Source organism: Propithecus coquereli, unplaced genomic scaffold (genome assembly GCF_000956105.1).
Source record: "Propithecus coquereli isolate 6110/MARCELLA unplaced genomic scaffold, Pcoq_1.0 Scaffold137, whole genome shotgun sequence".
Classification (NCBI taxonomy): domain Eukaryota; kingdom Metazoa; phylum Chordata; class Mammalia; order Primates; family Indriidae; genus Propithecus; species Propithecus coquereli.
In genome coordinates this window covers 3023402-3093954 of record NW_012137969.1, presented here as the reverse complement: position 1 = coordinate 3093954, position 70553 = coordinate 3023402, and the positions used below count along the sequence as shown (strand labels likewise).

General features: G+C 50.6%; 2 protein-coding genes across 3 annotated transcripts in view; both read left to right on the top strand.

Annotated features, from left to right (window-relative positions):
* The first annotated feature begins 18912 nt into the window (after nt 1-18912).
* On the top strand, nt 18913-50751 carry GRID2IP (glutamate receptor, ionotropic, delta 2 (Grid2) interacting protein). The gene is made up of 22 exons (XM_012638946.1): nt 18913-19312; nt 23642-23796; nt 32180-32428; nt 32651-32736; nt 35438-35507; nt 35841-35935; nt 36289-36472; nt 39033-39187; nt 40334-40483; nt 40686-40783; nt 41002-41119; nt 41822-42177; nt 42569-42976; nt 44858-44945; nt 45743-45820; nt 46359-46555; nt 46876-47031; nt 47176-47262; nt 47623-47752; nt 47842-47960; nt 50137-50301; nt 50549-50751. The coding sequence occupies exons 1-22, from the start codon at nt 18917-18919 to the stop codon at nt 50618-50620; spliced, it is 3612 nt and encodes a 1203-aa protein (XP_012494400.1). The 5' UTR covers nt 18913-18916; the 3' UTR covers nt 50621-50751.
* A 14272-nt stretch (nt 50752-65023) lies between these two features.
* KDELR2 (KDEL (Lys-Asp-Glu-Leu) endoplasmic reticulum protein retention receptor 2) overlaps nt 65024-70553 on the top strand; it is a 17960-nt gene continuing 12430 nt past the window's right edge. The window contains exon 1 of one of the 2 annotated variants that reach the window (XM_012638989.1): nt 65024-65271. In XM_012638989.1, the coding sequence (XP_012494443.1) occupies nt 65181-65271 (91 nt within the window). In that variant the 5' untranslated portion in view covers nt 65024-65180. The remainder of the gene's footprint in view (nt 65272-70553) is intronic. The other variant, XM_012638990.1, reaches the window with a different exon arrangement.

Below are 70553 nucleotides of genomic sequence, written 5' to 3'. Positions count from 1 at the left end.
TATAGTCCCAGCTACTCAGGAGGCTGAGGCTGGAGGATGATGATGCCACTGCACTCCAGCCTGGGCAACAGAGTAAGACCCTGTCTCCAAAAAAAAAAAAGAGAAAGAAGGTATGCTTTAATATTACACATACACAAATATTCTCCAATACCTTCTTCTAGTTGATTTATACTTTTTTTCCCCTTTTTTTCAACACACCATTGATAGCTTGAGATCTATATTTTTTATCTCCATTTCATCTGGAATTTCTTCCCATGATGGATGAGATCACTCCAGAAGGGAAAGGAGACATTTAAAGTGTTTATTCAAGGCTCTATCTATATATTAAATTCTCAACTGCCTTCCAACTTACATTCCTGCTTTTCATGACAATCTTCTGCACATAAACAGTACGGTGAACACTGAAGTTTCCTACCCAACATGTCTGCTACACTCTTCCCCTACACCTCTTTGGATAGGATTAAGCCCATCCCCAGCTCTAGGGGGTGGGTCCTAATTGGTTTTAGCCAATCAGGATAATCCTACCACTTTTTTTTTGTTTGTTTTTTTGAGACAGAGTCTCACTCTGTGGCTCCAGCTAGAGTGCAGTGGTGTCATGATATCTCACTGCAACCTCAAACTCCTGGGCTCAAAATCCTACCACCTATATCACAATAATTTTTCAAAACAAAAGCCAACCAGGGCAAGGCTAGCCTCTGGAATACAACTGAAACAATTAGAATGAAACTGGTATTCCCGCATTCAATGGTAACTCCTCTTCACTAGAGGTGAACAAAGGTATTAAAGAGGAAGCCTGAAGCCTCACTTACCTTATCTCAGGACCCTGGGATAAAGCCAACAGGCGGCAGGTGGGCAGACCTTCATCTAAGCACGAAGTTCAGAGGTGGAGTAAGCTTCAGGGACAGTTCACTCAGGGCTCTTGAGTCCATTTCCCTGAACCACCTCTGGACTTTCTACTTAGATGAGCTATTTTATAAACCATGTTGAGTTACATTTACTGTAACTTGCAACTGAAAGCATTCTAATCCCAACAGAAACATGTAGTGACTCAGCCCTTCTTCCCCTGCTTCACGTTTTTTCTTTTAAACTCATGTTCAGTTTTTGAGAAATATGTACATAACAGCAAAGAAAAAAGGCTGTATATCTTACTATCTTAACTGCTACTTTATTACTGTATATTTCTTTTTTTTTTCAAACAGAGTCTCGCTCTGTTGCCCTGGGTAGAGTGCAATGACATTATCATAGCTCACTGCAACCTCAAACTCCTGGGTTCAAGTGATCCTCCTGCCTCAGCCTCCTGAGTAGCCGGGACTACAGGCTCACGCTATCCCACCCTGCTAATTTTTTCTATTTGTAGTAGAGACAGGGTCTAGTTCTTGCTCGGGCTAATCTTGAACTCCTGGGCTCAAGCCATTCTCCTGCCTTGGCCTCCCAGAGTGCTTGGATTATAGGTGTGAGCCACTGTGGAGCCACTGTGCTTGGCTGGTGTATTTCTACATATATACAAAACTGTGAATTTTATAAAAAGGATTACATAGCTGTAATTGTAGTGTCTAAAAAGTTTGGAATTTTGCCTTTTTTTATTTGGTTTATCATTAGCATTTTTCATCTATCTAAATAGTTTTAATTATTCCTTGAGGATATAATATAGTGAACTAATTTTCTCTCATTGTTGGGCATTTGTGTTATTTCCTACTTTTCAATGTTGTAGATAGTTTTGAAACTAGCACATTCATAGCTTTTTTTTTCCTAGTTGAATTATTTTCTCAGGATACATCTCTCCATTGTCAGTCGGTTCCTGAAACCCAGGTGCTTCTGGCATTTTATTTTTCACCTCCGTTCTTTAAAACCTCTAATCATGAACCTTAACACTTGCATTTTATAAATCACATAGGAGAAAACAGACTAAGGCTAAAACCAAAAATTTAATTCAATTGCGATAGAAAGGAGTGTATGGCTTTGGACACACGTAGCAAAGAATCCCCCTTTGGAGCGCTCCTAAACCCTCCTTCAGGTCCTGAAACTGGACCTGTGGTATCAGTTTTTACCTGCTGTAAGATCAGTTGACAGGATCAACAATGCTTTACACCAGGATCCCTTGTCCCTGAGGGAATGACTCAGGCAATACTTTGGAAATGGGGTACAGGATTTCATAGCTACTTTTGCAAAAGGCAAATAGCACATGATGCTTGTTTACAATCAGTGATTTGTGAGGAATTTTGCAATGGAGAAATAAAGAAGAAAAAAGCCAAAAGGGACCATAATGAAAGCATTTTTGTTAGAGGGCAAGGACTGCGTCTGTGTTGGCTTCCTACCATATTGGTAGCAACTATTTTAGTGCCTAGCTCATAGTAGATGCTCAATAAAAATGTGTTGAATGAATGAATAAAAGAAAAAGTTAATACCTGAAGGAAATCTGTAGCCTAGATATTACCCAAACAAAAATTCCTCTGGCTGGGCATGGTGGTTCATGCTTGTAATCCCAGGACTTTGGTAGGCCAGGGCACTAGAATTGCTTGAGCCCAGGAGTTCCAGTCCACTCTGGGCAACATTGCAAGACCTCATCTCTAAAAAACAAACAAACAAACAAACAAACAAAAACAGAAAAAAACATTCCTCTGGCCAGTAGGCAGGGTCACTGTTGTCACTATTCCCCAGGTTGGAGCATAATTTATGCATGCTCAACTTACACTTTTGAATTTCTACTTTGCCTTTGCTACTATGATTGCTGCCCCTTAAAGCAACTGTGCTCAGGGACCATGTAGAAGGGTGGAATCTCCAGCTCCTGAGTCACTTCCAAACTGGTCTCAAGCCAGTGCACTGCTCAGCACTCCTTGTCCCAAATGCTCCATTACTCGGGTCACCAAGACTGCTGTTCCCCATCAGCTGTGATGTCTGTCTTCAGAATGAGGCTGAAGGACAAGGCACATTGTAAATGTTGTGCTCAGAGTTGTGGGAAGGAATGAATGGTAATTCCTGGTGAGTGCCCCAGAATCATGTGACTTTCATATTGATATGCTTGACACCAAGTGAACCAGGTCTGATGCTGGGCTCTATTAAGGACAGACGTGCATGTAATTCCGGAAGAAATGCAGAATGAAAATATCAACTGGGAGGCCAGGTAGGGGTTAAGAATGTGAGCTCAGGAATACATGCATTCCAGTCTAGGATCCATCTCTTCTAGCTTTTTGGCTTTAGGCCAGCTACTTAAACTCCCTGAGCTTTGGTTCCTCATCTGTAGAGGTAGGAGAAGAGACTCTACCACAAAAGGTTTGTCTTAGTCTGTTTTCTGTTGCATATAACAGAATACCTAAAACTGGGTAATTTATAAAGAAAAGGACTTTATTTCCTATGATTATGGAGGCTGAGAAGTCCAAGGTCAAGGGTCCACATCTGGTGAGAGCTTCTTGCTGGTAGGCACTCTGCAGAGTTTGGAGGCAGCTCAGGGCATCATGTGCTGGGGGCTGAGCATGCTAGCTCAGGTGTCTCTTTCTCTTCTTGTAAAGCCACCAGTTCCACTCTCATGATAACCCATTAATCCATTAATAATTATTAATAATCCTTTAATCTACAAATAGATTAATCCATTCATGAGGGCAGGGCCCTCATGAACCAGTCACTTCCCGGTACTGCCACACTGGGGATTATATTTCCACATGAGTTTTAGAGAGGACAAATGTTCAAACCATTGCAGGGGTATTGTGAGGATTAAATGAGGTAATGTGTGTAAAGGACATTCAATAAATATTGGTCACTAATGTCTTAGATGCAAATCCTCAAAGTTAACACATGTGGGCCAGGCACGGTGGCTCACGCCTGTAATCCTAGCACTCTGGGAGGCTGAGGTGGGCGGATTGTTTGAGGTCAGGAGTTCGAGACCAGCCTGAGCAAGAGTGAGACCCCATCTTGACTAAAAATAGAAAGAAATTAGCTGTACAACTAAAAATATATAGAAAAAATTAGGCGGACATGTTGGCACATGCTTGTAGTCCCAACTACTTGGGAGGCTGAGACAGAAGGATTTCTTGAGCCCAGGAATTTGAGGTTGCTGTGAGCTACGTTGACGACATGGCACTCTAGGCCAGGGAACAGAGCAAGACTCTGTCTCAAAAAAAAAAAAAAAAAAAAGAATTAAAATAAAGTTAACACGTGATCAATTCAGACAAACACAGTAGGAAATATTTCTAGTACAAGAGGTTTGGGGTGTTGGGGCTGTTTATGTTGCAGTAAGCCCAGTGCAAATTAGATTAAACAACAAAAGAGATTTCTTGTCCTCTGCCACTGGAATATCCAGAGATTTTTCTGGCTTCGGGAATGGTTTGAATCACAACTCAATGGCATCACCAAGGACAGAGGTTCTTTTTTTCCCTCGCTTTGCCACTGGAGTATCAGCTTCATCCCAAGACCAGCTTTCCTCCTGACCTCTTGTGGCAGGATGGCCACCAGCCGCAGCTGGGGCTTCATGCCTCCACATTCACAGCCAATGAGGGAAGACGAGGGAGGTCTACCCTACTCCAAGTAGGAGCACTGAGACTCAGCATGATTGGGCTGTCTTGGGTCTAGGCTCACCCCTGAACCAATGATGGGGCCAGAAGACAGAATGTGCTATTCGACTTCAGTAAAACAAGGCCCCCTGCTGCAGCTACAGGAATCAGTTTCTCCCAAAGCACATGAGCTGCTTAGGGGATGTGTTGGATATTTCAGAAGGGAAGTCTGGGTACTACTAGGAAGGAATATGGATGCTGGCCAGGTAGGCAATCAATAAGTGGGCATCTAATAAGGCATATCCAGAATGAAGGCAGGAATACGTCAAAAATATCCCCCCAAATTAAGATGAAGAGCAGGATGAATGAAGGTGCAACAGTGAAAATGTGGGATGCTTGGGCCATAGCAGGACCTTGTGGTAGATGTCCTTTACTTCCCAGACTCAAAGGCAAATCTATTAATAAAATTCCTTCCAGACAGCCGTCTCCTGGTGCAGGTTCAAGAAAATGTATATGCAAAGGAAGGGGAAGGAAATTTTAGCCACAAGGCTGTAGCCACGCACTTGTGCAAGGTCAACCAGAACGGATGCAATTGCACAGGAATAGGACGAGTGTGAGGAGAGAAGAGGTTGAGGCTCCCCAACATCATGGGGCTGGGAGAAAAGGAGGAGCTGGCAATGAAGGCCAAGTCGGATGGCCAAAGAGGTAGGAGGAGAACCACGGAAAAGGGGAACTGCAGAAGCCAAGAGAGGAAGCCACTTTCATCTCCCCAGGGACCACCCAGCATGATGGCTCATGCCTGGAATACCAGTGCTTAGGGAGGCCAAGGCAGGAGGATCACTAGAGGCCAGGAGTTCAAGACCAGCCTGAGTAAGAGCAAGACCCTATAGGAAAAAATAGAAAAATTAGCCAGGCGTGGTGGTAACTGCCTGTAGACTCAGCTACTTTGGAGGCTGAAGCAGGAGGATCGCTTGAGCCCAGGAGTTCCAGCCTGGGCGACAGAGGGAGACTGTGTCTAAAAAATAAAATAATCTCCCTAGGGAGGCTCAAACAGATGAGGCCAATGGGAGGAGCCTGGAATGAGGCTCCCACAGACTCCACGAAATGTCCCAGGAATGACTCCAGTGATGACTTTAGACTAGCCCAGGCCAACAAGCCACCAGGACAGTTCCTTTTTATCTTTTTATTAAAAAAACTTTTTTAGAGATGGGGGGTCTCACTATATCATGCAGGCTGGACTCAAACTCCTGTCCTTGAGTGATCTCCGGCCTCAGCCCCAGGAATAGCTGGGACTAGACGCCACCACTCCCTGACCGCTGGAGATGCTGCATCCTTGGCTGGGAGCCTCCAGAGTCAGCTGGGCAGGCCTTGGAAGCCCTGCTACCTGGAGGAGGGGCCACCCAAGACTGCACTGTCAGAAGGGGTCCTGAACATTAGCTCCGTGGGGACCAAGGCAAAACTTCCCCTTCACCCTCGGAAGGTTCACTGAAAAAGCAACTCACTATAAAGAGATTAATAAAAGAAAATCTATGAAATTTATTTAATGTGTGTAAATGGGAACACCCAGAAAAATGAAGATTTAACTCATTTTTCTATAGTCAGTCCAGAATGTTTAAATGTCTTATTTTAGGATAAAAATATTTCTAATTTCCTTTGGCTTGAAGCAAGGGGACCAGAGATAGAGGCATCTGAATGCACAGTGTTGGTGGTTTGTGACACACACAAACACAACGAGGTTGTTTGTTATAGTGGCTGGCACGTGTCATCCTGACTGTCCCCATCTGAGAATACTCCTAAGAGGTCAGTGTAGCACCAAGAGGGCGTGTGTGCAGCTCACGGGAGTTCACGCAGCTCCAGAGTCAGCTGTGCCAAATGCAGCCTCCTTTGTGTCCCCACAACTGGACTTAGGGTGGCTTCTGTGACCCAGGATCCACTGGGGCAGCAAGTCCACCCTTCCACCCTGCTTCCCTCGAGTCTACCCTCTAAGCCCACCTCTCAACTCTTATTTCTTTCAGGTATAAAAATATTAGCCCTGGTATAAGTGATCCCTGAGCTTTTGCAATATTTTTTGCCCTCCCAAACCCCCACCTTTGACACTGAAAAACATAGTTTAACTTTTAGACCTTTGTCTAAACAGACACACTTATGTCTACTTAGGAGGTGAAAGGATGAAAAGATGGCTCTTTTTGGCGGGGCACGGTGGCTTACACCTGGAATCCTAGCACTCTGGGAGGCTGAGGTGGGCAGATTGTTTGAGCTCAAGAGTTCGAAACCAGCCTGAGCAAGAGCGAGACCCCTTCTCCACTAAAAATAGAAAGAAATTAATCAGACAACTAAAAATATATAGGAAAAATTAGCCGGGCATGGTGGCGCATGCCTGTAGTCCCAGCTACTAGGGAGGCTGAGGCAGAAGGATTGCTTGAGCCCAGGAGTTTGAGGTTGCTGTGAGCTAGGATGACGCCACGGCACTCACTCTAGCCCTGGCAACAGAGTGAGACTCTGTCTCAAAAAAAAAAAAAAAAAAGATGGCTCTTTTTAAGCTAAATCCCCCCCAACCCCCACACGCTCAAGTACCCAGGAAAGCTAGCTTGACCCTTGGGGGAAGGGCCCCAGGGAGAAGGAACGGAAAGGGAAACTTCAAAATGTTGTCCACGACATTTATTTATATCGCCCTGCCCAGGTGGATGTCTAATTCCTGAAGATGGCCTGGCATAGACATACAAAACAAGGTAAAACGACTTTAAAAAGAGTCAAGGGGAGAACAAGACACAGAAGAAGTGAACGTAAAAAAGACACGGTGGAGCCAGGTGTGCCACTGGGCTGATCTCACTTCTGTGGTTGAAGCGAGGGTCCTCAGAGTGGCTCCCACCAACATCTGGGTTTACAGACCAGCACCAGACTAGCAATGGATGAAATACATGAAACTTGATTATGCAAAGTCACTGAGATAGGTGGTCGGTTGTTACAGCAGCTGGCATTAACAACGCTGACTAATACACCATCCAAGATGTCGGTGAAAGCCACAGCATGGCCAGTGCCAATCATCAAGCCTGCCCTCAAAATGCCATTATGTCATCCATCAACTTCAGCTCTCAGCCATGGTGATGGGCAATCATCTGGATCAACCCCAGCCCCCATCCCCACCCCTGCAGGCCATCACTCACTCCCCATCTTTTGTCACCTGAGGTCTTACAGGTGCACTGCAGACACATAGAAGCTTTGGGTAGGAGTGCATGACTGCAAGTCATAAATCCTCTGTTTGGACACTGTCTCCTCCGTCCAGAGTAGTTGGATGTGTCAGGATAGACTTGGCAGGGAGAGAGCGAGACACCAGCCAATTTTAAACAGATGTCTGGGTTTTCCCACTCACTCCTTGTCTGCCCTCATTTGTTCTCCCTGGCCAATGCCTCTTACCCAGGCTCTTCTATCCTGAATGAAGAGCCTTTTATCCACACTCTGATAAAATTTCACTATGGCAGTGCATTAGTTTGCTGGGACTGTCATAACAAAATGCCACAGATTGGGTGGCTTTCACAACAGAAATTTGTTTCCTCACAGCTCTGGAGGCCAGAAGTCTGAGATCAGGGTGTTGGCAGGGTTGGTTTCTCCTGAGGACTCTCTCCTTGGCTTGCACACAGCCCCCTTCTCGCTGCGTTTTCATGTGGTCCACCTTCTGTGCACATCTGTGTCCAAATTTCCTCTTCTTATAAGGACACCAGTCAGATTGGATTAGGATCCACCCTAATGACCTCATTTTAACTTAATTACCTGTTTAAAGATTAAACCTCTACATCAAATCACATTCTGAGGTACTGGGCTCCAAAGTATGAATTTGGGGGGACACAACTCAGTAACAAGGAGGGTCCATTTTGTGGTATTCATGGTCATATTTCTGTGGATTATTTTTAGGGGAAAATGTCTCTTCTCATGGAGGATTCAGATCAACTTCAAGATACTCTTAATAGGGCACCATGGTTGGGCTGGATGCTTTCCAGAGTTTGATAGAAGAAAAATTTTAGAAGGAAATCTACATATGCTTGGGTTTGGTGTTGAGTTTCTACATTCAACACCAAAATCACAATCACAAAAGAAAAAATTTGGTAAATTCGACTTTATTAAAATTAAAAATTTTTCACTCTGTGAATAACACTGGTAAGAGAATGAAAAGAGAAGTCACCTATGAGGAGAAAATATTTGTAAATCACATATTGGATAAAGAACTTGTATCCGGCTGGGCGCAGTGGCTCACACCTCTAATCCCAGCACTCTGAGAGGCCAAGGCAGGAGGATCGCTTGAGGTCAGGAGTTTGAGACCAGCCTGAGCAAGAGCGAGGCCCCATCTCTACTAAAAATAGAAAAATTAGCCAGGCGTCATGGCATATGCCTGTAGTCCCACTACCCAGGAGTCTGAGGCAAGAGGATCACTTGAGCCCAGAAGTTTGAGGTTGCAGTGAGCTGGGATGATGCCACTAAACTCTAGGGCTAGGGCATCAGAGCAAGACTCTGTCTCAAAAAAAAAAAAAAGAACTTGTATCCAAAATACACACACACACACACACACACACACACACACACACACACACACACACACACATACACACATAAACTCTTAAAACTCAACAATTAAAAAAAAATTTAATGGACAAATATCTGAATATCTTCACCAAAGAAGATACACAGATGGCAATAAGCATTATGAAAAGATGCTCGACATCATTTGACATTAGGAAGAGGCAAATGGAAACATCAATGAGCATCCGCTAGATACTGTTTATTACCTATTAGAATGGCTAAAATCCCCCCTCGCCCCCAGTAAAAAGCCTAACAATAACAATTGCCTACAAAGATGTGGAGCAGCTAGTGGGAACGCAAAATGGTACCACCACTTTGGAGACAGTTTGGCAGTTGCTTACAGAGCTAAACATAGACTTGCCATATGATCCAGCAATCATTCTCCTAGATATTTACCCAACTCGTGGGAAAACTTATGTCTGTATGGGAATGTTTATAGCAGATTTATTCTCAGTTGCCAAAAGCCGGAAACAACCCAGATGTCCTTCGAAAGGTGAATGCAAACCTAAAGCTACTGTGCTCTAAAACAAAAAGTTTATTTTGACAAACCATTTGCAACTTTGGGGAACTTAATTGAATTGTCAAAAAAGCATACTAGTGATTATAATAATCACAAAATAACGCTTACCATGTGCCATCCTGGGGCCTGTCTTAGAGATTACCTTAGATTACCTAGGGCAGCCTGGAGTCGGGGGATGCACTTCCTTCTGTGGGGGGTACGGAGTCTCAGTGTAGGGATCATTCATGTGTTCATTCATTTAACAAATAGGCATTGAGCACCCCCAAAGCGCCAAGCACTGTTCTAGGTACTGCAGATACAGCAATGAACAAACAGCAATACCCCGCCTCCTGGAGCTTGCATGCTGATGTGTGGAGACAGACAACAAACAGGGTGAATCAGTAGGACATTGGCAGCATGTCAGACGGTGAGAAGTGCTATGAAGAAACAGAAAGCAGGGAAGGCAGCAGAGGAGGGCTGGGAAACTGTGAGAGGGGAAGAGGGAGGCATGCAGGCACCTGAGGAAATGGTCTGGGTGGAGCGGGGAGCTAGTGCAAGGTGGGAACGTGCCTGGTCTGTGCTAGGAGTGAGCAGGCAGGGGGGTTATGTAGCAGGGGGAAGGTCAGGAGGTGCAAGGGGCCTGATTGGGGAGGGTCCTACAGGCCACAGGAGGACTTACAGGATGGGAGGGTTTTGATCAGAGGAGAAACAGGATCTGACTTTCCTTTAACAGCTCCTTCTGGCTGCTATGTTGACAATAGACTGCAGGGGGCAAGGGAAGATCATTGAGGAAGCGGCGGGTGGCGGCAGTGGAAGTGGAGAGAAGTGGGTGGGTTCTGGTTATAATTTGAAATTAGAGGGTAGAGATCATATGATTTGCTATTTGAATTTGGGGTGTAAAATGAAGAGAGGGTGATGCCACCCTCAATGATGCCAGCCCTTCTCAGTGGCAGCCACCCAAGGGTCTCTGGAGGTTTTCCATACCTGCAGACACCCCCAGGAAACCCTGCTGGCCCCTGGGCCTGGCGTCCCTTGGTTCGCCTGCTGGCAAGAAGGTGGAACACAGAGTATGGAAAAGGATGTTAGGCCGGGAGTTCAGCAATGTGCTTTCTTCTGTCGTCAGTAGAAAGAGCAGTGGACTCAGAGTCCCCTGAAGGCTGACGTAAGAGACAGGACAAACTGAGTGCTGTTTCCTACCCTCACGCTCAACACAGAACACTTCTGACACCAGATGGGGTAATTCTATAACATATAAACTTACCTGTATTGTCAGAGCAATTCTCTTCTCACACCAAGCAGTTCTCCAATGGACACCAGCCAGGTGTCCTATAGTTCAATTTAATTTTGACACTATGTACCTGGAGTTAGAGTCAGATCCCACAGGTTAAGGGCTCAGTCCCTGTAGCCTGGCATCACCACAGATGCCAATCGCAAGCTCCAGGTTGTGAGCTGTACAATTGGCTATAAATTATAGGCCCCCACCACCTCCTCCTTGGGTTCATGGTGGCTCACAGAACTCAGGGGAATACTTTACTTACTATTGCCAATTTACCACAAAGGATATTTTAAAGGATACAAATAAACAGCCAGATGAAGAAATGCGTAAGGCAAGCTTTGGAAGGTTCCCAAACTCGGAAACTTCTCTCCCCATGAAATTGGGGTGCACCACCCTCCTGGCATGTGGATGCATTCTTGTTTGCCAAACTGGAAGTTCTCCAAACCCTGTCCTTTTGGGTATTTATGAAGGTTCCAGGAGTCCACTTGTTCAAGGCTTCTTGGGCGTGGCTCCAGGTCATAAAAAATTAAAAATTAAAAAAATTAAAAGAAAAATGAAGGTTCCATTTATGTGGGCGTGGTTGATTACATCATTGGTCGTTGGTGATGGCCTTAACCATCAGCGTCTCTCCCCTCCCTGGAGGTCAGACGCTCCTATCACTCAGGAAATTACAAAGGTCTTAGGAGCTTTGTGTCAGGAACTGGGGGCAGAAACCAACATATATATTTCTCGCTATTTCACAGCAGCAGAGAGTGGTGGGCAGAAGCATGAGCTCTGGAGCCAGAGACAGTCAAATTCCACCTCAGCCACTCATGAGCTTGTGTGGCCCTGGACAAGTCACTTGATCTCTCTGAAGTTCTGCTTGTTCATCTCTAAACTAGCAATTATGGCTTTGCTGGGAAAGTTGCGACAATTGAATGAGGTAACAAATGTGTGACAATTGCCTGGCACAAGACTGGGTCTGGCTTTAACGCAGGTTACTTTCCCATCCCCTCTAGGTTACAGGGCTGAGGGATGTACCTCTCAAGGAATTCAAGTTTTTAAGCTGTTAACTTGATTGAGATGTAATTTATATGCAATAGCCCGCATACATGTAAAGTACACTATTCCATGAGTTTTGACATGTATGTTCCTGTAAAATTACCACCACAATCAAAACAGGAGACATTTCATTTATCCTCAAAAGTTGCTCATGTCCCTTTGCAATTTATTCTGTCCTCCATCCCTGCCCTAGCAATCACTGCTCTGCCTTCTGACAATATAAGTAAGTTTGCATGTTATAGAATTTGAAATAAATGGAATCATAGAGCCTTTTGTTAACAGCTTCTTTTACTTAGCATAACGTTTTGAAGATTTTTCCATGTTGTTACATGTATCAATAATTCATTTCTTTTTATTGCCAAGTAGCCATCCATTGTGTAGATGTACCACAATGTGTTTATCCATTCAGCAGTAGATGGATATTTAGGTTGTTTCCGTTTTGTGGCTACTGTGAATTGTGCTGCCATAAGCATTCATATCCTAGTCTCCATGAGGACATACACTCTCATTTCTCTTGGGTACACACCTGGGAGTGGTGTTATGGACTGAATGTGTGTGGCTCCCCCAAAATTCATATGTTGAAGCACTAACCTCCAGTGCATCTTTATTTGGAGATAGGGCCTCTAAGAAAGTAATTAGGGTTAACTAAGGGCATAGAGTGGGACCCTGATCTGATAGGATCAGTGTCCTTATAAGAATAGACATCATAGAGCTCACTCTTTTTTTTTTCTTTTTCTTTTTTTTTGAGACAGAATCTTTCTCTGTTGCCCGGGCTAGAGTGCCATGGCATCAGTCTAGCTCACAGCAACCTCAAACTCCTGGGCTCAAGTGACCCTCCTGCCTCAGCCTTCCAAGTAGCTGGGACTACAGGTGTGTGCAACCATGCCCGGCTAATTTTTTCTATTTTTAGTAAAGATAGGGTCTCACTCTTCCTCAGGCTGGTCTCAAACTCCTGAGCTCAAGAGATCCTTCAGCCCTGGCCTCCCAGAGTGCTAGGATTACAGGCATGAGCCACTGTGCTCAGCCTCAGTCAACTCTCTTTCTCTGAGGGCACACAGAGAAGAGATCAGTGAGGACGTAGTGAGAAGGCAGCAGTCCACAAACCAGGAAGAGAGCCCTCACCAGGAACACAACTGGCCAGCACCTTGACCATGGCCTTCCTGCCTCCAGAGCTATAAGCAAATGCATTTCTGCCATGTAAGCCACCCAGTCTGTAGTACTGTGCTATGGCAGACAAGTGGAATGGGTGGCGCTGTGGTCTGAATGTTTGTGTCCCCCTAAATTCATATGTTGAAACTTAATCCCCAATCTGATACTGTTAAGAGGTGGGACCTTTGGGAGGTGATTAGGTCATGAGGGCTCTGCCCTCACAAATGGGATTAGTTCCCTTATAAAGAGGCTTGAGAAAGCCTGTTTGTCCCTTCCGCCAAGTGAGGACCCATAGAAAGTGCCATCTATGAGGAATGGGCCCTCAACAGATGCTGAATCTGCTGGCTCCTTGATCCTGAGCTTCTCAGCCTCCAGAACTGTGAGCAATACATTTATTTCTATTATTTATAAATTACCCAGTCTACGGTATTTTTGTTATAGCAGCCTGAACAGATAAAGACAGGTGGGCCATATATTTAACTTTTTAAGAAACTGCCTAACAGTTTTCCATAATGCTTGCACCATTTCACATTCCCACCAGCAGTGTCAGGTAACTCCATTTTTTGCCACCCTGAAGAAACATCCGTTCATGCAAGAAGACAAAAGAGCATGCTGAGTCACCCACGTGACTGCTGCTGTTTATGTCTAATTACCATGCAGCACAATCAGGCCACCTGTTAAGCATGCAGAGCTGTGATCTAAGATGTATTCTGTTACAACACCAGACACTTTTCTGTCGTGCTCTGGGAATACTCTTGTTCACTCATGGTTATTTCTCCAATGAGGATATACTGTAAGCTCCCCAGCAGAGTTTATAATGTATATAAGAGAGCCCATATAGACAGATCTGTAGCGCGCGCGCGCGCACACACACACACACACACACACACACACACACACACACACACACAGTAACTCGGAGAGCGTCTTTGGGTAAAGCAAACTCTAGAAAACATCCAAATCAATCATGGTGACCTAGTAAGAGTAGCTTCTAGTCTATCTGGTCCCCTTCCCCTGCACCCCGAGAAGAGGATTTAAAAACAAATCTTTAATTTTAGAATAGTTTTAGATTTACAGAAAAGTTGTGCAGATAGTACAAAGTCCCCCGTATACCCCATACTCAATTTCCCTTATTGTCAGGTTATGTTACTATGGTACATTTGTCACAACTAATGAACCAAAATTGATTCATTATTATTGACTAATTCAGAGTTTCTTAGTTTTTCCCTAATGCCCTTTCTCTGTTCCAGGATGCAGGATACCATAGTGCATTCGGTTATTAATATCATGTCTCCTCAGGCTTCTCCAGTCTGTGACAGTTTCTCAGACTTTCCTTGATTTTGAAGATCTTGACAGTTTTAGAGTCAGGTATTTTGTAGAATGTCCTGCAATTGGGGTTCCCTGTCATTTTTTCATAGTTAACCTGGTGATGGGTTTTGGGGAGAAGAGGCAAAATGCCATTCTCATCGCGTCAAGTCAAGGCTACATCCTACCCACATGACTTGTCAGAGTTGATGTTAACCTTGATCCTGACTGAGGTGGTGTTTGTCCGGTTTCTCCCCCATGAAGTTACTCTTCCCTTTCTCCCTACTCCTTCATACTTTCCTCTTTGGAAGGAAGTCACTCTGTGCAGCCTACACTGAAGCGTGACGCTCCACCTCCCTGAGGAGGAATTAGCTACGTGAATTCTTAAACATGGGAGATTTGTCTCTTCCTCTCATTTGCTGATTTAATCAATCATCTGTTTGTATCATATGGATTTGTGGGTATTTATTTTGTATTTTGGGTTATAATCCAATGCTTTGTTATTTTGTCAAATCGTTTCAGCTTTGGTCATTGGGGACATTTTCAATTGGCTCCTGTGTCCCTTTGGTAAATCCCATTATTCCGTGTGTGTGTGTGTGTGTGTGTGTGTGTGTGTGTAGCACTTCTTTACTTTCTAGCACTAGAACATGCTCCAGGCTCATCTTGGATATTTCCTGCCCCAGCCCTGGAATCAGCTGTTTCTCCAGGGAGCCTGGGCTCCTGTCACTGGGGAATCATACTAGAAATCAAGATCTGGGTACTGGCTGTGCTCATTGTTCCTGGGGTGTCTTTGCTCCCAGGCCCTTTCAGCGGACAGAGCAGGCAAATGCATGAGCATATACTAGCCTCTGCACAGGCACGTATCTGTAGAGATTTCCACATGGATCCATCTGTACTTATATTAAGCTAAACATGAGTTCATCCTGATGTCCACAACTCTAATCCACTACCACATGGATTATTCTAGCTTCCCCCTCTTGCTTGTCTGTAACCTCCCACTCCAGAAGGGAGAAGCCTGGCTCCCACCATCCTCTTAAATGTTCAATTCCAGAATGCATGTATAGTGTGATCTCAGATTGCTAATCTGTACCCCCAAGGGACACAACTTTCCCTGACTAGAGTACAGTGCTACGTGCCACTCCTTTTGCCTTTAGTTTTACAGACTTGACTCATTTCCACAATTACATAGGAAAGGCAATTGCCTTTTCCCCCATCCAAACCGTTTCTTCTGGCCTGAGTCTCCCCTTCTCCAATAAGCCCAGCCTGGGGGGGCTCCCGTCGGGGTGTTCTCTGCGGGAACTGGATGCCCACACCCTGCTGGGTCTCACAGGCCCCTCTACCATCACTGAATCAAGTGACACACCCACCCCGGAACAACCCCGTCCAATCCTCTGGGCCCATCTGTCAAGCTCTGTGACCTTGTGGAGGGGCCCAGCCCAGGCGGTCTTCACTTCTACCTGACGACCACTGCTTGCCCCCCAGGACCACACAGCAGGGGCGGCCAGCCTGGGTCCTGGCCAAGCCATCCAGCCATCCTGCTGGTCTACCCAGTAACAGGGCCTTCTCAGGTTACTCAGAGGATCACTTTGCCTTAGAAACTCCAGCTGTCACCTCGGGCGCATCAGTAACTGATGCCAAGGCCCTGAGCAGCAGAGGCCCCGGCAACAGCCGAGTGTCCTGAGTGTTCCCTGAGTGCTGTGCTCTCTCTCTGTGGCTACTGCCGTCATCAGCAAGGAAGGTGAGCAGACCTGGGGAGGGGGTACAGCAACCGATCATCTGGGACGGGGGCCCCTTTGATGCCTATTTTTTGTGCCCTGAGATAGCCCAGTCAGTGCTGTCAGGACCCTGGATTCCTGCTTCTGGGGAAGAAAGGGTGGCTCAGACTGGGGACTCTGGGTGGGTGGGAGAGAGGCCTGGGGTCAGTCTGTAGGGCTGGGGACACACTGGAGGGCTTGATGTGGTTCAAAAGGCCTGAGGGGTGGAGTACTGGCAGCCTCTTTGACCCCGTGGGCTCCCTAAGTTGGGTGTGGAGGTGTTAGGAGGTGCCTGCTCTGACCTCTGCTGGGCAGCCGTGCCACACAGCACAAGTGTGCTGGTCAGAACAGAGGTGCATGGGGAGGGGGACCATGTGCCAAGCCCCACATTCAGTTTCTACCCAGCCCCTCTTTGGTAGTGGAGGAGCTGACGGCTCCTCTCACAGGACAAGGACTAACCTCAGGTCCCTCCACGCTGTGGTGATGCCCCCACCCTGCCTGGGCACAGTGGGCCGCAGGGGCTCAGTGCTTTGCCACCAAGCGCCAGAGGAAGTATCTCTGAGGATTCATGCCCAGCGGCCAGCACCACAGCCCCACAGATGAAGATGAGGTCCCCTGGGGTGGGTTCAGGACTGATCCTGCCAGATCAGGGTGTGACAGCCTCCACCCAGGATGAGGAGTTCTCACATCGTGCCCTCTGCTGGCCAGGTGACACAGGTGCTCATTGGATGTCACTCAGGGACATTTCCTCCTATTCCATCATGGGCCTCCTCCCTGCTCCCAGCCCCCCAGCTTCCAAGAAGTGTTCTCCAGGCCTCCCAGCAGAGGTGGTCCCTGGAGAGGGAGCTATTGGGAGGATGACTCCTGTGAACAGGTCTCCAAGCATCTGCAGGGGGCTGAGGGGCACCAGAGACCAAGGTCTTTGCAAACCAACCCTCAGAGGATCCTCTAAGCCAAGGTCAGGAAGCCTGCAGACACTGTGACCAGAACAATAAGCCTTCACACCATGTACTGCCTACAGTTTCAGAGGCTCCCCCCACAGACTCACGTAAGGAACTCTAAACAGACAGACAGGAATACACATACAACTGTTCTATCCAGAACAGTCCATCCTCACCTCCCCACTATGGCATGGTCCCAGTATACCTCACCAGCCCACACAATCAGCCTCTTTTGGAGGACAGATACCTCCTCCTCCTTAGTCCTCTTAAAGCCAGGAGCCCAGAGACCCCAAATCAGCCATACCATCGTTCCCCAAGGAGAATCTTACAACTCTCACCAAAAGTCAGTAGGAAAGGAGATAGTGCTCCCATATAAGACCTCCTCGTTTCCCCTTTGCTTAGCAGTTTCTACTACTCAGTATCTTATCAGTTGCAAGTAATGGAACCCCAACTCTAAAACTCTAAACAGCCTTAAAAAAAGAAAAAAAGAGGAATTCATGAGCCCTCGTCACTGGGAGGTCTTTTTGTCAAATGGAAGTTGGGTAAACTTCAGGCATAGCTGGATCCAGGAGTTGTGATGCTATCATAAGAACTGATCCTCCACGTGGTGGCAACATGGCTGCCGGCAGCCCTAAACCTGCAATGTCCTTAGAGTTAATGGGCCCAGAGTAAGACCCTCCAAGGCCAACATACCAACTCTAAAGGGGCTCTGAAGAACCCTCCTTGGGACACACAGGCTGGGATACAGTAACTGGCCAGGTCTGACCAACGTCCATCCCTACTACCAGGGCTAGTACATAATTGCTTGTTTCCCAGAATCCTCGGGCATGGGAGAGAGGGATGGCATGCCCAGCAGTCAACCTACCCCATCTCCTACAACACAAGCAAGGGGAAGCCTATGAAGGCATTCTCAAGACAGGCAGGAACCCTCTGGACAGAGGTTTAAGGACTTTGCCTAAGATAGGCAGGGAGGCACTGTATAGAGAGCCTTGGGTGGAAGTGGGGGTGGGGGCTGGCTCTGCCATTCCGCCACTGGGTGACCTTGGGTTAGGACCCTCCTGTCTCAAGGTGTAGACTCTCCACCTCCTCACTCTGAGGAGGTTTATAAAGCCTCCCCCAGGGGTATGAGTGGTCTCTGGGGCCTCTTCTCGCTCCGGTATTCTGGGATTCTGGAAGTTTGTGATTCATGTAGGACCCTGAAAGAGGATTTTGGCAGATGGAAAAGGGATAAGAAAAAGGATTAAGGTAGAGAGAAGTGAGGAAAGAGGGGACAATGGAAGGCAGATAAGTCAGACAGTAAAGCAGACCCATAGGAAAAGGGGTAGCCTCACTGGTATAAAACCAAGGCCCTCCAATTAAGACTTTAAGGAAGGGCCACTTGTCTTTTACATGCCCACCATACTGTTTTTAAATTATAAAGTCCAGAGCTAACGATAATATAGAAATGAGTGGATTTCTTCAGAGACGCCCACTCTGGCCCTTGGAGTCCCCTGGGCCACTGAAGCAGCAGCCCCAGCCCTCCCTAATGACCACACATCCTAATCACAGTCCTGACCCCCACCCCTCATGGTGCCTCTGCGGGGTCTGAGACCTGGTCTGTATCCCTCAGATGCCCCCACTGCCTTTCTGACCCACTAAACCGCTGACTCCCTCTAAACGGCTCCGTCTTCTCAGCCACACTCTCCTCCTGTGGTTCGGAGACGGAAAAATGGAAAAACTCATACCCAGACCGACAGCGGAAAGGGGAAGGGGCAAAAGACAGATGGAGGGGAACTGAGACAGAGAAGTAGGGGCCTCGAGGGCACATGCCCTGGGCCTCTGAGCGGCTGGGCAGCCACCGACAGGGCGGCGGAATCCCGTGCTGTCTCCCGCTCCAGCCACACCGCCACCGCGCCATGCCGTCCACCAACCAGGGCTGGCCCGAGGACTTCGGCTTCCGGCTGGGCGGCTCCGGCCCCTGCTTCGTCCTGGAGGTGGCCGAGGGGAGCAGCGCGCACGCCGGGGGGCTGCGACCCGGGGACCAGATCCTGGAGGTGGAGGGGTTGGCGGTGGGCGGCCTGAGCCGCGAGCGCCTCGTGCGCCTGGCGCGGCGCTGCCCTCGTGTGCCGCCCAGCCTCGGGGTGCTCCCGGGCCCCGACGGCGGCCCCGCTGCCCTGAACCCGGCCGTGCGGGCCCAGTGGTCCAGCCGCGGCCTCGCTCTGGGCCGCGAGCTGCTGCGCCTGGCTGGCCGCAAGCGCCCCGACGCCGTGCACCGAGAGCGCAGGCGCAAGGCTCAGGAGTTCAGCCGTAAGGTAGGGCGCGCGGGGCGGGGCGGGGGAGGACTGAGGGGCGGGGCTCGTATGGCGGGGCGGGGCTTGTGGGGCGGGGCTCCTGGGGAGAGACCCCCCCCACTCCGGGGGCGGGGCGCCGTACTCCCTGAGGAAACTTTTACAGATTTACCAGAAATATAATGATGCTCAAGCTTCAAGCTGCGTCTAATTTTGTCACATTCACTTGTTTTTCTTTTTGATTGAGGTACTATAGGTGTACAGTAAAGTGCATTAAGTATACAGCTCAATACATTTTACATACACATACACCCTGGAACTACCTCCCAATCAAGATGTAAAATAAGAGAATATAGATAATCATAGAATGTAGACTATTGAATAATCCCTTGACATCAGAAGGCTCCCGCCTGCCCCTTTCCCTGTCTGTGCTCCAGACGTAACTGCTGTTCTGACTTCCATCACTATGGTGATTTTTGCCTTCATGACCTTCATATAATGGAATTATTCAGTATGTGCTCTTCAGTTCTGGGCTTCTTTTGCCCAACATTATATCCGTGACCTTCATCCATGTGTGCAGCTGTAGGATCCTTCTTTCTGTTGCTCATATTACTAAGATAGTGTTCTTTTTTAAAAAGAGCCACACCTGTTCCAAGCCCAGGCAAAACCAAGACCTGGCCAGCCTTGCACAGCAGTCTGGCTGGCTGGTTGGTCACAGGGGGGCCCAGTTTAGGTCCTCCAAACTTCCAAAGGCGTTTCTTTAAATGTTGGCACCAACCAGGTTCTGAGGGGTTGCAGGTGGAAAGTTGGGGTGACTCTGAAGATTAAGAGCCCAGAATGGCCAGGCCTCCAGCCACCAGAGGAGCCCAAGGCCTGAGTCACCTGCAGGAAGCAAGGGGTGGCCACAAGGAGAGACAGAGGCACAGCTCAGAGACTCAGGGCTGGGAAAGAAAGATGGAGGCTGGCCTCAGGCCAGAATCCCAAGCAACCCCTGATTTGTAGGAACCTGCTATTTACTGGACAAATCCAGGCCAACCCAGCAAACCTGGACTGTGACACAGTTATGGAGGAAGAGGCTGCCTGGTCAGGTCATGTCTACCTCAGGCCACCAGCAAGGTCTCAGTACAGCTACTTCAGGCCACCCATCCTTGAATGCCTGTCCTCCAGGGCTTTTAGATGTGGTCTTGAGGCTCTCATTTGGCTGACACTTGAGAAGAACAAAAAGTGAGCCTATGTGTGACCAGGAAATAGTCTGGAGCCCAGACACTCCACCCTCTGCCTGGGCCCAGGCCCCATGCGCATGCTCAGCCTGGAAACTCAATATCTTCTTGGTGCTTAGAACACTTGAGTTCATAGACTTTTTCTTCATGGAAGGGAAACTGCTCAGTTCTGCTCTTGGCAGGGCTTGGCCATGGGGTTTTGGAGGCCAGGGGGCCTGGAAGCCCTGCTGGGGTTTGGCTATTGCAGAAATGGCTCCCAGCCCATTGTCCAGGTGTGAGATTCCCACCCACTCCAGCCTCCTCCAGCACCCAAGCTTGCTCCAGTTCTCGTTCCTTCTAAACTCACCCCCTCAGGAGCCTTTCCTCCATCAAGTACCCTGGCAGGATCCCTCATCTGGGCTTTCAGCCCCATAACCCTGCCTCTACAGCCAGGCACACACACTTACTCACATACACACAGGACTCAGCTCTGGCTTCCCTGTGTCACCAATGTCCAGCTCCTTGAAAGATGTGACTTTCTTCCTATACCCAGAATAGGCTCTGCTGCTATAACAAACAAAATCAACATCTTAGTGCCTTTGCACTATAGAAGTTTACTTTTCACCCACACAAAGTTGTGTAGGAGTTCAGGTAACTTTCAGGGTAGCTAATGTCCATATGAGGTTTCAGCATTCCAGACTCCTCCTTCTCAACGTGAAGCTCCAGGGTTCCCCATGGAAGAGGAAGATAGCATGGAAAATTGTGTATCTGGTCTTTACTATAGCACTTTCACTCAATGCTCATTGGCCAGAACTGGTCATATGGCTGCTCCCTGAGGCTGCTGGGAAATGTAGTCTTCTATGTGTCCAGGAAAAGGGGAGAGAACTAAAAATATTGGTGAGTACTGGTAATATCCGCTACAATCCCAGATGACCTGCCATGGAACCAAAGGCCTGTCCCAAACTCCATCTGATCCCTGCAGAGTTGGAAGGGGGCATACTCAGAGTCCCCAGCAGGGCAGGGGACATAAGCAGACCTTGCCAGGAAGCAGGGCTGGGGTGGCAGCCAGCCAAGGGTACAATCTGACAGGCTGCCCAGGCCAGCTGTGGTGCATTTTCTGGCAAGGAGGAATATGGAGTGGTGGATTCTGGTTAGGGTTCACCGAGCACCCCAGAAAGCTGAGGGTGACTGCTTCCAGATGATGCAGGGCCTGTGTGCAGCCCCCCGCGGTTTTCAATAATCAGCCTTTGAGTTCTTGCCGCACTCTGCCTGCCCCAGATTTTCCTCCTTGAGGTAGCTGATATTTAATAGAAAATCCATTAGTGTCCCGTGATGATGCCTCATGCTTGGATGTAGGTTGAGAACATCTGGGTAATAACTGACACCAAAACTGCACTGTGGCACCGGCCCCAGGAGGGAGGAACTATTTTTTCCCTCTTTCTTACATAAAACATCTTTGCAGCTAGCCATGTACTCCTTTGAATCGAGGCTGCTGCTGACTTTGACTTCCAAACCATCAACCTTTCTCAGCACGGTGTATGCATGGGGAGGGGGTGCTTGGTGCTGCAGCCTGCCATGCTCACAGGGGGGAGACAGCAGTCAGCTGGGGGCCTTCAGGAAATGTAATGCAATGCAATGCCATGCTTTAGTTCCATTCCATAAACATTCACTGAGTGCCTATTATGTGCCTGGCCCTGTGCTGGGGGCTGAACAGCAGTGAGACCTCAGCCATCATATCTGGTGGGGAGACAGACAGTTACACACATTCGTGGTGTGCATGTGCTAGGACTCAGACATGTGCAGAACGTGGCCTCTGACTGGGAACCCTCGAAGACCCTTACCCTGGCTAGTGTCACCTCTCTGGAAAGCTTTCTTTAATCCCTTTGTGGAGAACCATTTAGGAAGCAGTTGGATTTACAGTTCTGAAGTTCGGGAGTGAGCTCTGGGCTGAAGATCAAGATCTGGGAATCGCCATCTGGGGTTCTTGGCCAGAGCAGAGCCATGGAGAGCTGCAAGTGGCGGTGGTGGGGGTGTGGACTATAGCCGTTAAGGGCAGTGGTATGGAAATAGCAAATGTAGACAGTTCTGGGCTAGAAAAAGGAAGAGAATGATCAGCTTGCGGGATCAAAGGAGGACTGTGTGTGTGTGTGTGTGTGTGTGCGTGTATGTATGTATGTATTTATAGCCTGGGAGAGACTTCAACATCTATATAAGCTGCAAGGAGGGAGGCAGTAGAGACACTGAAAACCATGCATTTAATGGTCCTTGATTATGCACCTGTGATGCACAGGACAGACAAGGAGCCTGATCTCATACAACTAACATTGCTGTAGGGAAAGAGGCAGTAAGCAAGTTAGCCCATATTGTCAGGTATTCACATTGCTTCCAACATGTCAGTGTTATAAATAATACAGAGGTGAGCCTCCTCACTCCTACATCATTGTGCATTTGTTTTGTCTTGTCAGGACACATCTAGGATAAATTTCTAGATGTGAGATCATTGGGTAAAAGGATCGGCTTTAGACACACTTAAGCTGCCTTCCAGAAATGGGGTGTGCCCATTTGCACACTCATTTCCAGTAGCTACACAGACTCCTCTGTATAGATGTGCCTTGATTGGTATCAGCTGGTTTGTGCCCTAAGACAAAGAAAACAAAAGTTTGGAGGGAGAACAGAGGGTGTCACAATTCAGGACTAGGCTTGCATTCCCGGGCTTTTTTGTGGAGCCAGAATGTTCTCTGTGGGATCTCTCAGCAAATAGTAGTTGTGGAAGGGAGTATAGTATTATAATAATAGTAACTAGCAATTATGGAGTGCCTGGCACAGTTTTAAGGTTTTGTATTAATTCCTTTGATCCTTACAATATGCATTAGAACGGCTGTCTCTGGGTTTGAATCATGACCCGATTATCTTGGCCCAGTGACCCCATCACCTCTATCAGCCTCAGTTTCCTTAGACATAAAATGAAGATACTAACCATGCAACCAAGCCCACCTCGTAAGGCAGCTATGAGGTTTGAAATGATGTGATAGGGGCAAAGCGCTCAGTCCATGATCCATGTCCGCTGTCCTGGGGTGGTAAACTGTGGGAGGGAGGAAGGGAGGAAGGGAGGAAGGGAGTGATTCTCCAGGGTTCACTGGACCCCTCCTCACAGGTGGATGAAATCTTGGGGGACCAGCCGACTGCCAAGGAACAGGTGTTTACGGCACTGAAGCAGTTTGCAGCCGAGCAGCGAGTGGATGACCTGGTGTGGGCTCTCACCCTGGCACTGCCCCGCGAGGCCTGTGGGCCACTCTTGGATAACCTGAGGTACTGCAGTCTGGGAGCAGGATGGACGGGCAGGGTGGGTGTCACTCAGGGCTGTCCATTTCCCCAGCAGTCTAGGTCAGAGATGGTGGCCCGCTCTTTAACTGAGACCCCAACACGCCATCAGCCCCAGAACAAGGGTAAACCAGCCAGCTGAAGGGCATCCCTGGGAAGGCAGCTGTTGGCTTTGCTGGAGGCCAGGGCACCGCTCTCAGTGACGGGGCCTGGGACAGGCCTCAGAGGGGATCCACCTCCTTATCTAAAGTCTTGACCTGTCCTGCTCCATCCCAAACCCCAGATCATAGAAATCTCCAACAGGATACCAGATATGTCCAATTCTTTCTTGAGACAAAGTAATGGCACCATGCAAGGGCAAGGAAGGAAGCCTAGGACTGTGCTGTGTGGATCCCCAACACTTGCCCCCCCACCCTACATAGCATGTGCTCTCTGCTCTCTGATGTCTTTTGATGATGAGTGTATATCAAGGCCCTCACCATGCCCTAGAGGAACACTGCCTCGCTGAATCCCCCCAGAGCTAATATTAACCCCATTTCAGAGACAAACTGAGGCTCAGAGAGGTTAAGAGGCTGGCCCAAAGCCACACAGTAAATTAGTGGCAGTCACAGGATGGTGAACCTTGTTAGCTATGCACTTTGTGCTCTTCTGCTGGGCTTTGGACTCAACTTCTAAGTTTATTTATTAGAAAAAAAAATTTCCTGGTGAGTCCTCACCTGAAGTGACACAGAATCTCCAGACCCCATCTCCATCCTTCGAGGGCCTCACGGTCTTCCCAGCTTCAACCAGGCCCCCTCTGGGCCCAAGGGATGCTTCCCCTACCCGGATCCTGCCCAGCTTTCCCTCCCCACCCAGCCACTGGGGCCTGCGGCTGCTCCCCCATCTTCTCCTCCCTCTTCCTGGGCTCAGCCCGCCCCCTCCCCTCGCTGCCATTCACCCCGCTGCCTGCCCCTCCCTCTGGGCCTGGCCAATGTCAGGGACCGGGCTGGCCACCCTCCGCCCCCCCAGCCCCGGCGCAGCGTCTCGGCTCTGCAGCGGAGCTTAGGAGACCACCGAAAGAGGCCACCATGAGCTGCCTGGGGTGAGTAAGGGCTGAGCCCCTTGCTTGGAAAATCCGGAGGGGGAAAAAAAGTTATTTCTAAAGCCGAATTTGCCGCGGAGATGCGCTGGCTCTGAGGGCTTCCTGGGAAGGTGATGGATGGACAGCCCCCCGCCCGGCCCCTCCCCGCCAGGGCTCGGCCAGGGGGGCGCAGGCGGCCCGGCTGTCCCCCGGGAAGTTGGCGCGCTTGTCTCCAGGCTCTTGGCAGCCGGATCAGCTGGAGGCCCTCTCGGTCCCCCTCATCTCCCCTCGTTGCTGCCCGCTTCTGCTCCTGCCTCTCCCGGCCAGCCTGCTCCTGCTCCTGCCTCCTGGGACAGCCCCTCGCCTGCCTTTCCTGGCCGCAGTTTGTCCCCAGGCGCCCTGCAGCCGCGGCCGCGGGTCAGGAAGGGCGGGGGAGGGGCGCCCCCTTGCGCGAGCTTGATTTAGAACCTGGGAAGCGGGAACCCTGGACACCTGGGGATGCCCAGTCCCCGCAGCGTTCCCCGGGCGCTGCTGGGGAGGATGAAACCGCAGCCTCTATTGTCAGCGCGTGTCTAGTGCAACGGGAAAATTGGGGAGGCTGCTGGAGGAGGGGGCGGCGCCCAGCCGAGCTCTGAGGGGAGAGGGTTACCCTGGCAGTGAGGCTTCAGCCACTCTCCACCTCTGCAGCCAACCCCCGCCCCCACACTTCCTAACATCCTCTTCCCCGGGACTGACCAGTCCCCAGTGGCCCCACCATGTGCTGGACTCCAGTAAGGGATGGTGATCTCCGTGCAGCACCTCCTGGTGGGGGGTTATGGGGGAGTCACAGACAGCCGTGTCTGTGTCTGTGACTGGGAGTTGAGGGGCAGCCAGGGCTGAGGGGCAGCCCATGGCTAATTCAGAATGGAGCAATCAGGGCAGGCTCCGGGGAGGAGGCAGCAGGTGTCAGTGCTGTGACTCAGTGACCTGGGGGATCTGGAGGTGTGTCCTGTGGAGGTGGAAGGACAGTCCCCAAGGGGAGTTCATCAGGGCCAGGCATCTAGCTACAGAGGGTGAGGGCAGTGTCACACTGGCCCACGGTACCTAACAGTGCCCAGCTGTGAATCAACCAGCATAGGGTGGGGGCCACAGAGAGGCACTGTTCTGGCCATGGGGCCCCACATCAAGGAGAGACAAGGTTTAACTGAGAGGTTGAGCAGTCAAAGAATGAGAGGTGAAGAAGTGTGTGTGTGTGTGTGTGTGTGTGTGTGTGTGTGTGTGTGAAAGCTCCACACGAAGGCTAGAACCTACCCAAATCCCAGAGGTGTGGCCTCGCTCAGGGGTGGTCCCAGTGGCCAAAACAGAAAGCATGGGGAGAGGGAGAGGGGGCAGTGAGACCACAAAGCTGGGCCATCCAGCACAGTAGCCACATGTGGTTATTTAACATTAAATTTAATTAGTATTTGATAAAATTTAAAGTTCAGTTTCTCAATCTCACTAGCCACATTTCAAGCACTCAATAGCCACATATGGCTGGTGGCCACTGTATAGGACAGGGCCATCATTACAGGATGTACCCTCAGACATCGCTGCTGCTGTGAAGGGTGACATGGATCAGTGGGTGCAAAGTACTCAAAAGGTCTCGTCTTCCTCTATAAAGGCAGTTAATCCTGCGACTCAGAGCTTAATTCGGGTCTGTCCCCAAAGGGATCCTAGCCTGATGAAGTGATAAAATGGCTTTCTAATTAGGACAGGCCAGGCAGTTTGGAAAGTGTGACGTGGGCAGGAGGGAACAGGAAAGCAGAGTCAGCTCTGTGGCCCACTACTGTCTCAGAGAATATGAGACAGGGAGGGTCTGGAGGGGTCAGGTAGGGGTAGTGGAAGCTGGGATTTGGAATCCTGACACACCTGGCTTGAACCCCACGTCCACTCACTGGCAGTACAACCTTGAGCAAGTTCACTGACCTCTATAATTTGTAAAATGGGATTGGTAATTTTTTTTTATCAGAGACAGGGTCTCTCTGTGTTGCTCAGGCTGGAGTGCAGTGGTGCAATCATAGCTCACTGTAACCTCAAACTCCTGGGCTCAAGCAATCCTCCCACCTTGGCCCCCCCAAAGTGCTAGGATTACAGATATGAGCTACTGTGCTCAGTCTAGTTTTTAAATTTTTTTGTAGAGATGGGGTCTCGCTATGTTGCCTAGGCTGGTCTCGAACTCTTGGCCTCAAGCGATCCTCCCACCTCAGCCTCCCAAAGTGCTGGGATTACAGGCATGAGCCACCATACCTGGCTGGGCTTGGTAATTTCTATGTGTACCCAGCGGGGTTTTGGTAAGAAACCATATAAATGAACTCTGCCAACTGTGAGCAGAAAAGAGATTAGTTGAGAATCTAGGGGTAGGGTATGAGGGACCATCTGCCCTCCCCCCACCCTTTTCTGCTTTAGTGACAAATGTCAGGGACACCATAATACAGAGTTATTGGGAAAATTCTGAAACTGTGTAGGTAGATGTGCCAGGCATATAACATGTGCTCAATTAGTATTGGTTTCCCTTAGGGAAGACCTCTTTTTCTCAAGAGCAGATTTCTCAAGTATGGCACTAGTGACATTTTGGGCCTGATATTTCTCTGTTCTTGGGGCCTGTCCTGTACATTGTACAAGTGTTTAGCAGCACCCCTAGCCTCTACCCAACTACATGCCAGTAGCACACCTGTCCTCCCAGTTGCCATTTTGTGACAAACAAAAATGTCTCCAGACACTGCCAGATGTCCCCTGGGGGGTGAAGGGGCAAAGTCGCCCCTGGTTGAGAAGTATGGCCCTAGAGTAATCTTCAGCAGTGCCCTCTCACTGGGACAGGCACTTAAGGGAAATCCAGCTATTGCTTGTCCCCTGGTGACCACCCTCTGCTGCCTTGGGTCACCTGGCCAGATGCACCAGCTGCTGACCCCATCCAGTGCCTCCACTGTTCCTGTTGGGACCTAGCCCTGAGGCAGCGTTGAATTCGAGCATGAGCACTTGCTCCGTGGTTGCACCTCCCATGCCCGCAACATGGTGAACAGTCTTCAAAGCCTTTGGGCATGCCTGCTTCTGGATGCTGGGCCACTGCAGCTGGTGCAAAACAGCCAGAAATGGCTCCATCATGATGGGACGGCTGTGGCCCTGCAGATGTCAGGGAGCTGTGCTCACTGTGAGGCTTATCTTCTCTGCAAGGCAGGACTGAAGACAAGGTGTGGCATGAGTGGGCTCCAGCTTCCTGTTGCTGCCAGGGACAAATGCAGCCCTGAGAAGTCCTCGCTGGGGTCAGGAATGGGGGACTGAGGTGTGTTGGGAAGTGTGGTGTGGACAGAATACCAGAGACTGATGGTCAGATCTGTAGGGTCCTCCCTGTGACTGGCTGCAGGCAGCCACAGGCCGGCCCCTGTGAGCTATTCCTCTGAGAAGACAGAGGTAAGGTCCTGGGGTTTCCTGCCTGAGTGGGTGGTGGCTAGGGGTGGGTGGTAGAGAAGAGGGCTTCATGCTGATGACCCCTCCACAGGCCTGTCATTTGCTCCTCAGATCTCAGATGCGAGCCCTCTCTGGGCAGTCAGCACTTTGTGAGAAATGTCAGTGCAGAGCAGGATCCCTGGGTCTGCTCCTGCTGACTGTCAGGGAATGGCAGGCCCAGAGCCAGGGAGGAGCCCATGTGCCCTTTCCTGTCACTTCCCTCTCCTCCCCTTTAGCTATTCCTCGCTTTTCTCAGAGTGGGGGTGCCCATCTCAGGGAGGTCCTCTACTCAGCCCCTCCCCACTCACCTGGCGGTTGTCCCAGCCTGGCCCCCCTCCTCACTTCCACTCACTCACCAGGCCTTAGACACTCTACCTCCTCTTCGACTTTAGTATCTATTAGCCCCTTGTCCTATCCCAACACCCCTCTCTGGGTCCCATCCCCTGGTGTACCAAAACCTCTGGAGTTCCTCCACTTACCCGTGACTCCTTAAACCCTCCATGGCTCCCCACTGCTCTTAGCTGCCTCCCTCTCCAGCCTCTTCTCCCCCAGAGCGCCCCCCTGGGTAGCTAGGGAAGCTGCTTCTCGCTGGCGACACCTGCTGAGCCCTGGGGCTGGGGCAAAGGCCATCCCCTCCAGAAAGCTTTCCCACGCTCTGCAAAAAACAATGGGGGCTTCCTCTGTGCTGTCGGGTTCAGTCTTCGCGGCAGCCGGGTCGTGGGGACTCGCCACTGTGCGGGGGCTTGGAGGGGGCCGGGGACGGAGAGGTCACAGGGGAGGGAATGATGGAGGGAACCAAGGGGAGGGAGCGTGGCGGCCTCGAAGGGCCCCCAGCTTCCCCCTCACCCTCCAGCAAGCAGAAGGGTCCCAGGCGAGGCGGGGTGGGGCGGGGCGGGGCCACAGCGAGGGGGCGGGCGCGGGGCCTCCGGCGGGGACCGCTCGGGAGGGGCCGCGCGCGCTCGCCCGGCAGAGACGCGTGGAGTCGCGGCGCCCTCGCTTCGCTCGCGGGCTCGGCCACCCGCTGCCCTTCGGCACCTGCTGCGCCGCGGTCCCGGGCTCCAGATGGGGAAGGACCAGGGCTTCTCTCGGCACTTTCGGTAGCTTCCCCTGGGCGCCCCGCGTCTTCGGGATCCGTGCGCCCTGGGCGCAGCAGACCCGTCTCCCGCGGGCCTGAAAGGGGGTGGGGCTGGAACACTGAGGGGATTCCCGTCCCTGGGTGGGCACCTACGAGCCTGGGCGGAGCTCGGGGGCTGGGGAAGGGGGAAATAAACTGGGCAGCGCTAGGGTGGCGAGGTCTCCACTTTGGGCTTTGGGAACCCGCACACGGCCCTAAGGATCGGGGTTGGGACGAAGGGCTGGGATTGAAAACCCCTCTTTCCTTCCCACGACTGGGCTGGCCGAGGGGACAGGACAGAGGGCCAAGGCTGAGGTCTGGTTCTCTGGTGAGAATCCAGGACGTTCGGTCCTGAGTTTGGAGCGCGCGACCTCCTCACTACCCGCGCCTGGGCTGACGCTAGCTGAACTAGGGCACCCTCACCCCCTCCCCACCGGTTCATTGGCTGATGATCAAGGGTGAGATGGAGAGAGCTGGGCTGGGACAGAGAATGGAGAGAGATGACCCTAAGGGACTTCCTGGTAGGAACCTGGGTTTGGACTTAGACTTGACCCTGGCAGAGAGAACAGAACTGACCCTGAGTTCAAGGTCATCATGTGGCCCCCAGGAAGAGTCTTGTGGCCTCAGAGAGGCCTGTTGGCATAGCAGGGATTTGGGAGTCCTGGGACAGCTATTGCCAGACTGTCAGAGGGAGAGTGATTGGTTACAATAGTCAATGTGGCCCCACTGCACCTGGCTGTGCTGGGTCAGTCAATTCACAGCAGACCCAGGGTTGGGAGCCTGCGCCAGACTGAGCTGCATGGTGGGCCCATGAGCCAGGAAGGGTGTCTGGCTCACCAGGCAGGCTTGGCCTCAGTCTCAGCCCCGAGGATGCCAAGCTGGGAAAGGGCCACCTGACATTCTTCAACCTGTGCAGTTGGTGACTCAGCCTGGTTCCCACTGCAGGGGCAGGGCCTTTTTTAGTTGCTGTTGGAAATTAGCTATGATGATCACCTGGCCTTGCCCAGGTTGGACTCTGGGGCTGGGTGTAAGGGGCTGATACCTTCCAGAGCCTGTGGCTGGAGCCTGAAGTGGGAGGTGGACAATCTCAAGCCTTGTCATCCCTCCTGGGCCTTGGCATGAGGTGTGAGGTCTGGAAGGGTGTGGGGAATGTACAGGCCAGGCAGAGGGAGTTATCTGGCTCCAAAGACCTTGATGACCATCTGGGGAATAAAGCTGAGGCTTAAGGTTTGCAGGAATCGCTGCAGGGAGGCAGGGACAGGCCCCTGGCAGTGTTGAGCAGGCCATTCATTCTGGCCTCCTGGCCACTTTGAACATCCAAACCTGGAGCAGAGCTCACTGGGGGGCAGGGCGACGGCACCCTCCTCCCGGAGGATGCACATCCCTTCCCTCCCACCAGGCGACTTATTTTGCCTATCTGGCCTCATTAATCCTACCCACAGAGACCGGGGGAACTGTGTGTGAGCTGCTGGGCAAGCAGAGGGGCTTGTGTTTCAGCTGGCTGCAAGGCTACTGATCTCTCTCCCTCCTCCTTCCCATTATGCCCTTGGCACTGACTCCTGGTACAAAGAACAGGGAAAGGAGCCTTGGGATGTGGCCAGGGAGGCTTCGCTAGCAACCTCACCTTCAAGGGGCCCTTGTCAGAGATCCTGCACAGTGCTGAGGTTCAGAAGGCTGGGCTCTGATTCCACCTGTGCTGAGGGCCAGCTGTTTAACCCTGGAAAGTTACAGATCCTCTCTGTGCCGCAGAGTCTTCTGTCTTGGACTGGGGAGTCCACCAGGATGTTAACTGCTGCCATTACTCAGAGAGACGGTTAGGCTGCTGGCAGCCCCCCCTATTTACTGAGTCCCTCCCAGGTGCCAAGCCCCAGCTGGTCACTGGGGCTCATCACTGAGCTACGGACCCAGCCCTCAGACAGCTTCCAGCCTCGCAGAAGAGACCCACGGACACCAAAGAATCATCCTGGGGTGTGGACCCCACACAGGGGACCTTGTCTCTCCCCTGCCTTTTGCCACTTCCAGGGTGACTCCTTTGAGAGCAGGAGCCTCAGTCTTTTCATCTTTGAACCCCAGTGCCTGGCTGGCACAGAGAGCAAGGGCTCACTAAATATACACAGGATTGAATTGAAGGAGCAAAGAGTGTACCAGGCAGGGGCAACAGCCTGGGGAAAAGCTTAGAGATGGGACGGAAGGTGGCAGATGTGGTGGTCCTGGCAGATATCTGAGTAGGCAGCTGTAGGTGGGGCTGGCCAGAGAAGCAGGCAGGAAGATTGGAGGTGTCGTGAGGGTCTGGGGGAAGTCAGATCCTGGGCGCATGGGCTCCAGTTTTTTCCAGCAAAGTCACCAGGAAACAAGCTGGGAGAAAGTGGGTGGTGGGGATTCCTGGCTTGGGTTTGTCCTGGCGGGTGCAGAGGGAGCGGGGGAGAGGCCAGAGATGGAAGACAGAGGCGGGAGGAGGAACGGGCTCATGGACTGGCTTTGTTGGGGCAAAGGCCCTGAAGAGGCCAGATTCATCGGGGATGGTCCCAGCGTGACATTCCCGAGGTGGAGCGAGCAGGAGGCTACGTCCTGGTGTGGCCCGAGGCAGCTGTGGGCAGAAGTCCGGACACCGAGGGGGAGACACCAGGGGATACCAGCTGCGGGTTCCCCTAGCCCTGCAGCGGAGGGGCGGGAGAGCCGACGGCGGCGCCCACGAGGAGGCGCCTTCGGCCCGACTGTGCGGTCCTCGCCGGCAGGATCTTCATCCCCAAGAAGCACCGGGCGCGCTTCGACGAGGTGGTGTCGCAGGGCCTGCTGGGCAAGCTGTGCCGCGCGCGGAGGGCGCAGGGCGCGCAGCGGCTGCGCCGGAGCCGCAGCGAGGAGCGGCCCGAGCGCCTCCTGGTGTCCACGCGCGCCAGCGCCCCGCCGCGCCGCCCGGACGAGCCGCCCCCGCGCAAGGCCGCCTCGCTGGTGGGCGGCCGCGCCGGCCCGGGGGGCGCCCGCAGGTACGCGGGGCGCTAGGGCGCGGGCTGCTGACGCCTCCCTGTCGGTGGGCTCGGGGATGGAGACCTGGGCGGAGAACCCCCTGGGCGGAGCGTGGGCACCTGGGAACAGGCAGGAGAGCTTAAGGGGAGTGGGACGTGGGACATCATCTCCACGCCCTATGTGTCCCAGGCTCCTCTCTCCTCGGGGCAGGTCATGCTGCCCACCCCTTCTTCTTCCCCCAGGACTGTCCGAGTCTACAAGGGCAACAAGAGCTTCGGCTTCACACTTCGCGGCCATGGGCCTGTCTGGATCGAGTCTGTCCTGCCTGGTGAGGGGTGGGCAAGGTTGCTCCTTGAGTCCCTAAGGCCCAGGATGGGGTGAAGGACCCTGTTGTAGCTTTCCCTGGTAATTCTACCTATGTAGGCTGCTGCTCAGCCATCTCCCCGCTCCCAGACGTCAGCCTTGTCCTTTGTGTCCTCTGGGTGTCCCAGAGCCCCAGATCCAAATCATCCACCTACCTAAGGTGCTTGAGGCCAGAGGCTTCTGCCTGCGTCTAGGCACCGCTCTCCAAGTTCAGCATCACCCCAAGCTAAGTGAGTCAAGTTCTTCGCCCAGACCTTTCCTTTATCCATAGGGAGTCTGGGCAGTGCCCAGGACAGTGGGGCAGCCAGGACTGAGCCTGCCCAGGCTACACTGCAAACAACATTCCCTGCGTGGAGTGCCCACTGTGAACTGAGCACTTGCTGGGCAGGCCAGATTCAGAGAGGCAGCAGGGCCTATCTAACCCCTCCCTGAATCAGGACTCTCCTCCTCCCACCCAGGCTACCCCTTCTTGCTCCTGAAATAGTGACATCTTGAAGAAGGCAGGGGCTCCCCAGTGCGGGAATCCTTCCTTCCTGCCCCTCTGGTGTGGGTGGGGAGGGATGCTCATTTTCACTGTGGAAGAATGAAACGTCTCCTAGCACTGAACTGAACTCTCCCTCTCTGCAGCCACCCCACCGGGCTGCTGGGCTGTGTCACCTGCTCTGTCCTGCATCCATCCCCTTCCAGCATCTGAGCATGATGCTCCTGGTTACACGTCCCCATGGGTGCCCTGTCGATGCGGTGTCCTTTCCACACTGTGCATCTTGCATCTCCAGTGGATGGATTTGTGAGACAGGCATCTTTTGATCCCTGGGGAAGCACCTCAGTGCCTTTGCATCATTGTTCCAGCCTTCAGACCATGTTGAGACCTAATAATAATAACTGGCATGTTCTGGTTCTTGGATTTGGGCATCGCTGAGTTGTTGACACAGTATTGTAGGGAAAAGGCCCAAAGCTGCTCTCAAGAGAGCTTCCTCTAGAAATGATTAATCTCTCCTCTTTGGATGTGGCTCTTCTAACCGTGCCACCACTACCTCCATCTCCCAGTTCCTCCCAGACATGTAGCCAGGGATACTTGGCCTAGGGCTTTGTTCCAATCCAGGTGTGCTGTTCTTCTCACCCCAACTTGCAGGCTAGAAACTGCATGGCTTTCCTGTGATAGGAAGCCAAATGGATGCTTAGATGGGAGGTTTTACACATGGGGAAACTGAGGCACAGAGAGTCTCTGGCAAATCAAGGACCAGAACCCGGGGTCTCCTGACTCCTGGCCCAGTGGTATTTGATCCCCTTGACAAGCCCTTCTAGGCAGGCCAGATTGGACTAGCCGCCACCACCCTCTCCCATTTTTAGTCCAAGGAAAGGACTCTCCCCAACCCACCTCTCCCAGGAAGTCTTCCCTGACTGTTCCCCTTCCTCTCTGGACAATCTCCACAGACTCAAAAGAGCACTTCTCACAATGCGAGGGTATTTTTTATTTAGGGATTTATCATTTCCTCTACTTGTCTCCAAATCAAATTTGGAGGGATGACTAATAATAAAGAGGCAGAAAGGAAAAAATACCTCCAAACATAGGAGCCAACTTACCAGCCCTCACTTCCAGGTGTTCGGTCCTAGGTTAGGCCGTGACCTTCATTCAGGGCCATCAAGGCAAAGAGTGAGACTTCAGTGCTCCCACGTGTTTTAAAATGCAGGTTTTGTTATTATTATTCAGGTATGGTGAGGCCAACAGATTAGGAGACAACTGCCATTGAAAACATAGTTCATTACTCGCAGTTCCCAAGAGGAGGGGGTACACCACACCATGGGGCCAGGGGCGGGGGTGGTACCCAGTTTGGTGTGTCAGGGTTGGTCAGGGGACAGACAGAGGGAGTGAGGGAGAACATGCGCAAGAGCCTTTATTGTGGTTTTCACAGAGGAATGGGCGAGGCAGGCCTAGCACATTTAGCATTGGAGTAATTTCAGCAGGCTCTGGGGCATAGGGGTTGTCCCTAGTTGTCTGGTACCGGCCCTGGGGGGATGAGGGCAGGTGGATGGTGGCCTGAGAGTGAGCTCCATAAAGGAGGTGGTGCGATGAGGGCTCTGGAGTGATAGGTTTGCATTTAAGGGTGCACTTAGAGCCCAGTCAGTTACCCCTAGGGATTGGCTAGTCCTGGGAGGGGCAGTCTCTCTGGGGTCGTCCAGGCTCCAAGATTTCAAAGCATCAGGAAATGCAGAAAATAAAAAAAAACACAATTAATACACCGTGTTTCCCAGCCCGAAGGAGGAGACTGCTGTCCTCTTGTCAGACACGTTTTCTCCTGAAAAGAGGAGTCACTGCCATGCACCTTTATCCGAGGGGCCAAGAGCAGCGTGTGGTGCTGCCCTGCAGGGGAGCACAGGTGCTCAGAACCACTGCCCTCCAGACCTTGCCTGGTGTCTGCTCTCTGCAACAGCTCAGGGCCACCCCCAGGGGATCACTCTAGTCATTGGCCTCAGGTCCTTAGAGCAGTGGAGATCAGAGAGGTGCCAAGACTATTGCGGGGATCTGCTGACATATCTGACTCTCTGCCACCCATGCCTATGTGTCTCTAAGTCTCATTGTCGCCTGTGTGACAGGAGAATGGCATCTGACTCCCAGGGCAGGGCCCCGCCCTGCTGACCATCACACCTTCTCTTCTTGCTTCCAGGGAGCCCAGCTGACAACGCTGCCCTCAAGTCAGGTGACCGGATCCTCTTTCTCAACGGACTGGACATGAGGTCAGAGGCTATTGGGGAAACCAGAGCTTGGTGCTGAACCATTTGCCAAGACTCTTGGGACATCCAGGCCATGGTCCTGATCTCCTCCGACCAGTTGGTCCCCAGGGTCTGTCCCTCTTCCAATGGGAATTTTGAATCTACACCCCTATGCTGGCCAGGACCCTCATTCATCCTTCTTACCCAAAAAATAACCCAGCTCCATGCTGGGGACACAGAGTGGCACAACTGTGGACTTGCTGTGTGGCCCATATGGGCAGGACAGGGAGGTCTGGTTGGTGGCCGTGGACAGGGCTCACCCCAGTCAGGCCCTCCTGGGCCATCTCTGCTTGGCAGGAACTGCTCCCACGACAAGGTGGTGTCCATGCTGCAGGGCAGTGGAGCAATGCCCACGCTGGTGGTGGAGGAAGGGCTCGTCCCGTTTGCCAGCGGTGAGACACCCATTGACACTTGGCTTCGTTGGCCCACAGAGACCCTGCCAGGCTGCTATGTGTGGGATTTATGAGTCTGCAGAGGACTCTGCTCTTCCCCTAAACTTGCAGCGTCCCCTCCCAGGGCTGCCCTCTAGGTGGTGCTGTAGAGCCCCCCACCCCATGCTCAGCCTCAGGGCCCCTGCCCCAGGCTGTTCCTCTGTCCCTGTCCCCAGCTTCGGGCAGCAGGTGCATGGAGGCACTGGCAGCCACACCCCAGCTCAGGAGGTCTGCTGACCCCAGCTGCCGGGGAAACCACATCTGGCCTGGGGACTCTGGGTCACTCGTGCCTCTCTTGCCTGTGGTCCCAGCAGACTCCGATTCTTTGGATTCTCCCAACCCGTCATCAGCGCTCACCTCCCTGCAGTGGGTGGCAGAGATCCTGCCGTCCAGCATCCGAGTCCAAGGGAGGACCTTCAGCCAGCAGCTGGAACATCTGCTCACGCCTCCTGAGCGCTATGGGGTCTGCCGGGCCCTGGAGAGCTTCTTCCAGCACAGGTGGCCAGGCTAGAGTGGTGGTGGGGACCTGCTCTGGGTGGTCCCCAAGTCCTGCTCAGACACACATCCTGTTCTCCTTGCCTGAGCCTCTTCAGCCCCGTTCTCCTGGGGGAGGCTCCAAGGAGGTGGCAGCCAGTACCAGGGACCCCAGGGTGGTGGGTGATTGGGCTGTCCTAGAATAGACCCTGACTCTGACGACTCCTACCCATATGATGTTAAGCAAGTCAGGCAGACAGGGACCATCTGCCCCATTGTTGGTGGGATCCTCCTGACAGCCTCACCTATGGGTACTTGCCATGGGCCAGGCCCTTGAGGGTAGGGTTGGTGTCTTTTATTTTGCTTCTCAACTGCAGCAGGCTACATTTATCTTCCTCGGTCTGTGGGGTCATTATCATGATCTGTGCAAAGCCCCTCACTTGTCTATACCTTTTTGTTTTGTTTAAACAGTTTTTTTTTTTTTCCCAAGAGACAAGGTCTCACTATGTTGCCCAAGCTGGAGTGCAGTGGTGCGATCATAGCTCACTGCAGCCTTGAACTTCTGGGGCTCAAGCAATCCTCCAGCTTCAGCCTCCCGGGTAGCTGTGACTAGAGGCGTACACCAACCACACCTGGCTAATTTTTAAATTTTCTGTAGAAACAGGGTCTTGCTATGTTGCCCAGGCTGGTCTTGAACTCTTAGCCTCAAGTGATCCTCCTGCCTTAGCCTCCCACAGTGTTGGGATTACAGACATGAGCCACCACACCCACCCAAACAGTTTTATTAAGGTCCAGTTGACATACCATATAGTTAATCCACTTAAGTATACAGTTCAGTGGTTTTAAGTATATTCACAAGTATGTGCAGCTGTACTCATATCCTGCCAATTTTAGAACTTTGTCACATCAAAAAGAAGCCCGGAAGCCTTTCACTGTCCCTCTCCCACATTCCTTTGTCCCCATCCCTGACCTTAAGCAAACACTAATCTATTTTCTGTCTCTGTAGATGTTCCTATTCTGGACTTTCATAGGAATGGAATCATATAATATGTGGACTTTTATCTCTGGCTTCTTTCACTTAGCATAATGTTTTCAAGGTTCATCCAAGTTATAGAATGTACTTCATTCCTTTTTTACAGCCAAATCATACTCCCTTGTGTGGCTATCCCACATTTTGTTCACCCGTTTGTCCAGGGATGGACATTTGGTTTGTTTTCACCTTTCATTCCCTTTAGTTCCACTCCTCCCACTTCTCTGCCCTGCCACTGCCACCAGTCTGATGAGTTTAGTGGGCGTCCTTTTGTTTGAAGGTGTTCCTGAAAAGGGAGCATTGCTGCTTAGTATGATGTGGTTTTTCCTTTTATATCATTGTGTCATATATTACGTCGGTATCTGACTTTTTCATCCATTACTATGTGTTCAGCTCTGTCCACATCGCTCTGTGTACATTCAATACATTGATTATAACTGCAGACAAATTCTCATGCATCACATTGCAGCATTATCCTGATGTTAATATGTGCCAGTCTTTTAGCCATGAAGTGACATCTTGTTTTAATTTGGTTTTCTTTGATTACTCATTATTTTAAGCATCTTCTAATATGCTTGTGAACTTTTTCTGTGTTCTTCGCTATAAATTGCCTGTTCATACCCTTTGCCCATTTTTGTTGTATTAGACGTTTTAGTCTTGTTGATTTGCATGAGTTCCTTGTATATTTTAGATACTGATTCTTTATTGATTTTGGACATTGTGTATATCTTTTCCCATTTGTTATTTCTAGTATTAATTCTATCATATCTAATATCAGTGTGTTTATATTGTGCTTCTTTGAACAGATATCCTTGATTTCGTATAATCGAAAACTCACCACATTTTCGGTTTCATGGTTTTGGCTTTTGAAATTTTAAGAAGTCCTTCCCTGCTTCTAGGTCGAAAGATATTCTCCTAATTTTCACTTTCACACAGGTTTTTCATCCACCTAGAGTTCTTCTATATGTGTGGTATTATGTAAGGATCCTGTATTTTTCCATGTAATTCAAGGGTTAGCAAACTTTCTACACAGGGCCATATAGTAAATATTTTAGGGCCATGCAGGTCTCTGTACCTTGAAAACAGCCATAGACTGTATATGGCATAGGCAATAAATGGGCATAGGCATGTTCCAATAAAACTTTCTTTATGAAGAGACACAGGGCAAAATTTTATCCCACAGGCCATTGTTTGCCAATTCCTGATACAGTGAGTCAGTTTTCCTGGTACACTTTATATGTTTTGATCTTCACAACAGCTCTGTGTGGTAGATGCTATTTTATCCCCATGTAACAGATGAGGAAACTGAGGCACAGAGAAGTTAAGTGACTTGAGAAAGATCACTTAGCTGGTAAGTGGTGGAGCTGGGATTTGCGTCTGCCTTGCCTGTCGTGCAGTCTGCCCCCCTGCCCACTTCCCTGTCTTTCAAGGGCAGGGGCAGGACGGGAGGCCAACCTCTGTGGCCTTGGAAGCACCGCCCTTGTCCACCCTCACCCCACTCATCATGGTGAGCCCCTGAGTAACGAACCTCTTGTTCCTGCACCTCCCCCCCAGGAACATCGACACCCTCATTGTCGATGTCTACCCTGTGCTGGACACACCTGCCAAGCAGGTCCTTTGGCAGTTCATCTACCAGCTGCTGACCTATGAGGAGCAGGAGCTCTGTCAGGAGAAAATTGCATGCTTCCTGGGCTACACCGCTATGACAGGTAAGCATCCTCTCCCCCGCCACTCCCCCGTCTGCAGCTGCTGGCTGTCCGGCCCACCAGGTGAACAGGTAGATACCTGTTCTCACCTGTGAGATCTTACAGCCAACCTGGGCCCCTGCCACACAGATGTGCGCACATGCCATGCAAATACACGCTCAACACATGAGGGCTTAGCTCATGCTTGGCCCCGTGGACGTGCCTTCCCAGCTTGACCTTTCTGCAGCATGCGCGGCACAACCTGATTTGGACACCCACCTAACCACCTGGGGTCTCAGGTTTCTCACCCACAAAATGGGAGTGATCTCAAGGACTAGGTTTTGTGTTCTGGGAAGTGTGTGCACAGATCAAGAAACTCTTGTGGTCACTGCTTACAGACATGCCAGCACATACCACCTGGACTGTGGGCACACAGTTGGGTCACACCTGGCTGGTGGGCTCCCGGTGTGCTCTCATGTGCACACACGTGGGCCCGTGGGGCCATGTACAGCCTCAGCTCCCACTGCTGCCCACCTGTTAAAGCATCCCCCTAAATGCCCCCAAAACCATGCACTCATTGTTTAGACTATACACATGGAAAGTGTGCCAAACTCTGTGAATCAACCCTATTCTACGCACTGTGCACCTACTATGACCGCCCTGCAGCTACATGCTGGCCCTTGTGTGCTCACTATCCATAGTACCAGGGACCCACAGTTTGCTAGGGAGGGCTGAGGATTTTAGCAAGAAGTTCAGGGTCCATGCTGGGCAGCACATGTCCCACACATCTGCCTAGACCTGGAACCTTACGTTTCGCCCCACAAGCCCCTGTGGACAGCAGTGACTAGGCCTGGTCCAAGCATGGGGTGTTGAGACCCTGGAAGCATGAGGTCCTAGGCTCTTGTCATGAGAGCAGGTCTGCCAGGGCGGGCTGTGGCCATCCCCACTAGGGCCTCTGTCCTCAGGCTAGCCGCACCCAGGTGCTCCTCCTGTTCCTGGCATCTGGTTTCTCGCTCCAGGGCTTCCCCTCCAGAATCGTCCCAGAGGCAAGCAGGGTGAGCCCCACGGCTGGAGTCCACATATTAGTGCAGATGACTTCTTCCTGTTTTGGGAGGCTCCTTGTCTGGCTGAGAAAACATAGGCGCCCCATTTCCCCTGCGTGTCCCACAGCAGAGCCGGAGCCCGAGCTGGACCTGGAGCCTGAGCCTGAGCCTACACCGGAGCCTACACCTGAGCCCCAGCCACGCAGCTCCCTGAGGGGCTCCTCGATGTGCCGCCGCAGCCTCCGGTCCCAGGGCATGGAGACGAGCCTCAGCTGCGGTAAGGCTGCCACAGGCGGGAGGGTGCAACCCGGGCTCGGTTTTCCCACCTGCAAAACGGGCTTGGTGAGATGAGAAATCCCAGGGAATGCGGGTAAGCAGCGCTGAGCGGTGGTTCTCCTGGGTCTGCAGGGCCGTTGGTTCTGGGCTGGGGCCTGAGCCTTAGAGCTCAGATGTGGTAACTAGACTCCATTCCCTGCCAGGTCCTGGTGACTGCCCTGAGATGCCTCTTCCTCTGATCCCAGGCGAGCGCCAGGCAGGCGATGGCACGTCCCTCCCAGAGACCCCCAACCCCAAGATGGTAAGACCTTCTCTTTGTCCTCCAAGGGATGTCTGTGGGGGAGGGGAATGGGTAGCCCATGGGGCTGGGCCCAGGAGACCCAGGCCAAGGTGCCCCTGTGGCTGCCTCAGGCTGTGACAGATCTCTGCCTCCCAGACCACCCAGGCCTGGCCCCTGAGCCATGTTTGGGCCACGTGGGGAAGTGGGAGTGGGCTGGACTCACCCCTGCCTCCCTCCAGATGTCAGCCGTCTATGCAGAGCTTGAGTCTCGCCTGAGCAGCAGCTTCAAAGGGAAGATGGGAACCGTGTCCAAATCCCGGTCATCCCCGCCAGGCCCCAGCCCGGCAGTCACCGCAGGTAGGGTTCAGCCAGCCCCGAGTCCTGAGGATAGCACTGGTCTCTGCCATCTTGGCTGCCAGTTGTCCCCACCTCCAGGCACACCCCTGGAGCTACCCCCCCAGGTCGTGGGGAACCCCAAGGCCTCCACGCATGGGTAGGGGCCATGGAAGTCAGGGTTGTCCCAGCTCCTCCCATGGCCCCTGTTATCCTCTCCTTGGCTGTGGATCAAGAAAGCAGAGGGCTGCCCGCAACGCAGTCCCGAGTTAGCCTGTGGCTGTTGGATAAACTATTAAGTGCACTTATTGCTTTGTGAATGGCACAGGTGGGAAGATGATTTCTCTGCAGCTCAGAAGGCAGGACCCCAGGAAAGGCTCCTGTGAGCCCAGGGCCTGCTGGGCATGGGAGCTGCCTCATGACCCTTGGTCTGGGGCTAGAGAAGGCCCTCGGCCTTTTCAGTTGTGTTCAGTGGGTCCCGGCTGGGACTCCCGGTCTCCATTCCAAGATGAGCTGGGGTCTAGCCTGTCCTGGTGCCAAGCTGTGCTCCCCCCTCACCTGCTTTGGCCTTTGGTCACCCAGGGTCTTCCTGTACTGGGCCCAGAGAGGGAAAGGGGAATGCCCCGGGACACAGAGCCAACCTGCCCTGGGGCCCTCCCTCCAGCCTGCACCTGGGAGCCAGGTGCTGGCTGCAGAGGGGTCCTCATGCTCCATCCCCCACCCCAGGGCCCAGGACCCTGTCCAGCGTCTCCTGGCACAGCGAGCGGCTCCTGCCCTCCCCCTGCTACCACCCACTGTGCTCTGGGGGCCTGGCCTCCCCCAGCAGCTCCGAGTCCCACCCCTACGCCAGCCTGGACAGCAGCAGGGCGCCCTCCCCACAGCCAGGCCCTGGGCCCATGGGCCCCGACAGCCCCCCAAGCCCGGACCCTGCCCGCCCGCCCAGCCGCAGGAAGCTCTTCACCTTCTCCCGGCCTGTGCGAAGCCGAGATACTGACCGCTTCCTGGATGCATTGAGCGAGCAGCTGGGCCCCCGGGTCACCATCGTGGACGATTTCCTGACCCCCGAGAACGACTACGAGGAGGTGGGCATGCAAGCAGGCATGGAGGGTGGGCAGGTGAGGTGTGGTGTGGAGGTCTGCAAGGCGAACCGTGTCTCTGGGCTCCTGCAAGAGGCCCGCTGCCCTCAGGATCTGCCCCCCAGGTTACCCCTCTGCCTGGCCCAGGATGTCCTAGAATCCATTTCAGGCTAGCCCACTCCCTGGCTCAAGCTATCCCAATCACACCCCTTGTCCCAGGCTATCCTACACCCTCTCAGACCATCCCACCCACAGCCTGAGGCTAACCCACGACTGTCCTATCCTTGTCCCCAGGCCAACCCACTCTCCCTCACCTTGCTCCATGCCTCACACATATACCTGCTCCAGTCTCTCTGGGCCTAGCCTCACCCTCCTCTCTCCTTGTTCTTCCCCCAAGATGAGCTTCCATGATGACCAGGGCAGCTTTGTAACCAACGAGCGGAGCAGCGCTAGCGACTGTGTCAGCAGCAGCGAGGAAGGCAGCTCCCTGACCTATTCCTCCATCTCCGACCACATCCCCCCACCCCCGCTCAGCCCCCCGCCACCACCACCCCTGCCTTTCCACGACCCCAAGCCCAGCTCCCGCACCTCTGAAGGGCCCCGGGGCCCCACTCAGGCATTGGCCAAGCCCCTCAGCCACCCAGTCCCTCCACCGCCCCCACCGCCCCTGCCCCCACCTGTGCCCTGTGCACCTCCCTTGCTAGCCCGGGGCCTGGGTCACCGTCGCAGCGAGACCAGCCACATGAGTGTCAAGCGCTTGCGGTGGGAGCAGGTGGAGAACTCAGAAGGCACCATCTGGGGTCAGGTGGGTGACCTGGGGACCACCGGTGTCCTGAACCAGGGGAGGGTGGCCTGGGCAGCAGTGTCGAAGACAAGAACCATCCTCTGGGCCTCTTCCAATATCAGCTGGAACATCCCCTGCTCCTCCCCGCCCCAAGCAGAGGATGAGTGGAGGCCCAGCCCAAGGACATGCCCATGCTTGGTATTCGATGCAGGCATTGACGCCAGTCTAAGCCAAAGATGTGCTGTGGACACCTGGAAATGCTGCCACACCTATCCTTGAAACCTATCACTCTCGAGGCTGGACTAGTTCTCTTAGACTCTTAAAAGGGCAGCTGGCCCAAACTGCTGCACACCAGCCTGCACCTTTCCACTTTGATGCTTGAATTTCTTTCCATGCAAGACTGCCAGTATATACTTGAACACCTTCGGTGATGGGGAACTCACTACCTGTCAAAGCCCTCCTTCCCTCACTGGACAATTTTAACCATCCTTTGTATTTTCTGAAATCTCATCTCCCCAAGGTTCCCATGCCCTGTTTTTTGCCTGGCCCTTGAAATCAGGCAGAGTAAGTATATTCCCTTATCCACAGACCGACCAACCTGTAAGATGAACAGGGGTCACTCTATCCCTGTTTTTTAGGTCATTCCCCTAGAATGTGGTTTCTAGCTCCACAGTCCAGTGGCCATCTCCCTGTCAAAGAGCAGGCCCCAAGTGGACCCCCAGTGGGGCTTGACCAGCTTAGAGGAGAGAATGGGGTTATCACCTTCTTTGACCTGAACATCATACTCCTTTTTATATGATCTGTGGTTTCCAGCTTCTGGGGCTGCCCCATCCCAGTGCTCATGCCCACCATCATCCTCAACCCCAGTCCCTTCATCTTCTTGGGACTAATAGCATGCTCTCACATGTAGCCACACTGCGCAGGGCATGCTTGTCATTTTTCTCCATTGCCATCTCCTGGGTCCTGGTTCTGTCTCCTGCCCTCCCAGCCAAGATGATACCAGCCCATATCTCTAGGGAGCCTTTCCATGTTGCTAATAAAGATGCTCAGTGGGGCCGGGCGCGGTGGCTCACGCCTGTAATCCTAGCACTCTGGGAGGCCGAGGCGGGCGGATTGTTTGAGCTCAGGAGTTCGAAACCAGCCTGAGCAAGAGTGAGACCCCATCTCTACTAAAAATAGAAAGAAATTAATCGGATAACTAAAAATACATAGAAAAAATTAGCCGGGCATGGTGGCGCATGCCTGTAGTCCCAGCTACTCAGGAGGCTGAGGCAGAAGGATCGCTTGAGCCCAGGAGTTTGAGGTTGCTGTGAGCTAGGCTGACGCCACGGCACTCTAGCCCGGGCAACACAGTGAGACTTTGTCTCAAAAAAAAAAAAAAAAATATGCTCAGTGGGACAAGGCCACGAACAGGAACCTACAGGTCCCCTAGAGACCTCACTCCTACCAACCTCAGATGGGTCTTCAAGCCTTGCTCCACAAGCATGGTTCTTCCACTAGTTACTGAAGGTGGACACGGGGACGCAGGTCACACATCTGGCTAAGTCCAAATCCATTCCTGGTGGAAACAGGGCCAGACCCCTTGGCCACCTCCTTCGGCCTCTTGGTTGGCTGTAACCCCTTCACAGCTCCTTTCTGTCCCCACTCCTGCCCTCTGCTGGCTTCTATGTGGCTAGAGTTCCAAGTATGAGTGTATTTTTGACCACTAGAGGAGCTGGCTCACCACCCGATGACTTGGATGATTTGGCTTCTGTAGTCTCCTCCTGCTCTTGGCTTCTCCCCAGGGCCTGAGGGGTGCTTTCCTCCCGGGAGGCCCCAGGACAGCCTCAGAGTGTGGGGTGGGCAAGAGCAGTCCGGCTGCTGCTGTTCTTCCTACTCTGAACTTCCCACCCTCCTTCGCAGCTCGGGGAAGACTCTGACTACGATAAGCTGAGCGACATGGTGAAATACCTTGACCTGGAGCTCCACTTTGGCACCCAGAAACCTGCTAGTGAGTGGCCTGATGGCCCTGGGGGAACCCCAGATACCACACCATCTGTGGCAGCCCACCCACTACCTTCTGTGGCATCCCCAGGCTTAGAGTCCCTGAGGACTGCGCTGACTGCTGTTTACCTAATTTGGCTTCAAACCTAAAAGCCTGGAGTTGACTTCTCAGACCCTCAGCTTTTTCCGTCTCAAAGTGGAGATAATAGCTGGCATTTATTGTATGCTGACCACTGTCACTTCTAAATTAATCCTATGACAATTCTATGAGGTAGATACTGTGATCACCCCACTTCCTAATGAGGAAGCACAGAGAGGCTAGGTAATTTGCTCAAAGTCACACAGACAGAATAGGGTGGACAGAAGGCATCCACAGATACATCTTCCCATCACCCTCGCCCCTTTTTAGGCATCTCCTTACAGTTAGTTCTTGGGTGGGACTCCAAGCAGGCAGAGTTGTTGTGTGTGGCAGGTGGTCCCAGGATGGAGGAGAAAGGCCCTAGTCCATTCAGGAATCATCTGAAAGGTTGCAAGCCCTGCCAGCTCTGTCCCAAAGGCTCAGGGGAGTGGGCATTTGAGGAGATGGCAGCGGGCAGGGGGATGGACACATGCTGTGTATCTGACCAGATCTGAGGGTCCCCGATTTGAGGAATGAGGGGACTGTGGACACCCGGAGTCGATTCAGTCAAGGTCGTGCTGGGGGTTGGGGTCTTGTCCGTTGGCTGTGGCCACACCACTCCTGGGCCCTACCACAGCAGCCATGGCCTAGCCTCCCCTCCTTAAACTGTCCAGTTTCCCTTCCAGAGCCGATGCCCAGGCCCGAGCCCTTCAGGAAGAAGGAGGTGGTGGAGATCCTGTCCCACAAGAAGGCCTACAACACCTGTGAGGGACCGGGGACCCCCCAGAGGGTCGCAGGGGGAGGGCGGTGGCCCACCCTCTGGGCCGCAGAGGCTCAGACCTGCCCGGGTGGTTGACAGAGATTAGACTGTAGGGACCCGGACACGTGTCGCCCGGCTGGGTGAAGGCCCCCTCCGAGGCCCCACAGCTAGGCGGATCCCACCTGGGCGCAGGTTCCGACCTTGGCTGCACCCTGTATCCGCCCCGCCCGCACTGTGTAAATCGGCCGCCCAGTTCGGGCCTTGCCTGCAGCCGCAACCCCCACGCTCCCCCTCGCAGGTCCCGCCCTGGTTCCCGGCCCCACCCAGCCTCTTAGTCTATGTCCTCGAGAACGTCGCCCTCGCCCTTTAATCGCGGAAGGGCTGAGAAGTCTCTGGGCCCGCCCCGCCCCGCCCCCTACGGCGCCCCTCGCAGGCCACGCCCCCGGTGCTTGTCTCCCCATCCCCCAACCCCCGGTGCCCAGGTAGCCCAGCCCCCTCGCAGCGCCGGCCCCGCCCCAGCTCACCCTCGGCCCCGCCCGCAGCCATCCTCCTGGCGCACCTGAAGCTGAGCCCGGCCGAGCTGCGGCAGGTGCTGATGAGCATGGAGCCCCGGCGCCTGGAGCCCGCGCACCTGGCGCAGCTGCTGCTCTTCGCGCCCGACGCCGACGAGGAACAGCGCTACCAAGCCTTCCGCGAGGCGCCCGGCCGCCTCAGCGAGCCCGACCAGTTCGTACTGCAGGTGCCGCGGCCACGACCCCCGCCTGGCGGCCCCGGCCGGCTCAGGGCTCTCGCTGTGGCGGGGGCTGCTTCAGCCCTGCGCCCCTCGGGTACCGCCACCGTGCTCACGCCTCTGAGTCCCAGTTTTGTACCTCTAATGCCCAGTTCCCACGCGGGGTCCGAGGTAGATTGGACGAGGCTCCCTAGGGGTCGTGCTCTTTTTTTCTACGGGCATACGCGCCCAGGCAGCCAGCTGGCCCCCAACCCAGGCTGCGGTGGGACAGTGGGTCCCCTGGGGTCGGGGGGGGGGGTGGATGAATCCTGGCCCTGCCTTCGCGGCAGATGCTGTCGGTTCCCGAATACAAGACCCGTCTGCGCAGCCTCCACTTCCAGGCCACCCTACAGGAGAAGACAGAGGAGATCCGAGGCAGCCTCGAGTGCTTGCGCCAGGCCTCCCTCGAGCTCAAGAACAGCCGGAAGCTCGCCAAGATCCTGGAGGTCAGGGGCCACCCCCTCCCCGGTCATCCCACCTGCTCCTCTGTCCCCTGGGTTTTCCAGCCTGAGAACCCATCCAGACAGCTGGACCAAGGGTGGGATGGGGGGTGAGGACCTGGGCAGGATTGGCCCACCTTCTCTCCACAGTTCGTGTTGGCCATGGGCAACTATCTCAATGACGGACAGCCCAAAACCAACAAGACCACAGGCTTCAAGATCAACTTTTTGACGGAGGTGAGGGACCAGTTGACATGGATTGGCCTGCTCTACCAGCGAGGCGCCAAGCCAAGCCTAACTCAGGTCGTGGCAGAGGGGAGGAGAGAACATCGTGACCCAGGAGGGCCCTCCTGCCAGGAGGAAAGCTAGCTGCACTGAGGCCAGGACTTGACTGCAGCAAAGGTTGGGGGTGGTGTGGGGGAAGGTGGCTTCCCCAAGCCAAGCCTCAGGATCTAGAAAAATGGAGAGGGGCAGGGGAGTTGCAAAGAAAGTGTCAAAGGCCTGGAATTGATGCCCCAGTCCAGGAGAAGCCGGGCCTATGTGACCAGTAATCTGATGGGTTCCTTGAGGAGGATGTGTGTTGGGGTTCACTTGCAGCTGAACTCCACCAAGACGGTGGATGGGAAGTCCACCTTCCTGCACATCCTTGCCAAATCGCTGAGCCAGCACTTCCCCGAACTCCTGGGCTTTGCTCAGGACCTGCCCACTGTGCCCCTGGCTGCCAAAGGTAGGTTGCGTGGATGGGCAGGGAGGCAGAGGCATGCTGTCCTGGGCTGGGAGGGTGGTCCCATGAGACTTTGGTCCCCTTCCCTACAGTGAACCAACGAGCCCTGACCAGTGACCTGGCTGACCTCCATGGCACCATCAGTGAGATACAGGCTGCCTGCCAGAGCATGTCCCCCTCCAGTGAGGACAAGTTTGCTGTGGTCATGACAGTATCCTCTGAGCAGCCTGTCCTGGCACCAGGCTGGACCCTGGGGGGGTTGGGTGGGGTTGGCTGTGGCTCCAGTGGCTATGGGTCCAGTGGACCTCGACTCCCAGAAGAGATTCTGGGCACAGGTTTCTGTGGCATCTAAGGGTCCTGAAAGAAGTTCCATCCTGGGTCATTTAGAATCCAAGTGCTCATGTCAAGTCTGTGTGTAACTGAAGCCCTCAAGAGTGAGGGTACATTCCCACTGAGTCCCCCAGGAGGGCATGGCCAGCAGGGAGACAAGCCCAGATGAGAAGGATGGAGAGAAGAGCTTGTGGCACCCCTCCCTGCTCCCCCACCCTCAAAGGAGAAGACAGGGTTTTCCCTGCTGAGGCTAAAGCTGGACAGGGAGGAGAGCTCTGGGGACTGTGCCTATGGCTGGGACAGGAGAGGCTCCACCAGGAAAGCCCTGTCATGTATCCCTGACCACAGAGCACGGTGTCTGTTGGGGCTGAGTGTCCAGGCAGGAATTTGACGTCAGATCCCCACTTCCTCTCAGGCAGGCTACCTGGGAGGGATTGCTGACTGGAGCCTTGCAGAGTATCACTGAGCAAATACTGTGACTTGTGCAAGGCGCTTCTCACTCCTGTCCCCTTGCACCCATATAGCACCCAGATGTTTTGCAGATGTTGAAACCGAGAGTGTTCAAGTGAGGGTTTGTCCATTGTAGTATCCCTCAGTTTATGGGTACCTGTCTGCTTCCTTGGGCTTGAGGGGGGGTCCCCAGAGAGAGGAAAGATGGTCATTGAAGGGTAGCCTCTGCAAAGGGACTTGACCTGGCCCATCAGACAGGCCTAGGCTCAAATCCTGACTCATTTGCTCACTGATTGTGTGACTTTGGGCAAGTCACTTACCCTCTCTGAGCCCAGTTTTCTCATCAGTAAAAAAAGAGGTGATGAGGCCAGGCGCGGTGGCTCACGCCTGTAATCCTAGCACTCTGGGAGGCCGACGCGGGCGGATTGTTTGAGCTCAGGAGTTCGAAACCAGCCTGAGCAAGAGCGAGACCCCGTCTCTACTAAAAAAATACAATGAAAATAATTGAACAACTAAAAAATATATAGAAAAAATTAGCCGGGCATGGTGGCACATGCCTGTAGTCCCAGCTACTCGGGAGGCTGAGGCAGGAGGATCGCTTGAGCCCAGGAGTTTGAGGTTGCTGTGAGCTAGGCTGACGCCAGGGCACTCTAGCCCGGGCAAAAGAGTGAGACTCTGTCTCAAAAAAAAAAAAAAAAGTAATGAGAGTCCCTACCACAAGGGGCTGTTGGGCCCATTAACTGATTATGATGCAAGTGGGTTCAGCCTGGCTCTGATACTGCTCACTGTGTGATCTTGGGATAATTGCTAAGTTCCTCTGTGCTTTGGTTTCTTCACATGTAAAATGGAGATAATCTACCTCCTAGAGGTATTACAATGATTAAATAAGCATGTGTAGCGGGCTTAGAACAAAGCTTGGCAGTTTTAAGTGCTGAAAAAATGATAGCGATTCAGCCACTGAATCTTTTCCCAGGAATTGATATGTGCCAGACCCTGTTCTAAGCACCAGAAGTACATACAGGGAACAAGCTTGCACTTAGGGGATAGAAAATGAACTTGCAAGCAATTTCGGATAGCAACAAATGCTATAGAAAAAGAGGGCCTGGCATGGTGGTTCACACCCGTAATCCCAGCACTTTGGGTGGCTGAGGCAGGAGGATCGCTTGAGGCCAGGAGTTTGAGGCTGCAAAAAGCTTTGATTGGGCCACTGCATTCCAGCCTGGGTGACAGAGCAAGACCCTGTCTCTAGTTAAAAAAAAAAAAAAAGCCTAGAGAGTAACAGAAGGGCCGCTGTAAGTGGGTGGTTGGGGAAAAAGGGGCTGATAGCCTCTGAGCAGAGCCTGAGGGAAGAGAGAGCCACCCAGGCCCTGCAGAGAGAGCAGGAGTGAAAGGCCTAACTGAGGCTGCAACAGCTGTGACAGGTTCTAGGATGACCTTAGAGGGCAGTGGGACTGGAGACCCTGAACAGGGCCCCCTTCCCCACTGACACAGGGCCTGGCCCTCTGCAGGACTCAGCCAGAGCGGGAATGTGGCAGGTAGGGTGCTGTCTGGGGGCACCGCCTGGGGGCACCCAGCGGGCGGCTGTTTCCTTAACGGAGGCGCTTCAGTCCTTCCTGGAGACCGCCCAGCCGGCGCTTCGGGCGCTGGACGGGCTGCAGCGTGACGCCATGGACGAGCTGGGCAAGGCGCTGGCCTTCTTCGGGGAGGATTCCAAGGCCACCACCTCCGAGGCTTTCTTCGGCATCTTCGCGGAATTCATGAGCAAGTTTGAGGTAAGCCACGGTGGAGGCCTAAGGGGCCCCTTCGGAGAGGTCTGGGTCAGAGGCCAAATGAGAGGGCTTCTCTGCACCCGTGAAGCCCGGGCTGGGAGAGGGTCCCCAGTAAGTGACACGTTTACCGCCCTCCCCCGCCCCCCCATGCGGGGCAGCAACCTCAGCACTGGCGGTCTGGGGTGGGAAGACGACCTGTCGGAGGCTTCTGGGACCGCTGACCACCCATCCCCCTGTATTCCCTCCCCAGCGAGCGCTCAGCGACCTGCAGGCCGGGGAGGGCCCGCGCAGCTCCGGGATGGTTTCGCCCCTGGCATGGTGACAGCGGCCACGCCGCGTCCTCCGTGGCGTGAGCGCAGAGACGGACGCCGGAGGCTGCGCCCAACAGGGCTGCCCGGACGCCACCGAGGCCCGGAGCCGCTGCGCCCCAGGGGCTGAGCATGCGGCCCGCCTGCCCGGCCCGGAGCGGCCCGGCTTAGGGAGGGAAGGGCCCGGCCGCCCAAGCGCCTCCTGCTACCTCAGCCACCGCGCTCCGCCGGGGCCTCTCCGCCCACCCTTGTTCCGCCCCCGCCCGGCCCAGACTCCCCGACCGCTCGCTTGCTCGCCCCATGCTCCATCGGCTTCTTGCGCCACTGTCCTTCTGGGGGCCCGCGGGTGGATTGTAAAGTGCTGCCACCCTGGGGCAGGGTCTGTCGTCGCATCGGCCGGGCTCCTTGGCTGGACAGTCCCAGGACGTGCGAACCCCTTTCTCAGCCCCCTCCTTGGGGGTCCCCACGAGGAAACGGCGTGCCCTTGAGCGCGCCACACAGAGGGCTTGAGAGCGAAGGCTAGGGGTGCAGAGCCAGTGTACCAGCGCCCGGGGACGTGCGCGCCGAGCCTGCCTCTTGAGAGTTGGAAGAAGCTGCATTTGGCTGCAGCCGAGGAGGGGGCCGGAGGAGAGAGGCGGGGGAGAGACATAGGGAAGGATTGGAGTAGGAAGACCCTCTCTGCAGAGTTGAGGTTTTATTCCAGTGGACAACAAACTCAAACCAGTTTAGAAGTGGCCAGATTGGGAGTGGGATGGGGATTGTCACAGTAGGGGCAGAGAGAACGGGGAGACGTTTAGGCCGTTGGAGAGCAGGATTTGGCGGCCCACCGCCAGATTCTCACCTGATGCGTGTTCCCTGGAACCGGTCATGTGAGCAGGGGAAGTTTGGGGGCAGATGACACAACCTGGGACATGTTTGGGATTTGAGAGGCTGTTTTATATGTGTCTGGGGATAGAAGAGGAAGTTATGTGGATACTAGGAACAGGTGGAGTGTGGGTTAGGAGGGTGTGCGACTTGTTTCAGTTTTTTTATTCTCCAGTAGGTAGATCCCTGCATCTGGCAGATTCCCCTGTTAGCTCTTCTCTTTTTTTCCAGAGAAATCTGAAGTGTGCTTTAAACCTGTCTCTTGGATTCTTTCTCTCCCACTACCATCAAATGGCTAGTGTTGCTCCTGGATAATATTTGGAACCCTTTCTCCCAGCCTCCCACAGGCCTTTCTTTGAGGCCATCTTTATTCTTTTTTTGTTCCCTGCTCACAACTACCATATAAACATGTCTAAACCAACATGTATACTTCAATGGGGGGGGGGAGGACTATGGCTAGTGGGGTACAATTCTCCCCAGCAACTCAAGCTTGGTAGTTTCTGCAAGTTCCCAATGCCTGTGTCTCTGGGAAATATTTCAGAAGGTCAGTTAAAATCCCCATGTGAGATCTTTAGAGACTGTAGACTCCCCCAGGGTGATCCCCTCACCCAGGTAACCCATATGGCATTTTCCTGCAAGTTACAAACACGTGCTCCCTCCAGGAATTCCAGGCTCAGCATTATATAGTTTGGCAAGCCAAGCCCTAGCTAGATTTTCTCCCTAATATGCCTTGTATTGGTTATCTATTTGCCACAATGCTATGTAACAAACTGTCCCCAAACTCATTGGCATAAAATGGCAACCACTTACTACTCACGAGTCTGTGGGTCACTTGGGCAGTTCTCATCTGAGCTGGGCTCAGTGGGCTCATCATGCATCTGCAGTCAGCTGTGAGTCAGCTAGGCAGCTTTTCTGATCAGGCAGAGCTCTCTCTTTTGTCTGGGGCCTTGGCTGGGAAAGCTGGGATAGCCTCATGTGGTCTCTCATTTTGTACTCAAATGGCCAGGTTTGTTTACATGATAGAGGCAGTGGTCCAAGAGGACTAACAAGGAAAGGCACAGAAGATGGCTTGAGGCTTAGGCTCAGAACTGGCATGCCATCCCTTCTGCCACATTCTATTGTCAAAGTGGCAAGGCCAGCCAAATTCTAGGGGGAGGAAAACGGGTTCCACTCTTGATACTGCAAAATCACGTTACACAGGGTATGGATTCAGGAATGGATGGAGAATCAGAGCCATTTTTGCAATCAATATACCACATCCCCTCTTGGCCAGGAACTCCGGTGCAGATCCAGTCCCAGCCTCCTGAAATCCCCAGTGTCCCCTGTCCTGCCTGGACCCAGCACAGCTCTGGTTACCTATTCCCATGTGTCCTCCAGAAAGCATGCTTCTCTCTCTCTCACCTGGTCACCCATGACTCCTCTCCAGATACTCAGTCCAGTGAGCAGCAGTGGTCTGTGCCTGCCTAGCAACCAGTCTCACCCTTCTGCTGGGAAAAGCTCCCTGTTCTTCCTTTAGGAAATCATCCCTCCCCTACTCTGTGGTCTGTGCTGATTGGATGAGAATGGTCTCACGACTCTGGCTGGGTGGCAGACTCCAGCTGGAACTGTTTGAAAAGGGAGGCTCCCTTTCCTCTGGAATTGCTGGGTGTCTAAAGGGGGGAAACCTGGAGGAGCTGCAAGGACCACCAGGTGGAGGGTGCTTGCCTGGGTGTAAAGCCAGTACTGTAGAGAAAAAGAGGAGAGAAGATCACCATATACAGCTCTTTGTACCTGGATGCAACCATGCCTGAAGTAGACATCTGGACTTGTCAGTCTCCAAGCCAACAAACTCCCCCTCCATTTTTAAATTTTCAAAATTTATTTTAATTTCCTGGCTTAGGCTGGTTTGAGTGGGTTTCTGCCACTTGCAACCCTAAGAGGGTTGGCTAATACACTCATCAACAGTTGCTTATGGATGTTCAGTCTTTTTAACAGGCTCACTGAGCTCTCCTCCTTCATACATGCATTTGCCAATACTTTTTGACTGCCTGCTGTGTGCCAGGCACAACGCTGGGTGCAAATATCTTATGGGTCACCCTGAGTTTGGTTCCCTAGGGTTATATTTTATGATGGTTCTATATAGTGCAAAGCCCTAGATGTGAGCCAACACGTGCACCATATTCACCCCCACCCTCCCCAGTTCTTCACCAAATGACGAGGTGTGAATACAGGCACTTCTGCCCAGAAATTTATTTATCTCTCAATAATATTGACAAAATAACATAACCTACTTATACACCACCTTTCCCGATAGTAATATCAGTTAATGTTTATTAGGTAGCGTGCTCAATGTTTTTACGTATCTCATTTCATTTTACTTTCACAACAACCCTCCGATATGAATTTTGTTATCTCCTTTTTACAAATAAAAATCTGAAGCTCAGGAAGGTTATGTGACTTGCTGGATCTAAAACCAAGTCTGTCTAAATCCAAAAGCCCACCTTCTGAGTAGAAATATCTTCTCTGTCTTGCTTAATATAACTTCTTTTTTATATATGGCTGTTCCAAGGGCCACAGATGCTGGTGACTTCATTGTAAAGCCCTTGCCTCTTTCTCACTTCCTCCTGTTCCTGTGTTAGTCTGCTAGGGCTGCCGTAACAAAATGCCACAGGCTGGGGGGCTTAAACAACAGAAATTTATTTTCCCACAATTTTGGAGGCTAGAAGTCCAAGATCAAAGTGTTGGCAGCTTTAGTTTCTACCAAGGCTGTTTTCCTTGGCTTGCAGACACTGCCTTCTTAGCCTTCTTGCTGTCCTAACTTGGTCTTTTCTCGGTGCATGTGGATCTCTGCTGTCTCTTCCTCTTCTTACAAGGACACCAATCCTATTGGATTAGGGTCCACCCATATGACCTCATTTGACCTTAATTACCTCTTCAAAAACCCCGTCTCCAGATGCACTCACATTGTGAGGTACTGGGGGTTACTTTAACATGCGGGGGACACGGTTCAGACGATAACACTCTCTTATCAGGTGCCAAGGATATAATGATCTTAGTCCCAACAAGTCCTCAAAGATCTCTGGGGGAGCTGATGCTTCACAGAGAAAGGATCCTGGCCTGGGGGCGGGGGGTGGCTCATGCCTATAGTCCCAGCACTCTGGGAGGCCAAGCCAGGAGAATTACTTGAGCTTAGGAGTTCAAGATCAGCCTGAACAAGAACAAGACCCCCCTGTCTACTAAAAATTGAAAAAATTAGCTGGGCATGGTTTTCGAGTTCCTGTAGTCCCAGCTACTCAGGAGGCTGAGACAGGAGGATCGCTTGAGCCCAGGAGTTTGAGGTTGCTGTGAGCTAGGATGATGTCACTGCACTGTAGCTGTGGCAACAGAGCTGAGATTCTGTTTCAAAAAAAAAAGAGAGGGAGAGAGAAAGGATCCTACCAGGCAGCACTCCCCCTCCCCGGCCCCTTTGCAAGCTTCTCTGCATCTGCCTCATCCTCACCGAAGGGCATTGAGGCCTCTGGGTTCCTCCAATGCAGAGCTAATTCCCTGTCTGTGCTGTACACCTGCCTCCCCAAGACCCCAGGGCTCTCAGCCCATCAGTGACCACAAATCGCTCTCCACTGGCTCTTTCCCCTTCCCGTGTAAACTCTCCCTGCTGTCCCTCCCCAGAATAATTCTCGGCCCCAGTGGCTGTTGCCCTCTCATTTCCCCCTGCAGAGCCAAAGCTTTCGGAATGATTGTCTCCACTCACTGCCTCTGCATCCTCACCAGCCACTCACCTCTGGGCACACAGCAGCCTGGTGTTCTCGCCCATCCTTCCCCTAAACCTGCTATGGCCCCTGACAGGAAGCCACAGGGAGACTTGTCCTTATCTTGACCTCGAAGCAGCACCCGGCACTGTTTACTCACCCTTGGCAAATTCACACACACCCAGCGTTCAGCTGCCAGGTGTATACTCGCTGTCATCAGCTTGATTTCTCGTCAGCCCAGCCGCTTGTAGCCTTTGCATACAAGTGCTCAATGATTGCCCATTAAGTCAAACCAAAATTGCATCAGGGTAGGGGCCTACCAAGTTGCTCAAGAAAATGACTGGCTCCTTTCTAGAAAAGATTTTGGTAATGTGTACCCAAAGCTCTGAAACAGTAGTTGCAAATTGGGTGTACAGAGGACTGACAAGGAATGCAAACAAATGGAGTGGGCTGGCTATAAGAAAACAACTCCTTGAGGCTAAGGATGAAGGGCAGCTAACACATAGGGACACGAGAGATGACAGAGGGCTGCAGACTTAGGGACCTGACCCCGAGGGTGGGTGCCCTGTCCTGGGGCAGGGGGTGTCTCTACTCCCCTCTAGCTGGAGGACTTCCACGTGGGAAGGTGAGCCTTGTGCTGTCTCATCTTCAGGCAACATAAGCCAGAAATCCAGATTTTTATTGAAAATGTCCTGATTTTTAAAATGTTGGCAACCAGTTCAAAACTTTAAGGAAGATTATCAATCATGAGACAAAGAAAACATTTCCGTGACCCAAACGGAGCCCAGCTTGGAGTTTGCAACACTGGAAATAAGACATTTATTCCATTTGACATCTTCATGCGACCCTGGGGTATAGTGGAACATTCCACAAACAGGGACTTGATTTGTTTTTTAAATTTTAGCAAGGGAACTGTGTTTGGAGCTAGCTGGCAGTAATGGTTTCTGGATGGACGGATGCTGATTACCTTACTTGGAAGATGCCCTTCATTTTCAGAAAGTCGTCTGGATGGGCCTTTGAGTCACAGGAAGACAAGACCCACACAGTGTGCTGGGTGAAAACTGTGAGGTCACCACAAAACCAAACGTGAGTCTACAGACCGAGGGGCTACAGGTCTATTTAGTTGCACAAATTAGCTACATCTTTATCTTATAGTGCCCTGAAAGGTAAGGAAAATATTTATTTTCTCTAAAAAGAAATTTGGACTAGACTGTTGATGTCCCCAGCATTGAATAAATGAAATGATGGTGTTTTCGTGAACCGTGGGACCAGGCTACACACGCTGTGGGGTTAGTGAGGGGGTTTCCACAGGAGGGAGTGGGTGTCCCTGCCGTGAAGCATCCAGGGCAGGAAGGACGGTATGGCATGGAAGGGAAGAGCCATCAGGTTGGATTTGGAGACTCACACACCAGTAGGGGGAAGCTGGGCCACCATCCTACAGGTGCTGCTGTCCCCCAGTCAGCACTGGGCAACACCACCACGTGGCCTTAGTTGCATTGGCAGGGCTTGTGCATGTTAGGGGAATTGGTTCAAGGAATGCAAAAAGCTTAGAGAAGCGAGGCAGAAGTGCTGGCCCAGAGCGTGGAAGGTGGGCCAGGGGGTCACGTTTGTAGCATGTGGCCACATCCCTCAGGGATCCCCTCAGAATCTCTTTTAGAAGGAGAACCCCAGGGGAATTACCAGACTTCCTGCCAGTGTGAGCCAGAGCAGTCTTACCATAGTTGTGATTTGAACACTAAAAGAAAAGCATGGTATTATTGTACCTCCCCAATCTGGTGAAATGGGCCATATCAGTTACTAGGAAACGGACCGCGCAGAAGTAGTCAGAAATGCAAGTGGACACTGAGGCACATGGTCATTCATTGTGGAGTTGATCAGAAGCAAACTGAATGTCCAAAAATAGGAGATCAGTGAAATAAATAATGTGACAGTCATGTTGGAATATAATGTAGCCATTAAAATGTTGAGGAAATGTCAAGGACATGAAAACATGTTTATGGTATAATAAGTAAAAAAAAAAGAAAAATACAGAGTTGTATGTAACAAGGTGACTTGGGATGCAATGTGATTTTTCTGAACCCTTGATAAGGGGAGACTAAAAAGGAAGAAGAGAGGGGTAACAGAATTTGGACCGAAGTGTCGCTGTCCAGATCTGACGTCACTCGAAACTGAAGAATGTATATGATGGGGGATGTACCAAAGTTAAACTTCTACGTGGCCATGATTCTGGGAGATGAGTTTTCTCCTGATGGAATATAAAATGATACTATCAGTTATCAGCCATCCTGGAAAAAGTGAGTCTCAGGGCCTGAGATGAAGAGTCAAAAAGCAAGCTTTGGACTGGACTGGTCCCTGGAAGGTGACCTTTCTCTCTGGCCTGAGTTCCAAGGCGAGACAATGCCTGGACTGTTTTCAGTGCAGCAAGTGAGCGTGCCCTGATGTATGGAGCTGGGGGAAAGCTCTAGGGCTGTCTGCCCAGGTCCCACTCATCGCCCCTTCTCCCAGGAAACCCAGTGGACACTCAGCAACCATTTCCTGCAAGGTGCCCTTGCCTACGTGGCTTGTTTATTGGATATTGAGTGGGCCCCCGACCTAAGTTGGGCCAATCAGAATCCCCCCTAGGAGAATATTAAATAAATACCCAGGGATTCCAGCCTCACTGTGGCTGCTCTCTGGAACAGAAGAGATGTCACCTTGCTGGGCAGGGGCCAGAGAAGCAGAGAAAAGCAGCCTCCAGAGTCAGAGAGAAGAATGAGGTAAATGCCATTGCATCTGCTTTGCCATTTCTAAGTGTCTTCTATCAGCCATTAAATCTACTTCATGAGAAAATTAAACCCAGGCTGTGAAGAGTCTCTAAGCAATCGTTAATTTAATGCTAACTGGTGAAACACTGCAGAGTGTTGTTCTCTTCAAATAACTTCATACTATTCCAAAAATGAATGTAGAAAATAATCCATAGTCTTTCTGAAAACAATACGCTCAGATACACAGTATGCAGAAATTAATCTCAGATATAACCTCAGAGATTTACATTTGTGCAGCAAGCTTACAAAATGAAACAAGAAGAAAAAATACAATTTTGTATCACTATATTACATAACAGACAGAAATGTGCGCAGTTTTGATGATGCTTAGTTGAGACTAAAGCTTTATCTCATAAACTCTAGGAAAGAGCCAAACAGATACAAAGGAATTACAAGCCTCCTGCATAAGACTATGTCAATATCAACAAGTGTGCTATAATTTTTACCCAAAAAGTAGCTCACAAAACCTACTCTTTACTCACAAGATGTACTCATACTCTATCCATAATGGAGGGCAAGCTGAAAAGAGGACAGCTCTTTCCAAGTATTTGGTATTTTCAGTGTTTACATCTGCACTGCCCTGATAGAAGGTCACTTTTCACATATATTTCTAAGAATGAGAAGCAGTCATGTGCTATGAATCTTTTGCATTTACAGGGGGAAAAAGGAATGAATGACAGGACAGGACTCTTGTCAAACTGCTGAAATACACAAGTACACACCATGTGTAAATATTTGTATAAGTTGGCAACATCTTAGCACATAAATCAATTTATTTTGCAAAGTCCTGCTTGCCATTGAGGAATCCAAAATATTAAGGGTGATCTAAGACTTTTACACTTACCCATTGGTAGATGTGTTTGAAATACACAATACTTGCAGAAAATATATTACTTAGCTTGCCCAAAACTATCTAAGTGTCCCAAAAATAAATGAGAAGATTTACACCTTTGTCAAGAGTATAGAGCCATTCCTCCTTTCTCAAGAAACTTGTTCCAATACATTGATTAGCTTTATACTCAGTACCAACTTATATTTCTGAAAAATGCTGTGTAAATGGACACTAATGCTGATTCAGGAGCTGAATTTCTGAGTAGCCATAAATAACTACTGGTATAGGAGACGTTTTCTATTTTGTCAATTTCTTTTCCTGCCTAGTGGAAAACTCCATCCTGGGGAGTGATCAGGCCCATTGGTTCCTTGAGGCACAGTTTCTGCTGAATGAAAGGCTGGCTGCTGAGTTCTTGCGTTTTTCTGGGACTTCTGAAGTTTCCACTACTGCAGAATTCTTACCTTCACTGCATTCTAAATTCTAAAGAGTCATTCTTTCTTGCTTCTCATACCTCCCTTCTGGGGTCATTTTTATTCTTCCTCAAGTACATTTTTTACTTTAGAATTTTCTTTAGTGAGAGTCCGTTGGTAGTAAATTCTTTCTGTTTTTATATCTGAAAATGTCTTTTTCTCACCCATGTTCTTGAGAGATAGTCTTACTGGGTGCTATGGTTTGGATGTTTGTTTGTCCCCTCCAAACCTCTTGTTGAAATTTGATCCCCAGTGTTGGAGGTGGGGCCTAATGAGATGTGTTTGGGTCACAAGAATGGATCCCCCCCTGGAATAGATTAATGCCCTACCTGGGGGGAGTGTCTGTAGGGAGTGAGTTCTCACTCTTTTAGTTCCCATGACAGCTGGTTGTTAAAAAGAGTCTGGCACCTCCTCTCTCTCTCTCTCTCTCTCTCTCTCTCCCCCCCCCCACTATTGCCATGTAATCTCTGCATGCACCAGCTCACTTTCACCTTCTGCTGTGAGTGGAAGCGGCCCGAGGCCCTCACCAGATGCAGATGCCTGATCTTGAACTTTCCAGCCATCGGAATTGTGACCCAAATAAACCTTTTTTGTTTATAAATTACTCAGCCTCAGATATTCCTTTATAGCAACGAAAACAGACTAAGACTGGGCATACAGTTCTAGGTTGACAGTTACATTTTCCCATCAACTGGAAGATATTATTCCACTGGTTTCTGACTTCCATTTTTGGTCTGGAGAAGTCAGCTGTTTGTCTAATAACCATTCAGTTGTAAATGTAGGTATGTTCATTTCTTAGGGCCACTGTAACAAATTACTGCAAATTGGGTGGCTTAAAACAGAAATTTATTCTCTCAGCGTTCTGGGTGAGCAGCACAGAATTCAAGGTGTCAGTAGGGTTGGTTCCTTCTGGAGGCTCTGAGGGAAAATCTGTTCCAAGCCTCTCTCCTAGCTTCTGGCAATCTTGGGCAATTATTGGATTATAGATCCATCACTCCAATCACCGCCTCTGTCATCACATGGTGTTCTCTGTGTCCCTCTATTTTCTCTCTCTCTCTTTTTTTTTTTTTTTTTTTTAAATCAAACTTATAAAAATATCCCATCATATCCTAACCTATGACAGATTGTTTTGGGTTTTTTGTTTGTTTGTTTTTTTTTTGAGACAGGGTTTTCCTCTGTCACCCAGGCCCAGGCCAGAGTACAGTGATGTCATCATAACTCACTGTAACCTCAAACTCTTGGACTCAAGCGATCCTCCTGTCTTAGCCTCCCAAGTAGCTGGAACTATGGCATATGCCACCACAGCTGGGCTAATATTTCTGTTTTTAGAGATGGGGTCTTGCTCTGTTACCCAGGATAGTCTTGAACTCCTGGCCTCAAGCAATTCTCACACATCAGTCTCCCAAAGTGCTAGAATTGCTGGTGTGAGCCATCGCACCTGGCCTGTTTTCTCTTTTTATAAGGACATTGGTCATTCTATTAGGGCCCACCCAATCCAGCATGACCTCATCTTAACTAACTACATCTGCAAAGACCCAATTTCCAAATAAAGCCAAATTCTGAGGTTTCTGGTGGACATGATTTTGGGGAGGGGCATTATTCAACATACTACAGTAAGTTATCTGTATTTTCTTATGGTTGATTTCAAAGATTTTTCTTTGCCCTTGGAATTCTACAGTATCTAGAAAGAGATTTCATTTTCTTTATCTCACTTGAGATTCTTGAATCTGAAAATTGGGGTATTTCAACAGTTCTGGAAAATTCTCCATTTTCTTTTTGAATATTGCTTCTCTCCCATCTTTATTTTTTCTTCCTTCTGAAATTCCAATTAGACATTTTCATTACATTCTTACTCTATTCTCTTTGTCTCTTAACTCTGTCTTTCTAACTCACTCTTTCATATTTTCCATCTCTGCCTCATGGTACTAAAATCTGTTTAATTTCTTTATATCTCACTTCTAGTTCACTAATTCTCTCATTAGCTATGTTTAATCTCTGTTCAGCTCACCTATGGAGTTTCTAATGTCAATTATTATGGTTTTCATTTATAAAAGTTCAATTTGGTTCTCTTTCAAATATGTCTGATCAGCTGGGTGTGATGGCTCATGCCTTAATCTGAACATTTTGGGTGGCCAAGGCAGGAGAATTGTTTGAGGCCAGAAGTTTGAGACCAACCTGGGCAACATAGCAAGACCCCATCTCTACAGAAAATAGAAAAATTAACCAGGCACGGTGGTGTGTGCATTGTAGTCCCAGCTACTTGGGAGACTAAGGCAGGAAGATCACTTGAGTCCAGGAGTTTTGGGCTGCAATGAGTATGACCAGGCCACTGCACTCTAGCCTGGGTGACAGAGTGAGACTCCCTGAAGTGTATAGGGAGCCCTTTCTCGGGTGGTGCATATCTGTGTCTTTGTGTGTGGCTAATGGAAAGGAAGCATGGCGTGAAATGTAGAGAGGCAGAAGACAGTCTGCAAAAAAATCTTTACAACCAGTAAAATCATAAAATAGTAAGTGGAAGATTTGGTTTTCAGTGAATCTCAGTCAAAATGGAAATTCTCTCCTATATGACTAGACTTGATAATCCAGTAAATACAATTATGGACGCATGATCTATTTTCTTTTTCTTTTTTTCTCTCTTTTATACTTCAAAAATTTTATGTATATTTCCTTTTCTAGTTACAGGAACTCTGCTGAACATTTGTTTTCTAATGAGAATCCAGTGAAATAGAATAATTAAATTCCTCTGTACCTCTGTGTGAGGTACAAACCCTGGTAGAACTCAAACATCCCCTGTGTCTTTGGATAAAACTGCATGTTTTATGCATCACACCGTATTAGTTGTCTGTAGCTGGACAACAAATTACCCCAGAACTTAGCACCCTAAAACAACAAATTTTCATTATCTCACAGTTTCTGAAGTCCTGGAATCTGGGAACAGCTTAGCTGGGTGCCTCTGGATCAGGAAAGCTTATGAAGTTTCATAAATAAAAATCTAAAAAAAAAAAATTAAATTTTCCCTGGGGCCAAAAAGAGACCCTCCCACAAAACGTTTTCTTTCAGCATTTTTTTTTAAAAGAGTTGTAATTGTAAATCTTTTTACTTCTGTCTCTTTCAGATGTTTGTAAGTCTTTTTAAAAGCTAAATAAGCCTCTTGCCAGTTTTGCATCCCAGGAAAGTCTTTCTTAGGGGCAGAAGATTTCATTTTTCATTATATTTCCACAACAGTTACAGTTAAGACATCAGTCAAGGTTGCATTCATCTCAAGGCTTGACTGGGGCTGGAGTCCTGCTTCCAAGTTAGTTTACTCACGTGGCTATAAGCAGAAGGCCCCTTGCTGGCTGTTAATAAGAAGACTATTTCTTATCACATAGACCTCTTCCTATGGTTGTTTCAGTGTCCTCATGACCAGACAGCTAGCTTCCTCCAGATTGAGTGGTGAGAAGGGGGGAGGAGGGAGAGGGAGAGGGAGAGAGGAAGGGGATAGAGGAGAGGGAGGAGGAAGCCACAATACATTTTATAACCTAGTCTCAGAAGTGACCAGCTGCCACCTCTGTCATATTCTGTTTGTTGGAAGTGAGTCACTAAGTCCAGCCCACATTCAAGGGAAGGGGAATTAAGCTTCACCTCTTAAAGGAAGTGACAGGTAATTTGTGGACATATTCCGAGACCACCAAAACCATGAAATACAACAATGAGTGCCAACAAGCTGGTTAACTAGTATCACCAATTCAAAAAATATTACATATTATTTCCTGCACAAGGAAACCAAAAATATCCTGAAATCTTGCAGCTCTTAATATGAAAGAAACATGGTTGAGAATTTCCCAAATGTGGCAATGGTCCTAAAAATTTCCATGATATTACCAAGAACGAGTTGAGAAGATGAAAGAAATGTTTCCGAACTATCAAAAAAAATTCTTTTTTCAATCAACCATGCTAAAGACAACATTTTTATTCTCTCTGTAGAAAATATGTCAAAATCATTGTTACATGAAGAGGCAATGAAAGAGTATACAGTGACAAAAATGTAGAAAAAAGACTATTACTGTAGTATGTGAGGTAGTTAATAAAAGTATTATTAATATTTTATGGATTTTGTGCTCTTTGTGGTATTGTGAGCACAGCTGGCTTCACGGGAGAGAGACCAGGGCAGTTTCCCAGAGTCCAGTGCTTGGAAGGGCCTGTGCTCAAAGTTTAATGTTTTGCAGCCATTGTCTTGAAATTTTTAATAATTTTATCTTTGAATTTGTGTTTTGCAAGTGAAGGCCAACGAGACAGTAGAGCACCAAACAGAGACTTGAAGCCTGCACACACACATGGTTCCACTTCTTGCTGCTGCTTTGCCTCCCCATGACGAAGACGGGTTCTCCTTAGTCTGCTCCCTGTGCCTTGGCAATCTGGCAGCCTGGGCTCTACCCCCCACCCCCCTCCTTGCCCAGTGGCCACTGCTGCCTTCCACTCAGGTGGAGGCCTGGGTGCAGGGGCAGAGTGGGTCAGGTCAGGTCAGAGTCGGCAAGCTGTGGCCTCTCTGGTCATATTGGTAGCTGTCCACCACCATGGTGTACTTAGTGGGCAACTCAGCAGGGGCAATGCCCATGAGGGTTGCTGTCTGTCAGGTGGATGGAAAGGGGTGATGCTTGACTCACCCTCCCTGCCTTGACTGCTCAGTTGGTGGGAGAGGGAACCAGTGGCCATCAGGCCCAAGTGCATACTCTGTCCAAGTTCAGTGTAGACTGTCACATGTTCCCCTGGCACACATGAGCGTCTACACTGCCCCATCCAGCATCCCCTCGCCTGAAGGTGGGTGTGCTCCCTTGGCCTGCTTGTTGCCTGATGGACCCACCTCCTCCCCACCTTCCTTCCAATATTCCTGGGTCTGGCCTGTGTCCATCTCTTCTGGACAGCTCCAGGCACCCTCCATGGACGAGCCATGAAATACGAATTGTGCACTTTCAGAGATTCCTTATCTGAGTTAAATGCTCTGATATTTACATTCAAAACTGACATCTCCCCATATAAAGTTTTACCATCGCCCCATGGTAAAACTCATGATCATAATTTAAATTTTTATTTCCTCTTTACTTAGAACAACGGTAAATAGCAAACAAGAAACATCGCAAGTTGAGAGAGGGAGACTGCAAAGGAAAAACGTTTTATCTTTTAGTACTTTAACAGCACTTTCCCCCTCACCCCTTTTTGAAACAGGGACCCTGCGTTTTCATTTTGCTCTGGGCACCGCACGTTCTGTAAGCAGATCATTTGTCAGCTTTGGTGCCTTTGTAATTTCTTGTGACTTTCTCATCCTACAGAAATGTTCACTTTTCTAATTTTGCCTTCTCTTTCATAAAGACAGTCCCTAGACTGATAAAATCTTCGAATCCCCACATAAACCGCATTCTCCGCGACATCGCCAATGTCCACTTTATCTTGAGTAACGCAATTACGGATTAATTTTTTTCCTCTTATATTTTTTCATACAATAAGCCTGTAGAACTCTTATGGTGAGAGGAAGAAAAAAACTCTCACAAAAAGGGATCATTTCAAAAATTAAAGGAAAGCGCTCGCTCGCACCCGAGGGGAAGCCGGAAACCCCGCAGGGAGAAGTCGGCGAGGTGTAGGGGTTCTCCGCAGGGAGCCCCAAGGGCTGCCGGGCCGGCCTGCGCTCGGGCACGTTCCCTTTAAGGGGCGGGGAGGGGGGCGGGGCCTGGCGGCGGCCCGCTCTCCCAGGCTGCCCCGCGCGCGCGCCGGCAGTTCGGCCACGTCCCTGGCCACGTCGCGCCTGCTTTCGCCATCTTCGCCGCTTCCTCTCAGAGGCTGCAGCCGCCGCCTGAGCCGCCGAGCGCCGGGGCCGCCGCGCTGCGCCGACCGCCGCCGCCATGAACATCTTCCGGCTGACCGGGGACCTGTCCCACTTGGCGGCCATTGTCATTCTGCTGCTGAAGATCTGGAAGACGCGCTCCTGCGCCGGTGAGCAGCCGGGGAGGCCCGGAGAGATTCGGGCGGGGGCTGGGTCGCCTGGAGGAGCCGCCGACCTCGGCCGCCCCACAGCCCAGCGGGCCTGCGCCGGCCAGACACACCCCCTCGGCTGGCCAGGGGAGGTGCCAGAACTCGGGGGGTAGCCTGTGGGCTCTCGGGGTGAGCGCCGAGGCCGGGCCAGGATGTCGCATCGCCGGGCCCCGCTCCGCACTTGGTCCGCTCGCGAACTTGAGCTGTCGGGGCGGGGAGGCGCTAACCGGACGGCGCGGGGCCCTGTTCTGTCTGAAAAGTTTGGGGTGGGGGGGTCCGTCAGCCACCCTGGGCTTTGATGGGGCACTTCCCCGGGCGCTCGGGCGGGGTCTTGAGTGGAGGGTCCGGGGTGCAGGAAGCCCGCGAATCAATGGGACGGGCGGGAGGAGGATGGGCAGGACCAGGGCTGGCTCGGCCTGACGTGGCAGCCAAGCCAGCTCGGGAGGTGGGGCGCGCGGAGGGAGAGGTCGTCTTACTCCCCACTCTGCCCCTTAAAGGACTGGGCTCTAGGTTAGGGGGTCGGGTCCGGCCTGTCTTTAGAATTGTGTGGGCTTCACCTAAGCCCTCGGGTCTAGGATCACACCTGCCGCGGGAGGAGCTGTGGGTAGGTCTTAAGTGAATTTCTTGGCATAATTAATGCTGCTTTGAGAAACGAACTGGTTTGTCAAACTCCCAGTGCCTCCATCTAATAACGGGTTCTCTTAAAACTGCGGCGTCGGTACCGAGGAGGTCTCATGCATTTCCCTACTCCACGTCACCAGTGAGTTGACTGCTTCTCTCCTCAGGAGTACATATTTCGTGCAAGCATTGCTGGGAGGCAGTGAGACGAATCTTCCCAGATAATAGCTGTGGAATTTTACATCTAATTAATCCTAAGTGTATAAGAATTGCAAATTTTAAAATAATTTCTTTAAAAATTCCTTAAACTTATTTTTGATGGATACGGCCTTAGCAAAATAACTATTGTTGAACTCAAGAACTTAGTTTTTTACAAAGGCGGTAAAAGATGGAGTCCTAAAGGACCTGGGTGAAAGAGACTCCATTTACCAGATTTATTTCTAAAAATTTCCACATCTAAAGTAACACCACATCATTGATTCTGCTGTCTGCAGGCCTCACCTATCTCCCTGGAACATAGCTGAGATCCAGGAAGTAAGCATAAACAAAAAAGACCTTTGAGCTATCACAACGAATGTTACAAAGTCCATGTAACAGTGTGTCCAACTTGGAGGTGATCTCTCAATTTCCTGAGAGGCTCAATTGTATGGTTTCCAATGACAGCAAATTAATTGCATTCATTATGACAGCTGATGTTGAAGCACTTCCTGTGTACTAAGTGGTCAGCTAAGTGCTTTATATGGCTTTTCCCAAGTAATCATTAAAATAACCTTAGGAGGTAGGCACTGTTGTCCCCATTCTGTAGAGGAGGGAACTGAGTCTCAGGGAGGTGAGTAAATTTGTGATAGAGCCAGATTGAAACATAGATGAGTAAATTAGTGATAAAGCCAGATTAGTGATAGAGCCAGACTGAATAACTATCTGTCTACTTTAGCCTAAGTAATTTCAGTTTAAACATTTGATGCCAGACCAGTGGCTTAGGTCCTTTTCTGTTGCACTCAGATGATTTTTTTTTTTTTTTTTGAGACAGAGTCTAGATCTGTCACCTAGGCTAGAATGCAGTGGCATCATCGTAGGTCACTGCAACCTCAAACTCCTTTGCTCAAGCAATTCTTCTTCCTCAGCCTCCCGAGTAACTGGGACTACAGGTGCACGCCACCATGGCTGGCTAATCTTTCTGTTTTTCGTAGAGATGGGGTCTTGCTTTTGCTCAGGCTGGTCTCAAACTCCAGACCTCAAGCGATCCTTCTGCCCCAGCCTCTCAAAGTGCCAGGATTATAGGCATGAGCCCCTGCGGCTGGCCCAGATGATGTTATTTTTAATCTTTAGTTTTGCTCCAAAATCTTTGTGTGAGTCTCTTCATCGTCTTCCATATGTTTCTCAGATTCCCCTCCACTGGCAAGTCATTAAGCGTTGATGTGTGCTGTCTCTTAAACTTGATATTCAAACTGAGATGTTGGGGGGAATTTACTGCAACTCTAGAAATAGAATTCTTAAGGGAACCGTGAGTAACAAGGAGAAAGGGAGAGGGTGTGCTATTTTGGTTGCTTTTTAATATTCACTATTTTCATTTGAGAGATTTAGGAGCATCAAGGAAAATATAAAATACTTTAGCTAAAATGCTAAGAAAGGAAAGTAAATAGGTGAGTCAAGTTCATGTGTGTTTGCCAAGTATTCTTTGGGCATTGTTAAACTATTCTCATTCTCAGACTTAGGATGATTTTTGTTCTGATTTGTGAGTTTTCCTGGCCTTTTAAAAATCAAAATCACTAAGATCATTTATTCAGAATTAAATGTTAAGTTTGACAACCTGCTTTGTTTTTCCATATTAAATTATAAAAGTTGTTTAGAGACTTTTGAAAGAGTAAGTATTTGATATGAGTTTCTCAAGTAACTGGAATAGGAAACATGTATATCCAGGTTGTGTTTCTCATTTAGAAAATACTGGTATTGAGATTCATTTTTGGATTTTGACACCTGTTTTGAACATGCCTGCAGCCTCAGAACCAGGGTGCTTTTTTCCCTTAAGGATCAAGGATGAGGCAGGCTAATGAAGAAGCTGGAGATTCTGTTTTCCTGGCAGTCTCATTCCAGAACTGTTGCTTTTAAGGACCTATTTTAAAGTGGAGGCAGTGAGTTGATCTTGTTTGAATCTGTATTCTCTTGTGCTACAGAGGGGTGCCAAAATGAAGTGTGAGTTTCTCATATTCCTGAATTATCATTGCAGCTTAATCCACAGTATGTTCAATTTGTTGATTTATTTTTGTCCCAAACACTGACCTGGATAAACTTGGGAGAACAAGCTGTGGTTTTTAGATAAAGGGCTTCCTATGTAAATTTTCGTGTAGGCTGATAGTTTTTAATAGTGCTTTCTGTATCTACTGTGTTTAAATTACTAGTGGAATCCTTCTGAGATCCATGACCCTTGAGCCTTCCTCCTCTAGTCTCTCTCCTCCTGTCCTTCCACTGTTGCTTAGATTGTTGTTAGCTGTCGTTATGTAGGTTGTAAACTTCTCATCCTATCAAACACCATACAGGAGCATTTGGTGTCCCTACATTTCACATAATTGGACAGTTTGTATTTTCAAAGTAAGTGGGAAACACCTCATCTTTTATTGTCGACATTGAGTACTTCAAGAAGCTTTTGCTTCACATTCTCAGCTCCCTCTTTGTAGCAGCTGTCACCTTGATTCTCTCTTGAGCAATCATTATTCTCAAACATTTTTTCACCAACCCACTATGCGCAAGGCACTGGCATACAATTCAGAGCAGCAGCTTGCAGATATTAAAGTTTCTGCTCTCAAAAAAGTAGCAATTGGGCCGGGGGCAGTGGCTCACACCTGTAATCCTAGCACTGTGGGAGGCCGAGGCGGATGGATCATTTGAGCTGAGGAGTTCGAAACCAGCCTGAGCAAGAGCGAGACCCCGTCTCTACTAAAAATAAAATAAATTGATCGGACAACTAAAAATATATAGAAAAAATTAGCCGGGCGCATGCCTGTAGTCCCAGCTACTCGGGAGGCTGAGGCAGAAGGATCGCTTGAGCCCAGGAATTTGAGGTTGCTGTGAGCTAGGATGACGCCACGGCACTCTAACCCGGGCAACACAGTGAGACTCTGTCCCAAAAAAAAAAAAAAAAGTAGCAATTGAGTGGAAATGATATGAAAATGTAGGAAGAGATAAAAAGGTAGGGTATCAAACCATCTAGATAGTAAATCTTGTGGGTATAAAGTGGCAAGAAGGATCCTCTGGCTTTCCAACAAGGCGTGAATAAGACCTCTGTGAAGAAAAGTATAAAACTTCACTGACGGACAAAGAAAATAACTTGTGTGTATTTTCATACCATGGCCCTGGATGGGACCAGGCAGGCTGATGAGGAAACAAGATGACACATCTCTCCAAATCAATTTATTAATTCAAAATATCTTCAAAGTTAAAGACGATGAACTGAGAGAAATAATCTGTAATATATCTAAGTAGCAAAGGCTTAATATCCATCATAAAGTACTCCTGCAAGTAAAAAACGTGATAGGAAAATGGGCAAAGTTGGCAGTTCACAGAAGACTAACAAAGGACTAATTAAGTCTGAAAGAATGCTCAGCCTCCCTAGGAGTTAGGAACATGAATATTAAAACAGCAGTGCATACTGTTATTTGCCCACTGGAAAAAGTGAAAAGAGGTTTACAACCTCTGATGTAGGCAAAAGTGAAGAAAAAGGCATCTTCATCTGGTGTTAGTGGGTATGTGAATTGACATAGCCTTTCTAGGAGAAATCTGATAATATTTATCAAAGTTTAAAATGTTTGTCTTTTTTTTCAGTTTACGTGTTTTATTTGCATTATTTTGGGTTATGGATTTTTTTAAAATTTTGTTAAATTTTTAAATTGATACATTATAATTATATTTATGAGGCACAATTTGGTGCTTCAATACATGTATATGTTGTATAATCAAATCAGGGTAGTTAGGATATCCATCACTTCATGCTTTCTTTATTTCTTTGTGATAAGAACATTCAAAAACCTCTTGCCTAGCTATTTTGTCATATATAATATAATACTGTAGTGTTAACCATTGGCACTCTACTGTGCAACAGAACACGGGAACTTATTCTTCCTATCTAATCATAACTTTGACCAACCATCCATTGACCAACCTCTCCCCCTCCATGTTCATGTCTTTTATCCCAACAATTCTAGGGAATCTGTACTACAGAACTTGTCACCTGTGTGAACAGACTATATATACATGTATGAAATGTTTGTTGTGTCTAAATAAGTATAAAACACTGCTTATAGAGATGTTTGTGCAATATCATAAATATAATTTAAAATTTTGTAACTAAAAATTATGAATAACCCAAATGTCCATTAATGGAGTAGTTACACAAATTTTGGTACATCCACACTGGAACACCGTGCAGCCATTAAAAAGAATGAACTAGAGCTATAAGTATTAACAGCCGGGGAAGGTGAATCTGAGATATTAAATTCAAAAAACAAGTTGTAAAGCAGAAGATTGACTGCATTTTAAGGGGTAAACACATATGTGGGTACACACATATGGGAAAGGGACTTTAAAAAAGCCTGGAAAGTTACACTTAAGTAGAGGTGGGAGGGGTCTCG

Excerpts from the sequence above, each read along its gene's own strand:
- GRID2IP (XM_012638946.1), top strand. The coding sequence starts at position 18,917 with ATGCCGTCCACCAACCAGGGCTGGCCCGAGGACTTCGGCTTCCGGCTG. Across the intron at positions 32,737-35,437 it reads GATCGAGTCTGTCCTGCCTG|GGAGCCCAGCTGACAACGCT; the intron begins GTGAGGGGTGGG and ends TCTTGCTTCCAG. Across the intron at positions 41,120-41,821 it reads CAGCCCGGCAGTCACCGCAG|GGCCCAGGACCCTGTCCAGC; the intron begins GTAGGGTTCAGC and ends CCCCCACCCCAG.